Source organism: Ochlerotatus camptorhynchus, unplaced genomic scaffold, assembly GCF_037179485.1.
Source record: "Ochlerotatus camptorhynchus isolate MF236.1 unplaced genomic scaffold, CSIRO-AGI_Acam_v1.1 ptg000300l, whole genome shotgun sequence".
In the NCBI taxonomy this organism is placed as follows: Eukaryota; Metazoa; Arthropoda; class Insecta; order Diptera; family Culicidae; genus Ochlerotatus; species Ochlerotatus camptorhynchus.
Genome location: NW_027040788.1, coordinates 2,102,490 through 2,174,578, shown reverse-complemented (window position 1 = coordinate 2,174,578; position 72,089 = coordinate 2,102,490). Strand labels below are relative to the sequence as shown.

The 72,089-nt window shown below is 42.0% G+C and overlaps 1 protein-coding gene across 1 annotated transcript; it reads left to right on the top strand.

Annotated features, from left to right (window-relative positions):
* Positions 1–15,929: 15,929 nt before the first annotated feature.
* Positions 15,930–60,699, top strand: LOC135707005 (uncharacterized). Its single transcript, XM_065228724.1, has 3 exons — positions 15,930–17,156; positions 17,275–17,495; positions 60,444–60,699. The coding sequence occupies exons 1-3, from the start codon at positions 15,930–15,932 to the stop codon at positions 60,697–60,699; spliced, it is 1,704 nt and encodes a 567-aa protein (XP_065084796.1).
* The last annotated feature ends 11,390 nt before the right edge of the window (positions 60,700–72,089 follow it).

Sequence of the window (72,089 nt, the reverse complement as noted above, 5' to 3'; positions counted from 1 at the left end):
GGAACTTTGTTGTGGCCATGTTTTCAGCCTTGTCTGCAGTTCCTAAGAAATGCTTAGCGATGTTTTTTGGAACCTTTTTTTGAACGTCAAGTTGCTAGGAGTACGCATCGGAACTTTTTGGAGCATGAAGTTCTTCGTGTGCCTTCTATAGTTTTTAAAGCAGCCAGAATGTTGTGTTGGAATTTTATATGAACTCTATGGAACTTGAAAGTGGGTTTTATCGTTGAATGCAGAACTTTTGGTTGCTTGGGAAGAAAGTACTGTCGGAACTTTATTTGAACTTTATGAAACTTGAAAAATCTGTGGGAACTTTATTTGAATTTTATGGAACTTGAAAGTTCTATCGGAACTTTAATTGAACTTTACCGAACTTCAAAGTTCTGTTAAAACTTTATTCGAACTTTATGGAACTTAAAAGTGAGTTTTATCGTTGAATGCGGAACTTTTGGTTACTTGGGTATTGCTTAAATAAAGTTCAAATTTGTTTTGATTACAAGAAATTTAAGAAAATAAGACATTCAATCATTGAAATGTAATGCCCCTTATTAAAGCCTTTATTACGTGATAAAGATGTATTTCTTTCCTTGATTTGTTTTCCGTACTGAGTACCGACGCCAAGGAGAAAGCTTCCACGTCTGAACTCTAACTATCGACCCATCAACTCATAGACTGAGGACCAACGGCGTTACTTCCTGATCAGAGATTTAATGCTTCAGAAAATTTCGGCTGTACCGTCCAAGCGCCTTTGAAGCCTCGCCAAATTCTCGGCATCGGAATACCCGCATGCCTGCGTGGTGTTGCGGAATGCGCTATAGATCTATAGCTATAGATCGCCGGTGAACTTCGGTAGTTCTTTTGACAGGACTTGTCGAGCTGCTAGGTAGGCTGCAGACGGGCCAATGTTCACCTGCTGTGCATTAGGGGCCATTGGAAACCCTTGTTGTACCAACGGAGGTTGTGGCCGACACTGAAGCAGTGGAAAACTTTGACTCGGCCAGTAGCTCGGAATAGGCTGAACCCCTGTACCTGAGAATGTGTAGATGCCACCTGGAAAGGCCCCTGAAAGCGCATAACTTGATGGCAACCAAGGTCCAGCCATACTTGGGATGGGTAGCAAGTTACCGACTGAAGGATGTACTGCAACAGTAGTGGATGGCGGCATAGAGAAGACTGGTGCCGGAAGGGCGCCGGTATTAACTGGCGGAGGAGGTAGGAGTAATGGTGTTGCTGCAGTAGTAGATGGCAGAGGTGGAATAAAACCCGATGAAGCTGGCATTACCCCCGGAAGCACGTTCCATTCATCAACAGATTCCTCTGGAGTGCACTTGAAGTCGTAGGAGAGAATTGAGGAACTGCACTTGTTGTCGGATAATTTATCGGGATTCTAGAGGAAATATATGAGGCAGTTGTATGTGGTAGAGCTATACCAGGTGGGTTGCGAAAAGATTGTGGAGTAAAGGTGACATTTGGGGGTACTTGCCCAGTTTCTTGCGCACCACTTTGTTGAGCTGCAAAAACCGGGAGAATCATGTGAGGTGGTGCATCCGCAGAAGCATCGATTAGCGACAAAAACGTTGGTTTCGCTGGCCTGGTGGTGGGGCCTCTATGGATGGGTTTTTATCTCCACCCTTTCCCTTACTTAACCACTCTTGTACCTTTTGACGGCTAGCCCTGCCACTTAAACTACTCCTCCTACTAGTGCCGTCGTTTGCACTGTCCATATTCGCCCGTAGTAGCTCTCAGTCGAGCTCTTTCTTCCTCTTCGTAACCCCTATTCCTAGTTGCTTCTTCTTCTAAGTGCTTCAAACGAAGACGTTGATCCTCTTCTAACAGCTGAAGTCTTAGCTGTACCTCTTACTACGATCTCTGGGATGTTTTACTTCAGGGAGATGACTGAGATTTTTGACTTGACACCTCTGCAGCTTCCATCAGGATCGCCGATCGAGTCGGTCACTCCCGCACAATCGAAATGTGCCCATATGCCACACAAATCACAGCCGACCATATTGTTGGCTGAATCGGATCGGTTGCACATCCCACAGTTGTGGTTATCGTTCGGATCGGCGTTAGGTGCCATCTTATGACGTTGCTACTATAGAATCTTTAAAGAATGTTGGGAATCTCGAGAATCGGATGCAGGAGAAAACAAATTAGTCCTTTCAGCAGCCTTTTATGCGTTGGCAGCTTTAAAGCTGAAATATATTCATTGATAGTAATCATTAGCATGATTTATGACTATACAAACAAATGTGTCTTACAATCTAACTTGCACTTTCATCCAATTCTCTCCGACCTTCACAGCATCAATCTTCCAATTCAAGCTATAATCATTGTTCTACAATATAAAGGGCGAACACGAAATTATTGCGACACATTCAACAGGGCATAACTTTTTTACCATTGGGTAAAAATCAACCAAATTTTGCACACTTTCTCATTGATGTGTATTGTGTACATGCTGTCAAACTCGAAGTCGTGTTTTTCGATTCAACGAAAATGGAGGTGAACCGACGCGAGTTGAGAGAACAAATTCTTTCCAAACACCTGGAATTTCCTGACCTGTCGCACCGGCAGTTGGGAAAAATGTTGAACATTCACCATTCAACCGTCTCCAGAGTGTTGAAGCGGTTGACGTTGGACCACGGCAAAGGAGCTGGAAGAAAACCGGGACCGGAGAACAAAAAGATGGAGGGAAAGGTGAAGCGGATGATTAAAGCAAATCCCAACGTCTCAAGCCGTGATTTGGCTAAAAAGATCGGCATGTCGCAGAGCTACGTCCAGAATGCAAAGAAGAGAGCTGGACTACATACATACAAGGTACAGAACTTCCCAAACCGCGATGAGCGGCAACAATCGACGGCTAAAACTCGGGCACGGAAGCTCTACGAGAAGATGCTGACAAAATATGGCTGCTGTGTGATGGACGACGAAACGTATATAAAAGCCGATTTTAAGCAAATTCCGGGGTTGGAGTTTTTCACCGGCAAGAGCAAGTTCGATGTGGACGACAAATTTAAGAAGAAGAAAATGTCGAAGTTCACCTCCAAATATCTCATTTGGCAGGCCATCTGCTCTTGCGGACTGAGGAGTGAACCTTTCGTGACAAAGGGCACAGTAAATGGCGAGATCTACAAATCTGAGTGCCTCGAGAAGCCTTTTGCCGTTCTTGCAGCAGCACGATGAAGCTCCGCTATTTTGGCCAGATTTGGCATCATTCCACTATTCTAAAAGTGTCCTGGAGTGGTATGAGGCCAATTCTGTCCATTTTGTTCCAAAGGACATGCATCCACCAAACTGTCCGGAGCTGCGCCCGGTGGAGCAGTACTGGGCAATAATGAAGCGGGAACTTCGGAAGAGCAAGAAGACAGTCAAAGACGAGAAGGACATGTTAAGAAAATGGAAAAAAAACTGAGAAACTGGTACCGGATGACACTGTAAAGACTTTGATGGAGGGCATCAAGCGAAAATGCGTTAAATTTTACACTCAAGGCTCCATCGATCAACTTTTCTTTTGATTTTTGAAGTAAATATATGTATAAAACTACCCTAAAATTTTGGTTTGATTCTAAACATTATAAGAAAATTGGCATGACATTTTCGGTGTCGCAATAATTTCGTGTTCGCCCTTTAATTCTTGTTCCATTCAATTCAATTAACTTACAAACAATTTTTCTTGCTACGCGATCGAACTATAATACACTTCAGCAAGTCGTCCGTCTATCGTTCCCGTTCCACAAGTAACAGCAAATCACCTACAGTCCAGAATCGAACTTCAATAAATGTTTCCACTGCAACTTCAATTCCGTTACTTACCGATACTTTAGAACTGCTTAGTGTTCAAATTTCACTGGCCAAGACTTTACAATAACTATTGATTACTAATTAATTATATTCACTATAGAAATCAATCTCCGCTTTCCGTTTACGTTGTCTTTTTTCCTTGTTCCTTGTTTCTATGCTGTCCTTTGTCCACAAGCTGACAGCTTTCACTCCGTGTCAGGAGCTCCCGGGACTAACCTCGAAGTTGTTCAGGGGTGCAGTTCGTCGCGCGGTGAGTTCGACAACAGTCATTGTTACTTCATTAGAAATTTTCAGCACGAACCAGGTTTGTTTCTTACTACTGGGACTTTGTATTGGTTTATGTATTTTTAAACTTTTAGAATAGATAAAATCACTAGTAAAAACAAGATTCTATGATTTCGATATAATTTAAGTATATAAATTATTTAGCATGAGCATTACAACTTAATCAATAATTTCGTGTGTAAGTGCTCGGTTGTTACAACAAATAGAAACGAACGGATTATTAGACAACCACGAGTGGACAAACCGGTGGGAGATAGAAGAGTGTTGTGCTTGTAGATGGAAGCGAAGAAATTTCATCCCGTTAAATTTATGGATTTTGCGTTGCTCCGGATTTTTTTTTTTCTAACATATGTGGATTGTATCAGACAGCCAATACGTATTTCAAGACTATACATTCCGTGCAAGCTTTACCACAAACCGGATTACCCTGTGAAGCGAACCGTATACAATTGCGACTTTAGCAGATGCAGATGCCAGATTTGGTGAGTTCGTTCCATTTTGTCCTTTACAATATTTTCATACTTAATTTCCGAGTACTAGTACTAGTGATACTACAATCATTTCCAACTCAGTAAATACGCGTCAATCAAGCAATACCGCTTGGTTGAAAGTCCCAGTACATTATTAATGATTCCTACATTGAAATGTATTGGAGCGGGGCTTATCATATACGAAAAAAGCTTCGGAATGCTTGCGTTCTTGAAATGGGCTTTAGGAGTTGTGATAGAGCTGTCAACTTCTAACTCCCGGATTTAAGCTTCTTGAAATTATTTATATAAAAGATGGTTCCAGGAGGATTTTATCCATAATGCCACTGCCAGTCAGTGGACAAATTCATGAAAGAAGGATACATATGTTGTAATTAGTAACAGGTTTCCTAATGACTACTGACTACTGATATTAGGCAGAATATAATGTTTCAACAAACACGTGTCGGTCGAATTAGGATTTATCCCAGGCTACTATTGTAGAAAAACGTAATTGATAGATATTGGGCGGACCGCGTCGGAATGTTTAGAAAAATAGGGCGCACGCTTGATCCGGTTTAAGATACATTGTTGACTGCTTTCGGGAACATGATTTCATTTTAATAACTTGTTTACTTGTTTAACCAGGGCTTAAGCAATCGTCACGTTGGTCATAGCTTGTTATGATAGCCTGAACAATGCGTAAAGAGCAAACCGCGAAACATTGAACGTCGCGTGAAAGTGGAACTTAATGAAGGCCTAAGTGCTTTTTCGTAACTTTTAGTTTTCGGATTAGAAAAATCATCGGTTGCAGGACAGTGTTACCGATTTATATTGGATAATCCAAAGCTATGTTGATCATTATAACATTAAATTTTGAATAACAAATGATAAGACAATCTTATTCAAATGTCGTAATAATACCTCTGACCAAGGAAAAATGATTTATATAGTTTTCATAAAAGTTGACGATACAAATACTAATGAGGAAAGGAATTCCGCATTTCCTTTTCCCAAGTCCTTTTCCTCTCCTTCCCTTCCCTTCTTCTCTTTTCAGAAAGCGAGTAATGGCGCTATAACCATATGCCATATAGGGCTAGGGCAAGAGTTAGTGCTCAGGTCCCAACCGCTAGAAGAAAATGGTAGCGAGCAAGGGCGCTATAACCTAGGCGAATACAGCATTCCCTCCGTATAGGTTACGTCCGCACACCGCTCTCCGTTGTCCTTCGACTGAGGTCGGCTGGATCGATTGAGGGATGGCAGTGGGTTGGCGGTGCCGTCCACGCTTGTACGGAGGGAGGACTGTTCGCTCGAACACAAGGGGTAAATACCTGTGTTCCATCCCAGGAGATCGGACAACCAAGGAGTGTACATTAACTTTCTTAGCTCTGTCACTCCCAACGATTTATATAGCCTATTTTCAAATCCAGCATACGGAGCGGTTGGTACGGTATGTCCCCGCTCTTTGATTACCTGTGGATTAAATGTTAACCACTGTCTATACTTATTAAGTAGACATGGTAAACATTCACTTCCACAAAAATTAACTAAACGCTACACAGTAGGCCTGGCCGCTTTATTGTTTGTTTCACATCCTTGATGTGCAGCAGGCATTAATAATGACAAGAAAAATGATAGATGTATCATTTTCCAGGATTCTTTCAAGTACTGGCTGTGTATGTGTAGACTAGACTAAATTATTTAGCATGAGCATTACCGCCCACGGTTGCTGCTCTGTTATTGCCAGATTAGCTATAATTACACAGATAACCAATAGACGATGCTTGGGACTAGCAATCATCCTCAATGTGTAAAAACTGGTGAACTCAAATTAGGCAATACCAGCGCCGGCCGCGCCCGAACACAGGTCAAGAAAGGAATGGGTAGGAATGTGTTGGCGTGACACTCGCTTTGATGGAAGCCAAGAACACCTCTGCACTTCCACGAGGAATCACTGGGATGTTGGGTAAGAGAGTTGGGATTGCAGCAGGGTTCGTTTTGGTAAACGATAAGCTGAATTGATGTCCTATCGATCATATAACGCGAAGAAGCTAGGGATTGAACCCACGGTCTTCTGCTCAGTAAGCAAAAAAAATTGACACTAGGTAAACGAGCTCCGTTTTAATCATCGAGTTGCTGTTATTTCAATGTAGTCATATTAACAAATAAAATAACAGTGGGAACAATTATGTTTATTTACTTTGCTTGTTTGGACCCCGCTTGACAGTTTGATGGGTACTTCTGGCTGCACTTTTGGCGGGACTCTAATAATAACATTGACTCTGGTTTCCACTGGTTGAATTCTCTGCTTTCTTCTTTCTTCTTGTTCGCATTTCAAGCTTATATTGCTTAGCGCATATTAGCTTATTGCGTGCTTTCAACTTAGTGTTCCACCAAATGCACTTCCACAGTTATTAAAATTGAGAGCTTTCGATGCCAATACCAATGCATGAATTTGTATATTGTGTGGCAAGGCAAGCACAATGATACTCTATGCCCAGGGAAGTCGAGAAAATTTCCAACTCGAAAGATTCCCTCGACCGGACCGGGGAATCAAACCCGCCGCCTCCGGCTTGATAATACCGTGCCTTTACTGACTAGGCTATGAGGCCCCTATTGAATTCTCTGCATCTCTCTTAAATAAGTGTGTAGCCCGACAGCCTTACGAGTTTCCCGTTTTTAGTAAAAATGGCTTAAGCGCCACTCCCGAGGGAGACCATCTACCGAGACTAGGGTTGCCCGACCATATGAGACCTTTCAGGGAAGGTTCTGTTTTTCTCAAATAAATGAGCGGGAAGCAAGTTAGCTGTTGATCGACTACGGTAAGGACGGAAATGCCCACGACCTATGGTCGTGAAAGAATCAAATAAAAGAATGAAGCATTCACGAAAACGATTTCTGCCACCGATGAATTGCTCTCGCGGATTTTATCATCACGGGCAGGCTTGACACAACACTTCGAACGGATCCCGTTCGAATAGAGAGAAATCCTAGTTGGTTTCGGGGCCAACTCCCCCAGTAAAACTCTGCAAAACTTCAAAAGAAAACGACCGGAAACGTGAAAAAGCCTTACATTCGCTTTTCTAGATCACTTTGGGAAATGATGAACAAAAACTTTTTATCTGTAGTGTGTTGGTTTATTGAAAACGCCTCCTCTTCATGTTCAAACTACCTCTTGTTCATGATGGTTTATTTTCGTACTTCTACGTTATCGACAATTTATTATTCTAGGCCTATCTCAAATTCATTCCCTCTAGTTAGCTATCCTTTTCTTCTTTCTTCTTCTGGCGGTATTTATTTAGTGTGCTGTGCGACGAATGGTGTTCATTTTGTGTGTGCTACAAAAAGCTGTTTGGCGTTACCGACGCTTGCGCGGATCGGAATGGGTAACGGCTGAATGAACAGCGGCCACGCTAGCGGTTATGCTATGCTAGGGGCTTTAACTCACCATGCGCATGGGAATTTTGTGAACATGCATGTTACTTACGTTTTGACTAGCTACTTGCGTGGAGGAATTGGCGGTTGCTCGATGATGCCGGTTGGACCCACGTGTACTACACGTGATACTCCTACGGACTCCGAAACTATGCTACTGCGGACTGCACATAGCCGATGACGTTTTCCAACTACGCCTCACACGCTGAGTTGTGGTCTTCTACCTAGACGGGGTACGGCCGTCGCATCGATGGTCGTCACCGTCGACGGGAAACTGCGGAAAGTGGTTGCCGCTAGAGAGGGAGGTCACCGGTTCGAAACCAGTGGGTTGCTGCTCACTGTGCCTAGGGCGCGGAAACCTTTTTGCTGCCCTTTTCCGGCCTCTGGTACCACCGGGTGTTCTTCGAAGCTGGAAAATGGGGTCAAAAACGGTCGCTGACTGATGTGGGTGGTGTGACGAGCTTCGCAACTTGCCACAAATCTCGGTTTCAATACACCTTCGCACACTCCTAACCGCCGAACTAACGCACTAAAGGGTGTCCACGATGAAATTGCCACACTATGAAATTGCTCTAACTTTTTAACCGTTGGGTAGAATTTAATGAAAATTTGGGTGGATTTAGTTCATAGTGCATTATTTACATCCTGCAAGTTTTAAAGTCCTGTGATCAAAACTCGCGGAAATGGAGTCGAAAGAACAGCTCGTGCGTGATAAAATCTTGCGCATTCATCACGAGAACAAGGATCTCTCGCATCGTTCCATCGCTAAAACGTTGGGAATCGCGAATTCCACGGTGTCGCGAGTGATTAAGCGGTTCGAGGAACGGTTGACCACCGATCGGAAGCCCAGAAGTGAAGGAAAAAGTATTCCGTACAACACCAAAAATCACAACCGCGTAGTTGGGGCCTTCAACCGAAATCCGAACGCCTCCGTTAGGGATGTGGCTAAGAAGCTGCAACTAAGCCGAAGTTTTGTCCAGAAGGCCAAAACTAAGGCTGGGTTTCGAACGTTCAAGGTACAAAAGGCCCCTAATCACGACGAGAAGCAGAACAAGTCCGCCAAAACCCGTGCCAGGAAGTTGTACCTCAACATGCTGACGAAAGTTGAATGCTGCATCATGGACGATATGAAGGCCGACTTCAAACAGATTCAAACAGACGAAACATATATGAAGGCCGACTTCAAACAGATCCCCGGCAACCTGTTTTTCACGGCCAAGGATAAGTTCAGCGTTCCGGAGCATGTCCGCACTCAGAAGATGTCCAAATTTGCGAAGAAATTCCTGGTTTGGCAAGCCATCTGCACGTGCGGGAAGCGGAGTGCACCTTTCGTGACCCAGGACACGATGAATGGACAGGTGTACATAAAAGAGTGCCTCCAGAAGCGGCTGCTTCCTCTCCTGAAGGCCCACAACGTCCCAACAATCTTCTGGCCGGATTTGGCCTCATGCCACTACTCCAAGGACGTGCTGAAGTGGTATGCGGACAATAAGGTCAATTTCGTGCCGAAAATGTTCAACCCTCCCAACACTCCGGAGCTCCGCCCCATCGAGAAGTACTCGGCGATTATGAAGCAGCACCTTCTTAAATGACCTAAGGTAGTGAAGACAGTCGAGGAACTGAAGAAAGTATGGGTTTACATGCAAAAAACGGTTGATTCACAGGTTGTGCAGAATCTTATGGCCGGGGTTAAGGCCAAGGTGCGGGCATTTGCGTATGGACTGTAAATAAAATACGAGTAAAATGGTAAAATGAAGTTTAATAGTTATTTCTCAATCCCTGAAAATTTTATGGCAATCGGATGAAAACTCGAATTTTGCGAATCAATTTTGTGTGTGGCAATTTCATCGTGGACACCCTTTAAGCACTTTCTGCTCTAATTTCGAAAACTAACGAACTTTAAATTCACACCACGGCGCGATAACTGAAACTCGGACCGCTCTCGCCTCTTCCACAAACCAGAACGAAGTCAAAGAATCAAGTCTGAAGGTCCTCAGATTAGGCGCAAGAATTGCAATCTTCGTCGCCGGAAATTACGTGAAATCAACGAAGTTGATTTTCACGAAGTTCAAAAAATCGCCTTCACGCATACTAATTTTTTGTAAAAAATTACGAAAGAAGGCATTCTCCTTCTATCAAGTTAACGCATATGCCAATTCGCTTCCCACCCGAAGTGCATGAAAGGATGGGACGGGTCAACAAATCCTGAAAGCAGAATTGTGCAGGTCGATGTCCGTGCGTTTACGCGTGGTTTGCTTAGACTCTTCGTTTGGCTATCGAATTACGCTTTGGCGCCCGAAATGGTACAGAGAACTCATTTACCATCTAATGAACATTTCGGTGAGTTAACTTTTTGCGAACGCTTCATGCGTCAAGGGGTAATTCGATGGTGTTTGAAAAATTTCAATTAATGTACAACTTTTTACATTTTGATTTTTATAATATGGTACCTGCCACAAGTGTCGGACAAACATTCCTCCCCCTTCCCCACCAGATGCAAGGACGTGGCCAGGACAGCTCTGGTCTGTTGTAGGGAGACACATCCTTTATCTAAGAGGTAGTAATTAATGGCAGCCCTACTTTTGCTCAATAAAACAGATGAAATTATCCTTAATAAGTAAAAAAGATCTCCTTAAAATAGATCGGGTTGCTCCTTAAATGATTGATCGAAATACGTTAAAAATCTTAAAATGCTCTGTAAATATTTAAAGTACGCTCCCTAAAATAGAGAAAATTGTACATTAAGCATATTTGAAAATGCTCCTTAGTATGCACCGCTTTGCACCGTTTTGAAGTGTAATTGTACCATATATCATCGGAAAAGCTGCTGTAGAAAAGTTAATAAGTACCATGAAATCAGCTGAAATGTTCAGTAAAAATGCACAAATGCACACAATGATTTACTGAACATTTCAGCTGATTTCATGGTACTCATTAACTTTTCTACAGCAGCTTTTCCGATGATATATGGTACAATTACACTTCAAAATGGTGCAAAGCGGTGCATACTAAGGAGCATTTTCAAATGCTTAATGTACAATTTTCTCTAAAGGGTGATACGGTCAAAATTTGGTCAAGGTAAAACGCGTGTAAATCGGTGAAATCGTTTATTTAAAAAATCAAATTAAATTTCTTTTTCAAGTTCAATTAGTATACAATTCAGGAAAAATATTCAGTTAGGCTTCCGCTTTTCCAAATCCGAATTGCCGGGCCTTACGCTTGACCCCTGCCATCAGATTTTGTACAGCCACCTTGTCCACCTTCTTCGCCGCAGAAAGCCAGTTTGCCTTGAACTGCTGCTCGCCCTTAGCAGTTTTTTTGGTCTTCTTTAGGTTCTGCTTGACAATAGCCCAGTATTTCTCAATTGGGCGGAGCTCTGGCGTGTTGGGAGGGTTCTTGTCCTTGGGAACCACCTGCACGTTGTTGGCGGCGTACCACTCCATGGCCTTTTAACCGTAATGGCAAGATGCCAAATCCGGCCAAAACAGTACGGAACAACCGTGTTTCTTCAGGAAAGGCAGCAGACGTTTATTCAAACACTCTTTCACGTAAATTTCTTGGTTGACAGTCCCGGAAGCTATGAAAATGCTGCTTTTCAAGCCACAGGTACAGATGGCTTGCCAAACCAGATATTTCTTTGCGAACTTTGACAGTTTCATGTGCTTGAAAACATCTGCTACCTTTCCCCTTCCTTTTGCCGTATAAAACTCCTGTCCCGGAAGCTGCTTGTAGTCGGCTTTGACGTAGGTTTCGTCGTCCATTACCACGCAGTCAAACTTCGTCAGTATCGTCGTGTACAGCCTCCGGGATCGCGCTTTGGCCGTCGTATTTTGTTTATCATCGCGATTTGGAGTCACTACCTTCTTGTAAGTCGATAGTCCGGCTCGTTTTTTGGCTCGATGCACGGTTGTAGACGATACACCCAGCTTATTTGCGGCATCTCGGAGAGAGAGGTTAGGGTTTCGCTTGAAACTACCGGCAACTCTCTTTGTCGTCTCAGCGGCTTCCGGTTTTCGATTTCCCCCCGATCCAGACTTCCTGGCTGTCGACAAACGTTCCCCAAACACTTTAATTACATTTGTAACGGTTGATTTGGCAACTTTTAGCGATTTTGCCAACTTTGCGTGCGAGTAGCTCGGATTTTCGCGATGCGCGAGCAAAATTTTGATACGCTGCTCTTCTTGCTTGGACGGCATTTTGACAACTGAAGAGTGAATTCCAAAATCAAAATAGGAGCAACATTCTACACACACACACACCTTCAAAATGAGGGGTGTTCAGGTTTTTTAAATGCAAAATTGAAAGAAATACGTCAAGTTTATATTGACCAAATTTTGACCGTATCACCCTTTATTTTACGGAGCGTACTTTAAATATTGACTGAGCATTTTAAGATTTTTAGCGTATTTCGATCAATCATTTAAGGAGCAACCCGATCTATTTTAAGGAGATTTTTTTTTACTTATTAAGGAACATCGTCATTGTTTAATGATCCATTTACCTTTTTACCGTAATTAATCACAAATTACTATCTAACAGCAACGGATGAAGTTGGGTCTCCTTCTTAACAACAGTTTGGAGCTCGTACCACCTACGACATTGTGCAACCTGGTTTATGCTATGCTATTTTTGAACAGGCAACAACAGAATGTCTCAAATATTTTTTCATGTGTAGAAATTACCCAAATACCAAACAGGAAAATAGTTCAAAGTTTTGACCAAAACTTTTTGTCTTAAAAAAAAACAAATTTAAATTTAAGATTTACTTTTCGACGTCATTTCGAACAGAAGTGACCTTTCGTACTACAATTTATTTGAAAATTACAGAGATGCCATTTTAAAAAAAATGCAAGATCCAAAATGGCCGAATTTTTGCCAAATTTTGAATGAATTTCAATAACACACAATTATGGATAGTTTTATGCAAAACTGGAAAGGTCGAATTTTTAAGATTCGTCATTTGGCGTGGAAAACCCATAGAAATTAAACATAGACAAGCAAAAAAACCGCTGCATAAGGCAAGTTTTTCCTGTATTGTGGTCTGCAGCGAAAATCGGTTGTTGGATATAATTTTACATAGGGGAAATGGATGTAATGTCGGCCTAAATGCCCCTAATTTGGGCTCATACATAAATTCAGCAATCGACTAAATTGTCAATAGCGACCGAAAATATCCATTATTACCGTCCCAAAAACACGTTCATCTAGATAAAATTAATAAATAGCAGATTTTTAGCAATGGGTCCAATCTTAGATCCATAGGCCAACATTAGAGCCATTCCCCCTATTATTTTCAGCCAGACATAGATTAAAAAAAAAAATTTACGTTGAAGGTTGAAATTGCGACAAACAGTTCCCAACGTGGTTCCCCAGTGCCGGTCGGAACGTCACTTTCCACGTACCTAGTGAGTGTGTTTCGCATTCAAGGAACGAAATGAGCCGTCTCCAAACACAGTCAGAGAGACAGGCACCCACCGGGCAAACCGATTCCATGCGGTGGTGGTGTCAGTTCAGGTTCGGCAGTGTTGTCATGGACGGGTGGTGGTCTCCCTCCTTGAAAATTACCGTCAAACGAATATACCTACGCAGTAATAGTGCTCGACAACGGATGGTTGATCTCTGGCGAGCAGCTAGCTAGGTAGGTAGATAGCAGGTGATGAACATTATTCCGAGAGGGAACCCAAATTTGTACGGTGATGTGTTTGGTCGTTTTTTTTTCGAAATGGGATGCTTGGGGCTTTAGTAGATGTTGCTGAAAAAAAGAGAACGGTAAATATTTCACTTTGGAAGCTTGACACATTCTGGTCGAGTTGTAACCAAACCGGAACTGGTAAAGTGCTGGTGAACCGGTGCCTAAGGATATCTCCCGTCGGAACTGTCTAAACCACAACCGGTGAGCAAAGCTAGGAGATTTAGTTGGAAACTTTGTCGGGATAGCGTATCAACGTCCAACGTGAGGTGAGCAGCCTTGGGATGACGTTGGAGCAATTTGATGTGGATGATGATGATTCTCTCTCGTGAATTCATTGTCAAACTCGACTAGGGTAGATGTTTCAGTTATGGCTTTACGTTACTATTATAGTGTGTTCCAATTATCGACTATGGATTTTTTTGTAGGTCATAGGCCTAAGCAAAAATTATTTAAAAGCAAACATTCAATTGAATTGCTTAGCAATTCAACGATGAACTCTGCCGATAGTTAAAATAGAGTTGCAATTTGGGGACAGCCCCGACGTAGTGGTTAACATCCATACCTCTCAGGCCACAGCCAAGAAGTAAGTAACGAACGACCCAACCCAAGTAACAAACCTAGAGCTGTTAATTTTTTTCATGTTCCTATTAATCGCAAAAATCTATTTCATCTGTATCTGGCTGATAAAAATCTGTATAATTTCTTTGTTGTGGTCATCGTGCAAATCTATGTAAATCTTCATTGAGTATTTGCTACTATTGTCCACCCCTATCTTGACAAAATCAAAGCGAAATTAATACCAAGAAGATCAGAATAAACGCACTAGAGGCTGCCCATCTATTTAAAGAAAAAATATTCCTGGTACTACATACCATCATCAGTACAGTTTGTACTAATTCATGGTGCTGATTTAATGGAGTCACTAGAGCCTGTGATTGGTATATACTCGGAATAAGCGTTGGAAGCACGGAATAAAAATATAATGTCAATTCGATAGCATTGGACCCGGAAGACTTTTCGCCAAGCCGCAATGACGGATTTACTGCATTGGTTAATTTTAACAGGTTGGTAATATACTGAAAAAAAATCAATTTAATAACAATTAAAATATTTTTATGATTTTTGTACAAGTGATATCCTTTTTTCCATGAGCAGACCAATGAAATCTGAACTAAGCCAAACATTTCCTGATGGTGTGCAAAATTTGTAGAAATTATAATAAATTACACCATTATGTAGACGACTATTTGGATAGCGTTGACACAATATAAGAAGCAGTACAACTGGCAAAGGAGGTAAAAACTGTACATGAACGCGGAGAATTCGAACTTCGACATTGGCTGTCTAGTTCTGCAGAAGTACTCAAGAAGATTGGTGAAGAACCAATCGAATCGACGAAGAACTTTGTGCTGGGGAAAGGTAGCGGCTCAGAACGAGTTTTGGGCATGATCTGGCTACCCCAAGAAGACTTATTTTCCTTTGCGATACACTTTCGAAGCGACCTCGAGAAGTTGTTGAATGGAATATCCTATCCTACCAAAAGGGAACTTCTCAGCCTAGTCATGAGCGTATTCGACCCACTTGGGCTGGTGGCAAACTTCGTGATCCACGGCAAAGTATTGGTGCAAGATGTGTGGAGATCGGGTATAGGATGGGATGAACAAATTCCAGGGGAAATCTTCCCATTGTGGCAACGGTGGGTTCTAGCACTCCAAGATCTGAGACATGTGCGAATAGAACGCTGCTATTTCCCGGGATATGGTCCAGAAGCCTTCGAGACTCTGGAACTACACGTTTTTGTGGATGCGGCAGCTGCCCACTTCCGGATCGTCGATCGTGGAACTATCCGCTGCTGTCTGGTAGCGTCCAAAACCAAGGTTGCACCACTCAAACAACTCTCTGTACCGAGACTAGAGCTGCAAGCTGCTGTCATCGGTGCAAGGCTGATGAAAACCATCATTGCCAGCCACACCATTCCAATCAACAGGAAGATATTCTGGAGCGATTAGAACACTGTCCTGGCTTGGCTTCGATCTGATCAACGGAAGTTTCATCAATTTGTAGCCTTCAGGGTCGGTGACATTCTGGAAATTACTGCCGTATCCGAATGGAGAAAGGTGTCTACGAGGTGGAACGTGTCGGACGAAGCCACGAAGTGGGGAAACGGCCCAAATGCTACCGTAAATAGTAGGTGGCTCAGAGGCCCGGAATTCCTTTACAAGGATGAGCTAGAGTGGCCAGAACAGGAAATGGAATGTACAACTTCTGAGGAGATACAGGCAGTCAACATCCATCGCACAACAGTAGCAGGTGAAACAATTGGGTTTGACCGATTCTCGAAATGGGAAAGATTGCGTAGGACTGTAGGGTACGTGCGGCGATTCCGAGACATCTGCTTGAGGAAGAAGAACAAGCTGTTACTTCCGAATCCTGAGATTCTGAGCAGCGAAGAGCTTCGGGAAGCTGAACATACGGTGCTGAGAATGTTTCAACGTGAAGTATTCGCTGATGAGTATGCTTCGTTGGAATCCAACAATAAAGTCCCACTAATCCAACGTAAGGCAGTGGCAAAGAGTAACAGGATCTACAAGTTGTGTCCATTCATCGGAGCTAATGGCGTAATTCGAAAGGATGGGAGGATCGGTGCTGCTCCCTGGCTGACCATCGAAGCAAAGTATCCTGCGATTTTACCCAAAACCCATTACGTGACCGCATTGATCATCGACAGCTTTCATCGAAAATTCGGGCATGCAAATAAAGAGACGATCGTAAACGAGATCAGGCAACAGTTCCATGTGTCCGAGCTCAGAGGTGTGGTAGGAAAGCTGGTAAAGGAGTGTTGCAGGTGCAAAGTGCGCAAGACGATTCCACAGCCTCCCCGTATGAGCCAACTTCCGGAAGCGCGTCTAACTCCATACGTCAGGCCGTTCACCTTTACTGGTTTGGACTATTTTGGACCAATTACTGTCAGATTTGGGCGTTGTACCGTGAAACGCTGGGTGGCATTATTCACCTGCCTCACAACGCGGGCAGTTCATTTGGAGATTGCGTTCACTTTGTCTACGGAATCATGCAAGTTAGCCGTGCGAAGATTCATCGCTCGGCGTGGTGCACCTCTGGAGATCTATTCGGATCAGGGAACAAATTTCCTAGGAGCTCGGAAGGAACTGCAGCAAGAAATCAAGAAAGTTAATCATGAACTGGCCTCAACGTTCACGAATGCAGCAACGCAGTGGAAGCTGAATCCTCCGTATGCTCCGCATATGGGCGGCATCTGGGAAAGATTGGTGCGTTCGGTGAAGGCTGGTTTGGCTGCCATGGAGATGCCAAGGAATCCGGACGAAGAAACTTTCATCACGGCGTTGGCGGAAGCAGAGTCGATGGTGAACACTCGTCCTCTTACCTACCTTCCGCTGGATTCGAAGGAAAGTGAAGCACTTACCCCGAACCACTTCTTACTTCTAAGCTCCAACGGAGTATGTCAACCAACCGTCGCTCCGTTGGATATTAAATCGGCTATACGTTCGAATTGGAACCACGTTCAAGTCATGCTTGACCGCTTTTGGAATCGGTGGATAAAAGAATATATTCCAGTCATCTCACGACAGTCGAAGTGGATTCCAGGAAGTGAAACCGATCCAAGTTGGAGACTTGGTCGTAGTCATGAACGAGGCAAGGAGGAATAGCTGGGAGCGAGAAGTCGTTGAGAAGGTGTATCCGGGGAAGGATGGACGCATACGAAGCGCAAATGTGAGGACTGCGACGGGTGTACTTCAGCGGCCGTTGACCAAGCTGGCGGTACTGGACGTGCTTGAGCAAGTTGATATGGCTGAAGGAACTTCAAGCAATACGGGGTGGAGTGTGTGCGCAACGGTACCAGACCCCCCGTCAACAGCAAACGCTGACGATACCCTGTAGAACTAGAGGTTAAATGGTAACGTCACCGGACAACGTCAAGTGAGAAGTCGTCAGCTTGAGTTGTCAGTTATCAATTTCTGTATCATTGTTATGTTACTACCAAGATCAACACAGAACAAACAACACCTTAAAAGTAAGTAATTGTTAAAAGTTGGACTATAAATTTGTTAATTATAACTGTAATTGTAAGTACACTTTGCTTTAAAATAAACACATAATACTAATTGAAACACATCATTAACAAGAACTCAACGAATAAGCATAAACTATTGTTACGACAGACGAATAATTGTTTACGAAGTGGATTAAAATTGTAAGTAACCTAAAATGTGCTAAAAAACATGCGTTGAAACTAAAAAATAATAAAATTACAGCTAAAAGCTAACTCTTAACAAACAAACATACGAGTTTGCCTTTAAGAGGTCCGAACGACTTCATCGTCTCCGTAACAATAGGTTTAAAGAATGTTTTATCTAGGAAAAATCACGTTTATGGGGTTTTCCATAAAAAAAATATCCCATATCATGCAGTATTTAACATATAATTCATGTTTCTGCAAGAAATTTTGAATTTTTTGAATAAAACACACTTAAATGCTTCTATTACTATTGGTTTTGTAGTGGGATGTGGTGGGAAATGGTAGTAAATCGTAAAAATTATATGTTTGGAGCAAAATCAAAAACTACTCACCTATTTAGCGATCAAGTGTGCTATGATATTCATCAAACTTACGTGTATTAATGTTTTGAACAATTTTGTAGAACATTTCAAACCAGTAGAAGTTTAAAGAAATTAATTATTAAGTAGAAACTTTTATTAGGAGGTTTCCCACCAAAAACATTCCATATTTCAAAAAAAAAATAATAAATAGCCACCTATAGTCTTGAGCAAACTTTCTTGTTTTGATATTTTCTAAAACTTTGCCGAAGACACCAAACCTGAATATGGAATTTTTGGAAAAATAAATTTTGAATCTAACTTCTTGGAGGATTAATCGTTGATTTGTTAATGTCAAAAGAAGGGTCTTTTTATATCCAGAAACTTTCCTGAAGACTCCACTAGTCCAAAAGGCAAGATTCATGAGATAATGACTTTTGACCGTCTTTTCACAGTTCTAGACCACTGTGCGCCGGGAACTCTGGGAAGTAAAGCCGTTGGTCCCCGGTCCATGAGTTGATGGGTCGATAGCTAGGGTCCAGGTGTGGGAGTTGCCTTCCTTGCTTTGGTAGCATTGATAACTCAGTACGGAAAACAAGATCGACGGAAAACAAATCAAAGGAAAAAAAATACCAGAATAAAAACCCACTGTACACCCACAACATTCAATAGTAGTCTTTTAGAAATCCTATCCACACCTGCTATACCTTTCCCAATGAAAACCAATTAGTATACACCACTTGATTACTGCTTCACTCACAGTTTCCATAGCCTTTAGTCAGGTGACAGTCCGGCATACGATGGTCGCAAAGCCCCTCCAGATTACCCAATAGTGAACCGAATTTGAGATACAGCTCGAGAGGTTTTTTGCAACTGAGCGTTTCTACCGGGATACAGACAGTAGAGCTACAGGGTCGAAGAAATATTATGTTCCATTTACGGTAGTTTGCCAGTAGTCGAAATATTTATAAACTTTTTTCGGGACAATCTGGTCAAAGAGTTACTTACTTCTATGCTAATACGACATGCACTAAACTAAGAACACGGGATAAAACATAGTTGATCGAATAAATCTTTTCATATCGTCAGTCGTATTGGTTTGTTGTGATGTTAGGAGCATGGTGGCTTTATGGTGACCATATTTGCATACTGAGCAAAAGATCGCGGGTTCAATCTCAGTGTCGGAGTGGCAGCTCAATCAGGAAAATCGGGATAATTTTAATTTCACTAGCCCCACTACACAGCGAGAGGAAAATGGACATGGTTAAGCTGGAGCTTGAAATCAACAACTGCTGCTGCTGCTTTGAATATTGGTCCGTTCCCCATTTGGATGGTGTGCTGGCTACATTCCAGCCACTCGTCGCTGTACAGCCGAAAGCGTAATTGAAGACTTTCAAATGTTAATCAAATTACATGCAAAAACTTCGCTGAAATCTCCCTCATTCTACTTGGTGCAGAGAGTTCAACAAGTCACTGGTCCGAAAACAAAGCAACAGACCTCATCGGATTTCCGGAAAACTCATCCCGAAATTACGTGACACGTTTCGCTGATGAACTCCGCTCTCTAGCACGATTCCCGGTAGTACATTTTCAACTGAGCAGGACTCTAAGAATGCCATCCACTAACGATGTTTCTCTAGTAATAAAATAATTACCATCCGGGGATGATGGATCATCATCACCGGGCGGAGTAAAGTAACGAACCATTATATAAAAAATAAAACAAGCAAACCCGGCAGTTCTTCGTTTGAAAAATAAATATTGACCAACTGCGAGCGGCTGACGGCTAGCCGTACGAGCGGGCGAGCGAAAGTTTTGCACCCGGCAAAGCAATCAGGAATTAGGGCGAAAGAAATGAAAACTTTTCTCCGAAACGCAAACACTTTTTCTCAGTTTAATCAGTTTTTTGAATAAAATGCTACGCTTCCGTTTAAAACATTCAACGTAAATTAAGCCGTAGCGCTCTCTGTGGCTTGGATAATGAATGAAACGTCCGGAGTGTGAGTGAGGAGTAGCTGCAGAGTAGGGAACAAAACATATAAAACAAAAAGTTCGGGAATCCAGTCCATTTTGCTGCCGCAAGCATTTCCAGTCGGCTGTGCAGGCAGTGTGCCAGCATTTAATAAATTACAAAATATTTCTAATAAATTACCACATGCATGCTTGCATTATGCTGCGGGCCGTATGTTGCGTTATATGTAGTAAAATGAAGCGCTTTTTTTTGTCATTTTTGTATGACCAACGCGTTTGTGGTTATGTTTGTAGGTTAACAACTTCGGAGTGATTTGAGATTTGGGCGTAATTTAAATTTCAACCGCCGAAATCTCGAAAACTAACAACACTATGAGGTAGAGGAATAATCCATTTATCATTTGGTATAGTTTGTTTACGAGAATGAGCTTTTCTTCACGAGAAATCGACGATTGACGTGTTTTTCCATAAATGCAATTACGCCCAAACCACAAATCACTCCGGAACTGTTCTTGCTTCCCCTACATTCCAGACATTTTTACCGCGGCTTGGATTGTTTACGCCAATTTTATAAATATTAGTGATCAGCCTAGGGAAACTCCACTGTTGAATAGCTAAATCGAGCATTTACAATCTGCCGCACAAATTCTAACAAAGGGTACATAATGGCTTGTACTTCGACCCTTAATCGACTCTCCCGCTCAAAATAGGCAGTCCAGGAGACTATAAAACCATCACACATTTTAATAGATATTAAGCCCTGGCTATATTAATTTGTAGCCAACGTGTAGTAAATGTCCCAAATTTAAGTTATACATACCTGACCACAAGAAGATAGGTGTTTCGTGTACAATTGAACCTTGACCATTAGTGCAATCAATCCCGTGTTTTCCGTTCGAGCATCCGAGAATAAATATATGAACTTGTCCAGAATCCGTTTTTATGTACTGACAGAGATCGTCTGCAATTTTCATCAATTCACGTTACTGACCTCCAACAGACGCTTGAATGTACGTTAACTCTTGTGTTAAGAACTTTTTTGAAAACTTTGAGTCGAAGGTACGCAGGTGAAAAATATGATGCTCAGGTAATATTACATTTTAACATTTACAATATAGCGTATGTAGCGTTTTCAGCAAAGTTGTAGATTACCATAATATAAAAATCTTTGGTCAAGGAAGATACCGTTTATACCGTTCTGAAAGCGACATTCGATTGCATCGATCATGGTATTCTTCTTCGGAAAATGTCTCGGGAATTTCGGATGGTTTGGTTGATTGGCTGAAATCATATCTTTCCAACAGAACACTTCGTGTCAAGCTGGGTTCGTGCACTTCATCACCATTTGCTGCAACCTCCGGTGTTCCCCATGGCAGCAATTTAGGACCATTGCTGTTCACAATCTTCTTCAACGATGTGACGCTCCTCTTGCCGAGTGGTTGTGTGCTCATATACGCCGATGATCTCAAACTATACATTGTTGTCAAGAACGTCGAGGATTGCCGTCAGCTTCAAGCAATGTTAGACCAATTTGTTGATTGGTGCCGCTTAAACAAGCTTTCCGTCAGTATATCAAAATGTGTGGTCATGACATTTAATCGCACAAGAACGCCAATCGTATTCGATTACTCAATTGATGGATTTGTACTAGAAAGAGTAGAACAAGTAAGCGACCTAGGTGTAATGCTGGACCCTAAACTTACGTTTGACTTACACCGTTCAATGGTAATCACTAAGGCTAATCGTCAGCTTGGTTTTATATCAAGATTCTCAAGAGATTTTTCGGATCCGTACTGTTTAAAAGCACTGTACTGTTCACTCGTTCGTCCGATTATCGAGACTGCATCTGTTGTTTGGACTCCCTACCAACTTTCCTGGAACATCAGAATAGAACGTATCCAAAAAACATTCATTCGTCGAGCATTAAGACAACTTCCTTGGAGAGATCCACTAAACTTACCTCCGTATGCTGAGAGATGTCGCTTGCTAAGCATGGACACGTTACAACGACGGCGACAAATTCAACAGGCAACATTCGTCGCGAAGTTATTAAGTGGTGAAATTGACTCTACCCACTTACTCTCTTGCTTGAACTTTCGTGCGCCAAGCAGATTTCTACGCTCAACGTTCCTATTGCGTCAAGACTCACACCGCTCTTCTTTTGAACAACATGAACCTGTTAAGAGTATGATTCGCACGTTTTCTACAGTTGAAGAGTTGTTCGAGTTTGGGGAACCTGCTGCTCAATTCCAGAGACGTATTATTAACTCCAGATACATTTAGTATTTGTTATGGCTTCTGGTTCATTAAGACTTATTGTCAGATGGATGTATTAAATAAAAATAAAAATAAAATAAAATACACTGTAGTGATATTTCAGATCCCGCACGAACACGTTTTATCTGGAGAAAATAACTTCTATGTATTCACTGATCGCCTGTCGTATCTGGAATGTTATTATAGTTGCGTCTTCTGTTTTTGCTACTTCCGCTGTGACACGTATAGCGTAAAACGCTTTAACTGTTGAGCATCTGCTCAACGGGCTCATTACTATACGTTTGGACGACTCAAACTGCTACAGCTCGTTCATCCTGACCTCTCTGTTGCCCTCAACAGAGTGCCTAACGCTCTTCTCTTAAAAACTAATATAAACGTTGTTTTATTTTTCTTTCTGAACTTCCTGATTAGGCACTCCATGTTATTGTCATTTTAGTCGCTCGTTTATCATCTAGATATTCTTCTTAACGTATTCTCCTGACTCTGATTCGTCTAGGTACTCAACATCTTCGAATTCTTCCTCGGAATCTGAAAATTTAGAGATTTCCTCCTCATCTCTCTTCTGGTATAACCTCATGTTACTCGGATCGAAAACTCCCTTGAATTGGCGATTAGAAACTTGATTTATGAAATTACGTATCGATTACGATCCAATACCTTTTTTGACGATATATGGCCCTCTGAATTTAGGTTTCAACTTATTTCTCTCTCCTACTTGTTTTACGGTCCGAATAGAAACGAGATCGCCTTCACGATACTGAGTATTCACTTTACTCCGCTTATCGTACTGGTCTTTATTATATTCTTGCTTTTTGCGAATACTACGCGACGCTGCTTATCTAACTTCTGGTAAATCCCGCTCAAATTTATCATTCAATTCTTCAACATAGGTAGTAAGATCATCCGTTACATTACGCTTTTGAACTATTCCAAACATCAAACGTGAAGGTACATCGCCAATCGACTGGTTAAACATTTTATTATAATACTCGGCCTCAACCAATACTGAATCCCAATCTTGTGAACGTTCTTGGACTAGTTTACTAAATAACGGAATTAACATTCGGTTATATCGTTCTATCTGTCCGTTACCTTGTGGACACGCGGTTGCTACTTGCTGATGTCGAATATCATGATCCTTCACGAACGACGCGAACTGCTTAGACGTGAACGCGGTTCCTCTATCAGTCATAAAACCTCAGGTGTCGAATACGCGATGAAATACGACTTAAGATGTTTCATAACTTCGCGAGAGTTTGTTTTCTTTGCTGCATAAAGCTTCAAAAACTTTGTAAAAGCGTCTACGACTGCGAGAATGTAAACGTTTTTACCCTAAGGGTAAACGTTTAACGTTAACGGCCCGAGATGGTCAGCGTGAATCGTGTGAAACGGAATGCTGATTTTATCAACGATAAGAAGCGGTCCATCCAACTTCTTCAACTTGGGATTGAATGCGATGCAAGTGATACACTTGGAAATATGGTCCTTCAACTTCGTCTGGCAACCAATAAGACCGCTTTATCAATTCGCTAACTTTATCGATATCAAAATGCCCCAAACTATTATGATACTTAAACATCACCGATTGCTCCATACTTGTAGAAACATATAACAATAGATGATCCCTATGTTTCCGAAACAACAAATTATCCCGCACTTCATACAACTTGCTCTCTCGATTCTCTAAGTCCGCCTTAATCCTGACAACGTTCGAATCTCGAATCTGATTTACGTAAACAGTATTTTCAAAAATGGAACTGGATTTCTCATCAACAGCATAGCAATGCATTCACGATAATGCATCTACATGCTGCATTTTCATACCGACTCTATGCTCAATCTCAAAATCGAATTGATCTAAGAATAATGCCCAACGCGCAATCTTAGAGTTCACTTCATTTTTTGGTAACGTCGCCTTCAACGAATTGCAGTCCGTTATGATTTTGAAACTTATTCCGAATAGATAAACGCGGAACCGTTTAACACTGTACACGATTGCCAATGTCTCAAGTTCGAATGAATGTAAAATCGACTCAGCCGCTGTCGTCTTACGTGAATAGAACATAACCGGATGGAATTGGTTATCGTACGCTTGTCGCTGCATCAGTATTCCACCGAAACCGCTAGCGGACGCGTCCGTATGCAGCTGTGTTCCTTACGCTGGCGAATAGATGCTTAATACGGGTTTCGATATCAAAGCCTCTTTCAGCTTCTCAAACGCTTCGTAATGTCGTGACTCAAACTTAAAATTCTTTTCATGATTGTTCATCAATTCGTACAATGGATTCGCGATATGGTTGTACCGATAAAAAAATTTCCGAAAATAACTCATCAACCCAAGGAACCTCTGTAACGCTTTCTCATTCGTAGGAACCGGAAACTTTTCAACGTTCTCAAGATGATAATTACACGGTCTTATCTGGTTAAATGTCACTTCATAACCGAGAAACACAATATTTGTCTTCAAGAACAAACACTTCTTAACGTTCAACTGAATGTGATAATGAGCTAACACTCGAAAAAGCCTCTTCAGTAAATCGAAGTGCTGTTCAACATTGACCGTACTAACTAAAATGTCATCGATAAACACTACGATCTCGCCGCTCCTTACAAACTCATCTAAAGTCAAACGGTAGCTTATTAAACTCATACTGACCATTTTCGGTTATGAACGACGTATACTTTTTTGAGTCTTCCGCTATATCGACATGATAGAATCCATTTTTCATATCAAGCGATGTAAAATACTTTCGCCACTGAAGCTTACTAATTTGATCCTCAATTATTGGAAGCGGATAATGGTTACGTTCAACAAGCTTGTTTAAAGGTTTGTAGTTTACACAGAGACGATACTTTTCGTTCCTTTTACGCGTTAACACAACCCGACTCGAATAAGGCGATTCACTTCCACGAATGATTCCCTTCGACAGCAAATCACGATCTTATTCTGCTCCTTCCGTTCAAACTGGCTTAGACGCTGAGGAATTGAATTGAAATATCGATTATCTTTAAGATTTATCTCAACGCAATATTTAACTAATGGTTCGACCGGTTTTTGACAAGACAAGTACTCAGTTTCGAAAAGTTTATATACAGTACCACTTAACAATCTTGTTTCATCTGTGTCACCAACTTTGAGGTCATATTTTTCGTCCACGAACAAAGAATCTACATCACCGTCAAAAAAGTTTTGCAACGATTCACCATCGAAGTTCGCTTTAACACTTCGATCGCGAGCAAAAATTATACCGCGAATATCGTTTTCCTCGAAGAATTTTTGACCCAATATCATGTCCATTTTCATCGTACTATCAGTGACCACTGTTAGATTAGCTACGTAAACATTTGATCGAATTATCGCTTTGGTCGAGTATGACCCTACTATATTGATTTGAGAATTATCCGCCCCTACTAGATCATCGTTACTTTGCTTACTGTACAACTGTTCATTTTGAAAACAACATCTCTTAATTAGACTCACCGGGCATCCAGAATCAGCCAGAGTCTCAATCGTCTGTGCCTTGTCTTCTATGATGACGTCAACTGAAAGCAGCGATTGACCACTAACCTCCAAAAATCTTCTATTACCTTCCTCGCCGTTCATGATTGGGTACGCTGACGTGTCTCCGCTCAGTGATGGCTTCGGATCAGCTGCTTCACCGCTAGCTTGCCTTGAATTTGATTAGTTTCTCCGCTTGAAACAGTTTTCCTCTCCATGACCCACTTTATTGCACACGGAGCAGCAGGGACGACGCTGTGGCTGCGGACAATTTATCGAGATAATATCATATTATGTCCAGAACCGTGGCAGTTGAAACACTCGTCCTTCGTATTTTGTTTCGGTAGTACTTCGGCATCCCCATTCGTTCGGTTCTCTTCATGCTGCTTCCTGCTACCCGGATTCTTCACACTGGCTTTTGGAACGTTTCCTCTGACAGCATAATTTCGACGCTTGCACATCTCCTGGTTCTACTCGCAGTAACGAATGTGTTCGAGTAGCTCATATACAGGGTGTTTGCTTCCGGGTTTCACATATTTTCAGGGTAGATAGGGCTTCTAAAGTTATGAAAAAATCCCCATGAAACATAGGGTCGGAAATGACTGCCAAGTGAGTTATTCAACATTTTATTTTTTTTTGTATTGCCAATTTTGGTTAGCTATATTTTTTTAATCTTAATGTGGTTTACCGATTTCAACATACCAAATGAAAGATTTAAGTCTTAGCTATCAATGCTCCTTAGTAAGGTTGGTTTCTTCGTGGAGTTTTTTTTTTATTTATAATCGGTTGCTGATCTGGCCAAAACCAGGCCCAGGAGACAATTTCTAGTTCCTCAATCCCTATTATTTGCCGCTGAGAAGCTGTTCCGAAGCCAAGTAGAACCTCAACGAGGCGTCCCATCATTCTTTGAGTCGTAGCGTTGAACCTGACTATTGGCCACGATCAAAAGTCAACTACATACATCAACCATAAACCGGACAGGCAGCATTCAGGTTCAATTGGCTAAACTTGGTGAGTTCGTTCCATTTTGTAAATTTTTATCTTTTCAAACCAGTAGCATTGAGAGATCACCTTTTTGTGGTACGTTACTGGTATAAAATCTACTACTGAACCCTAGTCGTGAGAACTTCAAACTAGGGAATCAGGATTTTCCAGTAATCAAAGGATTACATGTTAGTGCTTGTTACTTTTTATAACTTGATAATAGTTCCAAGACTCGGGTAGTGACCACCGCTGTTATGCATTTCTATATTGTATATTTCAAATCAAAAATATTGTTTATGTTCATAGAGTTTACATAATCCTTTTCCCTTTGTCTCCTTTGTCTTTCTCCTTTTCCTTTCACTCATCTCTTTTCAGAAAGCGAGTTATGGTGCTATAGCCATAAGGCATAAAAGGCTAGGACAAGAGTTAGTGCTCATGTCCTAACCGTCAGAATAAAATGGAGCCTCACTTAACCTTTCTAGCTTTGATGCTTCCAACAACCAATATAATTATCAAAATCGGAACGTATGGTACGAGATGTCCACGTTTCATCCATTTATTGGATTCTGAAGCATCGTGTTTAAATCTTCGATTTAAACAGGCCCGATGTTTTCTGAATCATCTTGCCCCTTAAATGCTGCACAGTAGGCCTGGCCGTTTTGATATGTGTGACGCATCTTTGATGTGAAACAGATATCAAATAGACAAGAAAAATTATGGAGGTACATCCATCATTTTTCAAGATGCTTTCAAGAACTGGCTGTGTTGGTGTTAGATTAGATTAGATTAGATTAGATTAGATTTGCTATCAATGCTCCTTAGTAAAGAACTCGATTAAAGTTAATTATCATACATTAAAATTGAAAAGTATGTTGAAAGTACCAAAAAAACTGGTGAAATTTCATACATTTTAGGGTTTTTAAGTTTAAAATTTTCATTTCTGTTAATTTAGTTGTTCTACAAAACATTCTCCATGCAGTTTCCTAGATTTGTACCTTTGGTAGTAACCTTGTAGGCTTTATAGTTTCTTCGTAATTATTGATTTAAAACAGCCATAAAAACTTGTGACGTTTTCTTAAAATGCGCTATGGTCACCCTATTCGTTCGTACATTCGGCTGTTGCACTGGACTACTCACATGAAAATTTGGTAGAATGTTATTGTAAATGTTCTACTACGTTCTTAACATTCGATTACCGCACATCTCCTGCGCCGAAAGAAAACATAGCTGCGGAGATGTTTCGCGGTATCGAATATTGCTCAGTCTCAGCAGAACACACAGTGAGAGACACCGAATCGGCGAATTTTTTAGAGCGGCAGGGAGAGAAGTAGGTAGTGGTAATAAATCGATTTCCCTTTTTTTTCATAGCACTCGCAGCTCAGCTGCGGTGCTGTTTTCGATGGAGGAGTGTGGAGCTCCGTTGTTGAGTCAGTATTTTTACTGGATTTTTGAATAACTGACCCGGTTCAAATTCAAATTACTGTTATTCGTAAAGATTGGATAAAATCGAAAATTTTTATTTTTCATCATTACACGGGGTTACCAGAAGTTAGTCTGTAAATTTTCGTTACACATTTTCTCAACTTTGAATTTTTCACAGATTTTTTAAATTTTACCGAAGAGTTCCGCAATTCAAAAACTCGGTAAAAATTACTGAGTGTGTACTGATGTATGGTTGGTGAAGAGGCTAGCATCTGGAGGGTATTCTCGGGCTAGTGAATTCCACCCATCCCCACTTATAATTCAGTAATAAACTATTTATTCATTTTTGTTTGATATGTTTACAAAGTTTGCAAACAGAAATGAGCATTGCAGTGTAGTTACCAATTTTCCAAGTCATAGACTTCAGATAACTGTTCAAAGTCCCAGATTTTTTATAACGGAATCATGAACAAAAAACCAAAGACCACTATGACAAACGCGATCGGTCTAAAGGGATTGTTTGGCTGACTAGTGAAAAGCGGGAGGCAGAACATAGAAATTGTTTTAAGATGATACGATCCAGAACCTCGGGCTCTGGTTCCTCTTCGCTTTTTCCAGGAGTCCATTATCTGCTACCGGAAAACATACAATAACAAAACTGTGATCTCAATTTAGTACCTCAAATCACAATAGTGCCCGAGATTAACTCCCTAGAAAACTCGAAGTGGCAGCGAAAATGATAATTAATTGAATGCTTTCTATGCCGACCAATGCATGAATCTGTATTATTACAAGCACAGTGATACTCTATGCCCAGGGAAGTTGAAAAAACATCCAACCTGGGAATGGAACATACTAAGTTCTTAAGGTGATACGATCCAGCGTCCACAGGCACTTTCACTGCCACTTCGAGTTTTCTAGGGAGTTAATCTCGGGCACTATTGCGATTTGAGGCACTAAATTTTCATCACAGTTTAGGGGCGACCCCGGCGTAGTGGTTAACATCCATACCTCTCACGCCAAAGTCACGAGTTCAAATCTCACCCCCGGACAAGTCACGAATGACCCAAGTATGTTAAAGTGACTATAATAAAAAAAAAAAGCAGTTTTGTTATTGTATGTTTTCCAGTGGCACATAATGAACTCCTGGAAAAAGCGAAGTGGAACCGAAATGCCTTCACATTCTGTAATTATTATGGTTTTCATAACCTCGTGGAACATATCAGGTGCATTTATTAATCCAATAGGCAACTGACAACATCTGTAGAGCACTTCACCAGCGAAAAAATTGTCAGGTGCCTTGATTTTTCATCTAGTTAAATATGAAAACAAGCACTAGTTAAGTCGACCGTGGAAAAATACGTTGCTCCATGTAGCTTCAGTAATATTAATTCGAATATTTACATCCTGAATGGAGTTCTGTGAATACGTAGATCGACGACAATCCGAATGCCCGATTTTCCTTTAGGAAGGAAGGAAGAACAAAAACTTTTATCCATATCCATTGTTACTTTTTCGATTATTCCAGATTCGCGTAACTCAAATAACTTTTGCTTTGTGAACTCCTTAAATGCAGCTGGAATGTGCGTATAAACGTTTCTTGAAGGTGGAATCGAAATATCATAGGGCTTCGAATTCTTCGTCCGGTTTATAGTTACATACTTTTGATGCTGCTGCCACTCGCTTCACGAATAAGATGTTAAGTTCATCGTTCTTCTGAATCGTGTTCGCCAGCTTACTCCGTTGAGATAGGATATATGCTCGTGAATCGAAATACGTGTCCAATCAAGCAATAACGTTCGAATATGGAAGCACATTTTCGTCTGGCATTCCCGGTTGCGTTGTGGTGCCATCAAACAATTCGAGGAGTAATGGACCCGCCTTAGTAAGGAACAAATCAATCTCATTCGATTCATCCACAGCTTGCACAAGATTAATTGAAGCGTTTAAGACATTTTTCCAGTGATAGCAGCAGGCATACACTCCGGAATAATCAGGACTCTCAGAGATATTTTGTTCATCGTACATCGTACATCGTACTCGATCTTGCTTGGTAAAAATCATAACTCAACCTCGGGCTCATTGTAGCCAATGTACGACATAGATGGCTCGTCCTTTTTCTTCTTAGGCTTCACTGGATCCACCTTAAATAACATGTCCATCAGTTTCTTCGTGGCGTTTCCTTTAGTCTGTCTGTAGGTATGATTATTAATAATAAGCATTAGTTCCATCATAATGCTAATAATATGTTAACGTTACTACGTCATTTCAATCCTGGTTTCGTCATTTCTCGATTACTCTTTCGAAGGGACGTATCAGGTTTTGCAAACAATGCATTTGATCATCGATTTGTAGCTCGCACACGCATACTAACACCACTAACAGTTGGGAGAAAGTTCCCCTATGTGATGGTAGTGTTATCATGCGTGGGCGAGCTGCCAGTTCCCTCAAATCGATGATCAAATGAATTGCTTACAACTGCTGATATGTCCCTTCAAAAAGTAATCGAGATTTATTCTTTTATGTTTCCCCGCCATTTCTATCGGAGTCCTTTATTAAGCATATAATTCTTACTTTTCCATAAGAATATCATGCATATACAGTAATGACCCGATTTTGTCATCCCCTCCGCACATCAGACTTTTATTTTTCAATAATTCTACATAACTGTAATTCCAAATCTTTCGTATTCATCTGCAAGATCGATGTTTAAGGTATGATTTGGTGCAATAAGACCACTGAAAATCGCATGGGTTTCGTAAAACATTAGAAAATGTTTTCAAAAAAGGGGCTGACAAAATCGGGTCATCACTGTATGAGCACTAATGCTACCGACGTCAGGGAGGCAGCTCCCACACCTGGACCCTACCTATCGACCCATCAACTCATGAACCGGGGACCAAAGGCTTTACTTCACTTCTGAAGGAAGGCGTGATGAGAAATGTTATGCCTCAGAACATTCCGACTGGGACTGAACCCAGGCCTGCAGGGGTGATATATCCTATTTGACTATACTTTCAGTTAAGATCCTTCTTTTCTATAAGATCTCAACATAATAAAATAGCTCTTTTGAACTCACCTCTTGTCGGGAGGCTTGACGTTGCTGCCGTTTGCGCCATTGTCGTGATTTGGCATTGATCTGCCAGATTCCATGACTGGTATCGGTTGGTCTGTGGCACTCTGATAAAGTTCACTCTGCAGCTTGCGCTCTGCTAGAGTTATAGTTCTGCGAAGTGCTCTCTGTTCGGCGACCGAGAATCGAATGACTGAATTAGTAGTAGTAGTAGTAAAATTTTCGTTCATTTGCTGATTTTTTATGTTTTAATATTGGTTTAATATTTCAATTGGTTAGCCTTTGGCTCTTCAGCTTTGATAAAATTAATTGGTTATTCTAATGTGATGATTGCGTTTAGCGCTAATTTACAGGGTACCCTTTTAAGGGCTTGTTTTCTCTTGAATTTAAAAATTTATAAACCTACCTCTACAGCTTAACCTAACGTGCCAGATTCCTAATGATCAGCTGATCGGATTGCCTACAGCAATCTCTGAACTTTTGGATTGTAGCTGTTCTCCGTAGCTCTAGCGTCTGAAGACCAAACAGGCGATGGACTTCAGAATTCCTTACTCGTGGAGGACTGTTGAGGATCATCCTCAAAAACTTGTTTTGGTCCCTTTGTAATTTGAGGTGCTGGGAATTTGTGCTACTCTCCCAGATTGGCATACCGTATTTTATTACAGAAAGAATGATTTGCTTATAGACAGCAAGCTTCTTTTTCAGGGACAGAGTGGATCTCCTGTTGATGAGTGGATATAAGGATCTCATCAGGATATTACATTTGGTTTTTCTTTTGCAAATGTGTTCCCTGAAAAGAAGCTTGCCGTCGAATGTAAGGCCGAGGTACGCTACCTCTTTTGACCATTCCATCACTGTGCCATTCAAGTTGATTTTATTATTCTCAGACGGAACAAGTCTGGGTGATTTGGAATGAGGAAAGATGATGACCTGGATCTTTGCTGCGTTGATACGGATCATCCAGCTGTTGAAATATTCAGACAGGACATTCAGGCCTCTCTGAAGTTTAGAGATCCCTACCCTTAAAGATGATGGATGTGTCATCTCCGAACAAAGACAGCGATCCACCATCAGGGAGAGCCGGCATGTCACAGGTGAACAGGTTGAATAAGATGGGTCCAAGGATGTTTCCCTGTGGGACACCCGCACCGATGTGGAAGGCATCCGATGTAATACCATTGAGAGAAACTCTGAATGTCCTGTCCGATAGGTAATTTTTAATTATCTTCACTAGGAAGACGGTCTTCCACGTCTCGCTGCAATTTGTAGACCAGGCCATCATGCCAACCATAGTCAAACGCTTTTTCAACGTCCAACAATGCTCCTCGACCAATAAGTTGTTTTCCTCGTCAGATGCCAGGAGTCGATGGTGGACTGCTCTTTCTAACAGCTTGAATAACTTGGATTAAAAATCAGTGCCAGGTGGTTGAAGAATCTGAAACTCAGGTGTTTGAGTTCCAGATTCAGGATTTGGTCGAAGCCTGGGGTCTTCATATTATTTTTTTCAACCGTAGCCTCCAATTCCACAAGAAAGTTGTTGAAAATTCGATGGAGGTTGCCATTTACCACAACTACAGCATCAAATGGACTAGGCATGTTCAGCCCGAGATTATGTGTTGACGTATAGCATCAGCCTTCTCTTCAGGGATTATTAGATGGGCGACTGAATCATTGGGTTGATTCAACGGCACAAGTGGTGGAATGGGTCTTGGGTCAGTCCAATGCGTTGGTACTGTCTACGCATGGTGTTACGGAGTCTGATAAGGTTTTTAGTGGGACTATCAAGGTTTAGAGTATTGCTCACGTGTCGTATACCCCCGGAGCAGGTGCGGTCAAGTCTGACGAGCCGGAAGTCGGAAAAGAATCCGTTCAGTTCAGGCTTCAAGTGCGTCTCGGTGATGATAGCAATGTCGATCTCCTTGGTATTGAGGAAATCGAGTAGTTATCTATGCTTGTTCGCAAGCGTTCCAATTTTCAATATTTATAGCTTCACGGTCCGTACTTGGTGACGAGAGATAAGGCAGCATGAAGCTGATCTTATTTCCTACGCTACAGATCTTCAGTTTTGCCAGCTCATCCCTAAGCTTGGCGACGTCCTGCTAGGGTTAGCTCTGCAGGGTGTGCTCTCGGGTGACTGACCCGAGACTTTGAATCTTTAAATGATCTTTATTTCTTGAATTTGTGTAGTTTACATGTATTAATTTTCAAGTGACTCAAATAACTTGTGTGTAAGAAAGAGACGACTGGAGTACCGATACCTTAAAAATATGCATCTTTGCTAGATCTGCACTTTTGGTGGTGCTACCCGACTGCGCAACATGAAACCCTTCGTTTGCACAACGGTCTAGGTCATGCGCGGGGAAGGGAAGGTGGAAATGAAATAACTCTGGCGCAATTGTCGCATATGGTTCCGATTGCATTCTATGTAATTTGAAGCTATGAACATAGATTTTGTTTGTTTACCATTAAGTTACTGTCGTGGCCATTTGTAGGGATGCACTTGACACATCGAATCTTTTCTATATGACATTGATCATATGGTGGCCACGCAACAGGTTCCGGAAGCCCTGGGAGAAGTGGCATCTGGAAGCATCGAATGAATTGTATCACAAACGGAAAGAATATCGTGAAGCTTTAAAAACATGGCAGGCTACGGTGGGTTGGGAATGTTGCACGATTGCCGGAAGAGAGATAAGTGAAGACAATATTTAGCAGAGGCCCAATATTGACTCTAAGTAGATCTTGCACACGGTCGCTTTCTGCAGTTGATGAGAACATTAGGAGCAGGGTGCCTTCTAAAAAATGTTTTATTAAAGTATGGAATAATAAAATACCATGATAATATTTTGTATGTGTAAGGAATATGAAAAGATTCTGAAGTTTGCATTTGACACATAATACCTGCTAATTTTGCTACATGAGAGTCGCAATAAACGATTTTGGCATTTATCTTACCCGCTCTTCGCTCTTTACTCTTCTCGAAGACGTGGTCAGACAATCGCTCATTGTGACTCTTTCAAAGCTAAATTTGCAGGTTTTATGTGTCAAACACAAACTTTACATTTTTTTTTTCTTGTTACTTACACATACAAAATATCTGCATAATGTCTTATCATTCCAATATTTTATTTGATTACCCAAAATGAATGGAAGATACCCTGATTAGGAGTAGTTAATAGTGCCTGAAAGCTATGAGCGCTCAAGTCCGAGTTCAGTGGATTAAGTTGTTTCGTGAAAAATTATACTTTTACCATCAACTTTAGTACATCAACTCCAGTCAACAACACTTGATTTCCACACACTCAAATCCAGCACGCGAAATGGTGGGTCAAAATGTGCCCCGAATCCGAAATCCTGCTTCCAGAGTAAGCCTTAAACTTACAAGTCATTCGCCACGATCCGCCTATTGTTGATATAGGTACGGCCAAGAGCATCAGTCGAGAACAAGAACCCTGAGCGGGGATTATCCCATACTTGCGTACCACCAGTGAGTAGCGATTCATGTTTGAACGGTTGTCGTTGTTGCGGGGGACAGGGAAACTGCCATGCATCAGCGGTTCATGATTGGATCCGTCTATCTATTTGTCTTTGCAAACAGCGCCGGATCCTTTCGTCCCATGTGAGCGGCAGAATATAGTGCCAGTGTTACATCAGCAGCAGAAGATAAGCCTCTCGTGCGGTGTTGTAATCTTCAGTTCGTAGTTATGGTACGTCCACCCGCTGACAAATGCCACCTTGCCTATGAAATGCTTTGTATGATGCTTACTGCATGATTGCATTCGGCGAAGTGAGCCAAGCGTTGAAAGCTAATATTCGCTGATTAAATCACTGGGAGTTGCGAAGTTACTGCACAGCATGGTATTTTTGTGTTTGATGCTTCGATGGAATGTCCATTTATTTCGTATGCCACGTGAACCTTGGAAACAACAATAAACGTTCCATTTCTGCTGAATGCCCTAAAATGAAAATAAAGATCCCGTGGATTTATTCTGTAGCAGAAAGCGCTATGCCTGTAGTGACGGTCATAACGCATAGGAATTTAAATTAAATTTTTTTTTCCCTTAAATATGTGCCACTATAATATAATTTATCCGAGCGAAACCCAACGGTCGGTGGTACTGCGCGACTGAAGGCAATTTTCGCTTTACTTCCCTTGACATCGGATGCTGGCAAACAGTGTAACCGATTCTGGGTGGGATGTAACAAATGTAAAGTTCGCTTACATCAACCTACCGATGGATATCATCACTCGATCGGTTGCTTTCGCACGCTATGACACTTAATATGACTAACCACCAATGATTTGATGTAACATTTTATTAATTTTCACTATTGAAAATTACACGAATGTTCAACTGTTGGTGTTCAATGGTGATCAAAATTATCACCGATTGCCTTCTAAAAACACTTTCCCTTACACAGATTTCAAAATCGAATTCCATCCGGTCTCACCCCCTGCATGCGTAATTTTGTCATCAGAAAACGAGGCGTTTCCGTGATGAGAAAAAGTGTTTTCCCTAACAAAGTCGCCGCATATTAATACCGAGCACATAAACCTACGTCAAATCTATGGTCGTATCTTGGATACAACCTCTTACTTTTTTTCAAGAAATCCTGACTCTAGTCAAACATGCTCCAAGACATGATGCATCACAAATATGGTTATCAATCAACAATTTCTTGTCGCACAATAAGTTCGCCACGACAAGATCAAGAATTCATCCAGTCACGACTCGCTACTCTAGTCCTATGTCACTCATACTGTTCCGTGTGACAAATTACGACAACTCGCACTTTCGGCTCTGAGTTCAACACAACTTTATACCTCAAAGCAAACCTCTTCGTTCATGTCCCAACGTATGGGTTCTGCTCATTTCTTTCGTGGACGAACCCAATTTAAAATAAAATTCAAAAAAGGAGCTTCACGACAATAATCTGTCCATTCTGATACGGATGCCAAATTTTAGAAAAAGTGGGAAATACTGTTAAATACCCTTCAATATTTGTATTTTCGGAATAAATGTGCCGTCTCGAGACCGTAAATCGATGTTTGGACGCCATTTTTAAATCCAAGATAGTGGCTTTAGGTTTTAGAAAATGCTAAAAAACAACTGTCAAATATAACGGCGCCGGTGGTGTAGTGGTAAGCGTGATTACCTCGCACCCCAGCAGGCCTGGGTTCAATCCCAGTCGGCGCCACCGGGATGTTCTGAGGCATAACATCTCTGATCACGCCTTCCTTCGGATGGGAAGTAAAGCCGTTGGTCCCCGGTTCATGAGTTGATGGGTCGATAGGTAGGGTCCAGGTGTGGGAGCTGCCTTCCTGGCACGTCGGTAGCATTGGTGCTCAGCACGGAAAACAAGATCGACGGAAAAAACAAACCAAAGGAAAAAAAAAACTGTCAAATTACTCTTCAATCTGGATATTTTCGGAATTTGAATGACGTCTAGAGACCAATGCCATCTTGAAATCGAATGTGGCTTCCGGGTGAAGAAAAAGTGGGAAATACTTTCAATTGCATTCAATATTAGTATTTTAGGAATCAGATGACGTCTACTTTTAAATCCAAGATGGTGGCTTCCGGCTTCAAAAAAAAAGAGGATAAACTTTCGACACATTTCAAAATCCAAGATGGCGGCTTCCAATTTCAGAAAAACTGGCGTCTAGGGACCGGCAATTGATGTCCGTCGCCATTTTTTATTTCAAGATGGTGGCTTCTGGTCACAGATAAACTGGAAAGCACTGTCAAGTACCTCCACAATATGGGTATTTTCGGAACGAGGACAACATGTAAAGGCCAAAAGCGGATGTCCCACATCTTTTTAAACCTAAGATAGCAGCCCTCTGTTTTCAAAATGCTGTCAAATACCCTTCCATAGACGGAAAATCATTTTTGATATTTTTTTCCTTTATTTATTCACCGACGGACATCGATTGCCATCCATTGACGGCAATAGAATGTGCAGGAAGGCAACTTCCAGACCTGCGTAGGATCAAGGTTGCAAAGACTCATTTCAGCTAAAATAATGTTTTTCGGAATAATAAAACCAAAAGATGGTATGATGGCATGTTTTACTTGTAACTTACAAGAAGAGGTTACAAAGTATGCGTTTGAAACATAAAACCTGTAAATTTTGCTTTCTATGAGTCACAATCAGCGATTTGCTGATCGCTGAGTGAGTGAGTGAGTGAGTGAGTGAGTGAGTGAGTGAGTGAGTGAGTGAGTTTGTAAAAAATCGCTGATTGTGACTCTTATGAAGTGAAATAAACAGGTTTAATTAATATGTCAAACACATTTTTTGCAACCTCTTCCTGTATCCTACCAATTCAAAATTTGATCATGGCATCTAATTATTTCATAATTTAGAAAAACATTGTTTTAGCTGAACTGAGTATTTGCAACCTTGCGTAGGATATCGCAACCATTCATCAACATACATGGGCCGGGACCAACTGCTTTACTTCCCTTCCGAAGGAAGACGTGCCAAGAGATTTTTATGCCTCAGAAAAATCCCACTGACCTCGGCTGGATTTAAACCCATACCCGTTGGGGTGAGAAAACAGTCACGCTCACCACTATACCACTGGTGCCGTGTACGGAAATTCAATGTTTGACGCCATTTTAGGAAACAGTATTTGACAGTTTTTTTTTCCGAATCCGAGGGCTGCCGTCTTGGATTCAAAAATGGCGTAGGACATCCATTTTTTGACATCTACACGTCGTCCCCGTTTCGATGATATCCATATTGTAAGGTTTTGACAGTTTTTCTGAAAGCAATTACAGCCATCTTGGATTTCAAAATGGTGTCGGACATGACGTGTTATTTGCACCTCGTTCCCATTCCGAAAATAACCATATTGTAGGGTATTTTTCAGTTTTTAGATTTTCGGCATCTACACGCAAGCTTGCAAATGCTCATTACAGCTAAAATGCTATTTTTCGGATTTATGAAGCTTTGAAATGTTTTAATGATAATTCGTATTTATAAAATTCAAGTAGAGCAGGTAAAGTGTGTGTATGGCACATACATCCTGTCAATTTAGCTTTCAGAGGGTCACAATAGCGATTAGCTGTAACGATGAGCAACGTGATGAGCGAGCAATCAGCGATCATACAATCGCTAGTTGTGTTCTTCTGAAAGCAAAATTTACAATTTTTTTGTCATACACAAACTTTGCCACCTATTATTGCTTCTTACAAATAAAAATTACCATTATAGTATCTCATAGTTTCATAATTACAAAATATAGCATTTGAGCTGTAATGAGCAATTGCAAGCCTGTCTACACGTCACCCTTTTCCAAATAATTTCTATACTTTACGACATTTGACAGTTCTTCTGAAACCAATGGCCACCATCTTGGATTCCACAATGACGTCAGACATAGGTTTTTGGCCTCTACACGTCGTCCTCGTTCCGAATGTACCCATAGTGTAAGGTATTCCAAAATGGCGTCGGAGATAAATTTTCGTCATCTAGAAGTCGTACGTTTTTCCGCATCTGAGAGCTGGCATATTGATTTTTGGCATCTACACGTCGTCTTCGTTACGAATATGCCCATCACTAGAAATCACCGTTAGTGAGGGCGTGTGGCTCCTCGTACCCCAGGTTACGAATCGATGGACTAGGCTATTTACTCTAAGTATTTTGTTTGGGATTTTGGTTCTAAAATTCACTCTTAATGATCTTTGGCATCACAATATTTTCTTGTTAATTCAACCAGGTAAATTGTAACGACTCTTGATTCACGTGGCACCATACTATGTTTCCAGTATAACAAGCATTGTTGCAGTACGTTCCTGTTAGAGATCCTAAATGCTATTCGTATAGCCTTCTTTAAATTGACTGTTCGTATCCGTAATGAAAATTCCGAAACAATTAGTTTCTTTAATAGTACAGAGCATTTCTTGTTTTGCATCTGAAAGTTTCATAACTTGCAAAATATGTAACTTCTTCTTAGGGGATTTTGGTAAAACTCTTTTAATTTTGTTTTTATCGAGCTCCCAGAGAACCCTAGCGAATTTCATTCCGATCTAACATTTGGTTCCGGAGATATGACGATAAAAAACCCTAAATAGTCCTCCTTCCGGTGACAAGCGCTTTTCTTGTGTAATAATAAATTGCATCATTTACATGACACTCTGATTTATGATGGTTTTATAACGGCAATGAACAATCCAATTAGTTTAAATATAGCATTTCAAAGTTTTAAACATTCCTGCTTAGTAATTCAGCTTTTTGCTGTTCTAAAAACCTTCCATAGTCTGGCAAGAAAGTCAAAAACTGTCTTGTTTTGAAAATAAATTTAAAACAGTTATCAATCCCTCCTTAAAACTGTTCTGTAATTCAAACATAAACGTCATTAGCAATTGTTTATTAATGTCTTGAAAAAATACTTTATATACGTGTTCTATCATTATAAAAGCAACCGTAAAACCATTAGGTTTTGCATTAGAGCAAAAAGCATTCATTGTTGCTTTTAAGGCTTTTTAAAGTGCATCATTAACTCCCCAATTAACGGCGCCGGTGGTGTAGTGGTAAGCGTGATTACCTCTCACCCCAGTAGGCCTGGGTTCAATCCCAGTCGGCGCCGCCGAGATGTTCTTGAGGCATAACATCTCTGATCACGCCTTCCTTCGGATGGGAAGTAAAGCCGTTGGTCCCCGGTTCATGAGTTGATAGGTCGATAGGTAGGGTCCAGGTGTGGGAGCTGCCTTCCTGGCACGTCGGTAACATTGGTGCTCAGCACGGAAAACAAGATTGACGGAAAAAACAAACCAAAGGTAAAAAAAAAATTAACTCCCCAATTACTCTGTTTACAAATTTAGCTTAAAAGATGGTTCCTCATAGTTAATAAATGCCAAATTTATGACAAGGAAATCTCGAAGGATAGACGAAGTTGGATGAAAAATTCAAGTCAATTTTAGCAAAATTTACTTCTTTAGAAGAACCAGCACACCATCAACGAATGACCATCTGGCGGAGAAGAGTAAAGAGAGCGTGGCCCTCGAATTCATAAAACATTGTCGAAAGTTTTAAAACATACCAGCCTTCTCCAGATCTTGCGAATAGATGACAATCGAAATAACAACCGACAGCAAACCACTAAACTGTTAGTTAGCGAAGATTAGCTGGTTTCCGATTCATAGCAGCGATTTTATTCGGCGAAAGAATCAACTATTCGAAAATTTCATTAAAGCGTACATCCCTGCATCGTTGGATGGTGCACTTCTGAAACCATCCTGGAAGAAGGGGATCTTTTTCGGGAACGATTGCGCTTTCAGCTGTTCGAAATGCGAAATGTTGTAATAAAACAGTATCGCTAACTGTCTGAGTAACTGCTCCCAATCTATCGGGAGAAAACCACCGGGAAGAACCCTGGATCCCACAGCGCAACTATCGAAAGATGAACAAACTTTGACGTTTAACTTTTTGTAGGCAACTTTGCCTCCATAAATGCTGCCATAAATCAGAACGGGTTAGGATCAAGCAAAATAGCTTTAGATAAATACAGTTCAGCCTGAAAATTTTCTTCATTAAAGCCATCTTAAACCCTTATTAATTTGTTAAGGAATTCTTGAAAGCAAAACAACTTTTTCACAAATGACCCATGAAAATCAACTTTTATGCCACCGCCATGTTACAATTACTTTGCTTGTATTTTACAATCTTCAATTTTCAATCAATATTTCCTTAGATATAACTATATTTTGGTAAATTTTGGAATGAGCAAAGATATAAATAAATGTCGCGGCCTAGCTCGATCTGAAGAATATATATATATTTTTTTTTTCAATGTTGAATAATTAGTCAAATCGACGTTTGAAGAGGGTGAACTTAATTTTTTCGATGTTTTCACGTACATTTCACATAAAATTTAATATGGCACTTAAAACTAAGCCACTTAATGAGAACTTTTGTAATAAATTTGGATATTAAACAAGATTTTTATACCATCAGTTTCTATTTTAATTATTTTGATAAGATCGGATTCATAAATTCTTTTTTAACTTGATTTATGCTTTCCTAGTGGATTCAGCATGCGGCTAGGAGAAATGGCTCGGAAAGGGCTTTTATTGTTGCTAAATAACTTTTATTGTAGCTTTCAAATGGTTCTCAATGCGTTCGTCATGCAACCTTTTGCAGTAAATCAATCTTGAAGAGCTTCGAGAATACACCCTTCAGAACCTTCTCCAGGGTGGGCCAACTAGTCTTAATGAGGTTTTGGTGGATGCATTAATTACAAAATAGCCTTGACCAGGCTTTTATGAATGTTGTTTTATAGTTGCTTTGTCGTATTTCATAAAACCTAAAATGTTACTTGGACATCCTTTATGTCAAAGATGTGTTCCGTCACGTGTAAAATTAGGAATTTCTAAATGTGTAGATAGATTCTGTTCCAGTTATGGCTACACACCTAGAAATAACTACTTTTACACGACACGTAATCCATATTGGACGTAAATCTTGGAACGTAAACAAACATTTCATGTAAAATTAAGTGTTCTTAAACCGAAACATACGCACCTCGACGAAATGAACGTTTGATTAAATTGATTTTCTCGTTTCTTTCAACTGATTCTTATGTAAAAAGGGCCGCTTACATGTGTCAGTCTCAGGGAACCGAAATTTAAATGAATTATTCGTAGTGTGTATTTCTAAATGGAGATGAACACTTAGCTTATTTTCGTTAGTGCCAGCCTTTCGGAAATAATTTTGAATGTTGAATTATCGAGTTACAGAACCATAGTAAAAACGATTGCGTCCACACAGCTATACACACTTAGATTATTTTACCGAAATCTGTGAAATTTTACCGAAATCTCAACAGTCCGGTTGAATTGGTGCAATATGTGAAAGCGAGCGAGCAACATAATGAAGTTCAACAACAGTGTTGCGGAGAAAGTTGTAATAGTAAAACTGTCCTTTAGTTTAGCTCTCTTGAAAACAAATTTAAGGCTGTAATTTATTTAAAATATAAAAACTATGTTTCGAGTAAGGTTTGCTGGCTACTTACAAAACGGGTTTCTTCTTGTGCGATAACCTAACTTCCTTTCCCCTACAACAACCCGTGTATTCGAACGCGGGTAACTAGTCCTAGCGAAAACAAATCGAATTTAAGTCATGTTAACGAATTTACCGTTTCATCTTACTTTTCTTTCACTTTCTGTGACTAATCTCGTACTTTTACTCTAATTTTAACTTCTCGAAATTAACTTTCAATGAATCCATCACGTTTCTTTTTACTACTCTGACACTTCGTTTCTTTGTTCCTACTCTTCGAACTGTCACTTGATTGAACCAGCAGTGTTACCAGTTACACCTTCTCGTCGGTCAGTCGAGGAGCCTTCCCAACATGCCCCACCCCGTTTAACTGGGAACTCAGGTCTTTCACATTGCTCTGGCCTTTCCCGACGTCTAGCAACGCATGCTTCGATACGGTACGTTTCTTAGTCTCAGTACTGGTCTGTACCATCGCTGACCGCACATGACCATCCGATCCATGATAAATCTCGATGATGACTCCACGCTCTCAATGGTTCCGTGTCGATTCTTCAATGACGATTACCAACTCGCCGACGTCGATCGGTTCAAACCATTTTACTTGTCTTCTTAAAACTGGTAGATACTCCTTTACCCAACGACACCAGAACTCGTCTGCCAAGTGCTGGGTTAGTTTCCAGCTGTCCCTCAATGCTTGACATGGTGATACAAATTCAGTGCTTGGTTTAGTAACTCCTCGATTTCCGTATAATAGGAAGTGGTTTGGGGTCAAGGCTTCATCCGTGGTCACGTCCAAGGGCACGTATGTAAGGGGTCTTGTATTCACGATACCTTCCGCTTCTAGCATCACAGTCTCCAACGTCTCGTCATCAGGGTGACGTGGGGCTCCGGCTACAGCTGCCATTGCACTTTTCACGGAGCAAACCATTCGCTCCCAAACCCCACCCATGTATGGCGCGGGGGGGGGGGGGGGTTGAACAGCCACTTGGTTTTTGCATTCGTGAAAACACTTGCACATCCTTCATTTATTTCCTTTAGTTGTTCAATGAGTACTCGGTTTGCTCCGACAAAGCAAGTTCCGTTATCGGAATATATCTCTTCTGCCTAAAGAGTGCAATCCATCGTTTGACCAAACTTCGTCCTACCTTGACGAGTACTGGTCCAAAGTAATCCAGCCCTGTGTAGGTGAATGGTCTGATGAACGGTGTCAGTCTTACCTTGGGTAGCGGTCCCATAACTGGAGGTTGAGCAGTTGCTTTGTAAATCCTGCAGTACTGACAATTTTTGCTTACTCGTTGAAACATCACTTTGAGCTTCGGTATCCAAAAGCGTGCAGGCCGTAGACGACCTCTAATCCACATCCTTCCATTCTCATCCAAAACACTGCGAGATTGTATAGAGGACTGCACCTCGGTAGCTTTTCGCGATAGGCAGTCAAATCAGATCCACATTTCTCCAGCAAGGAATATTCGTTGGGATAAGTTTGACGTTGTACAACTTGCCACAAATAGCTTTCGGCTCGTTGAAACTCCAACTGTTCATTCGTAGTGGATGTTGTCTTGGCGATGGCACCACCATTCTTGCATTTTTGAATGAACATAAAAACGTATGCAACTGTCCGGAGAAGACGGTTCCAGTTTGAGAACCGTTCAAAACGGATTACCGGTTCCCACACTTGGTGCATTAACTTCAGCATTTCTTTGGTAGTCGTGAGGTCAGGAGCATTCTGCGACCATTCACTTTCCGATTCGTGAAGAAATTTCGGTCCGCCGGTCCGCTGTTGGCTCCAAAACTCGTTTCGCAGGTCCATTTGGTAGCATCGTCCGCCACTCTGAGACGTCTGTGTGAGTTAGTATCTCTCCAACTCTAACTCCAAAATACTGATGATAACGACGGTTATCTGATTTCAGCCAGGCCAAAACTGTCGTACTATTCGACTAGAAAATTCTACGGGTTATATGTATCGAAATTGTTTCACAGACATTCGTCGTTACACGAGCTCCGATGAGAGCGGCTTGCAATTCTAATCTGGGTATACTGACTGGCTTCAATGGAGCAACCTTGCTCTTGGCTGTTACCAAAAAGACATCGAGACACTACCACATGTCCACATAAAAGTCAGGGAATTCCACATGATCGTGTTTCCAAATCAGTCCAGTCTCAAACCCCGTTTCTGTCCTTTTAGTCGTTCGCTCCAAAATTTTCAATGTTTTTTTTTCATCTTCACTTAAGGGTTGCTCCGTCATCCAAGGATTCTTGAAGGTTAACTGCGCCTTCACCATCTGATGGAGCTCGTCATCGTCGTGGTTTCTGGAACACTCGCAGACGTGAAAACAGTTTGTGTTTAACTCTTCTTGCAAGCTCTTAGCTGATGTACGTCCATTTATGGTCCACCCTATTCTAGTTTTAACAGCAACTGGTTCATTGCACCTCCCTTCTCTTTTCTTAATGGGCGAATGAACACGTAGGTTGTCAATTCCAGTAAGAAGTCTGCGCTTCGCTAATTGGTAACTTCCCATGGGTAGTCAACGAAGGTACGCGAAACTACTAGCGAGTTGTTCGTAATCCAAAGTTTGTGTTGGCAGCTCAGGGTTCGCAATGGTACGGACACCAGTAAGCTTATACTTCTTGCTCGACGAGATGCCACAAATTGTCAACTGGATTCTCCGTGAATTACTTTCCATCCTCGTCACGTCACCAATCCAACGCAGGCATAAAGATTCCATCTCACCATCGATTCCCAGCTGGGTTGCTAATTCGTCTTCGATTAACGTTGAAGATGAACCATAGTCAAGAAACGCGTAGGTGTCGATTTCCCCGCATTTACCGTAAAGACAAACTGGAATGATACGGAATAAAATAATTGGCATCGCAATATGCAGGCCAATCATAGTAGATTCGACATCAACGACCGCACTGTTAATAGCGTTCGTCGTGTTATTAGGTAGCAAATGCAACAGCGCGCAACTTTGCCGTAGAAATCATCCGTCTAAAAAGTCAGGATCTTGAGATACAGCAGCACAAATATATTCACTTTCAATAATCAGTAGCGCCACCTAGTGGAGGAATTCCGAATTTTTTGTCCATCATCCAACAATCCTTGACCCCCTGATCAACTTTGCTCAAGAAATCATCCGTCTATATAATCGATATCTTGAGATACAGCATTCAAATCATGCAAAATAGGAGATTTTAGGGCAAAACTGTGAAAAACCCCAACTTACCCTATCGTGCCCAAGATGAAACCCACTTCAATCGATTTTTGAGACTTTTTTCTATAAGACTGACTATTTTTTAGTCTCTTGTTCCAGCGAGCACCGAAGTTTTTGAATTTTAACACATTGTTTCGATTTTGTCCCCAGTGTGCAGCGTACACAGCAAAAAAATATGAATTTTAATGGTGATGTAAATATTCATGCATGCTAAAATTGAAGCATGTCAACTTCCTTTTCACGTAAATTAGTAACTTCCAAGAGATGTTGCTTACAAAGATGGATGGTGGCATACAATATTTAGAATATTTCATGAAATGACTCATAAATTTACACGATCTGTAATGTAAATTTGTATGATATGTGATGCTCCATTTATGTGCATCATAGTGGCAGAAATTTACACTACTTTTTTTAACTGTGTTTGATGCTTATACCTGCACCCGGCTATTTCGCATCCTTTCCAGTTTTTGCAGAGCCATCTTCCATGTGTTTTTCAAACAACTACGACAGAGTCCTTTCCGTTGAACAAGGCTCCATCGGTCTTCTACTGTCATTTTCCCCAATTCTTCACAATTAGCGATACGATGGTTCGGCACGTCGCAGCAGAAACATTCAATAGGTTTACTCTTGTACTGGTTCCTTGGATTCCTAGCTTGATCATTCCCTCCGTGTTCTACATCTTCTTCTGAATCTTCTGCCTCTACTGCGTGAACGTTCAATTTCTCCTGCTTGACCGTTTCCTTACCTTTGCCAACAAATTTCCCTGTGAATAACTCCGTGATCAGCGTAACGTCTGCTGCTGCATCGACAATGACAGACATGAAAATTCCGAACGTTTCCAGATCGACATTTTGTAGGTTACGTTTATGACATGCCCAGTCAAGTTTAATATTTGCTGGCAATCTATCCACTAGTTCCTGCAGGAGGCATGGATTAGACAGATGTGCGGCGCTGTTCTGCTGCACCCAAGTGATCACAAAAGTTAGTCACGATCATTCCAAAACATATTATTGATTCCAATTTATCTGCCTTTGGAGCCGGTGTGGACCGAATTCTAGCAAGTAACAAATTGAACACCACTTCAGGTCGGCCGAATAACTTTCTCAGCGTCTCTATCAAGGATGGTGCTGAGGAAAGGAATCAACAATCGACTCCTGACGGCTTCCAAGGCTGGATCCTTCAGTGACCGTTGTAAACGGACCATGTTCTCCACATCTGTATAACCACAAGCATTAGTGGTCACCGTGAAATTACTGATGAATAAAGGTCATCGCTCTGGATCTCCGGAAAAACTTGGTAATTCATCTTTCATTGCATGCCTGGCAGTAAACTGCTCCTTGCTTGGACCCGTAAAGCGCTGATAAGGTTCTCTGAATGGATTTCTTGGATGACACGGAAGGTTTTCGACATACTTCGATGACGTCGGAACAGCAATCCTCTACCTTAACTTCCCGGAAAAAAATAACCATACAATTACCATAAAATAAAATACAATTACATCCAAATCTATTCCCAACAATCGATCTTATTGTACGTATATTGTACAAGCAATTTGAACATATTGTTATTACAATAGATGTACAATACGTTCCATATAGTAAGAGTTTTCAACAATATAACAACAATACAATTAATGGTGATTGGCTCAAGTTTGTTCGGGAAATAGTGATTTTTCGTATTGTTAAGATACATAACAACCCCCTTGTTCTATTGTATATTATCCCATTTACTTTAGATTCTATTGTGGAAACAACACATTCTATTGTTATTTTATCGTTGTGGAGAATACGATTTATTGTAAATACAATAAACTCTATTGTATGGTTACAATACATTTCATTGTACCTCCATGGTTCTTTTTTTTACGGGTTTATCACCGATAGGCAGGCCAATCCGGTTTGTCATTTCTAGACCCATTCCCAACGTGGCAACTTACTTCTGTTGGGTGTTAACTCACTTTTGGACCTCCTTCTGGTGTGAAGCTTCATCGATTGCGCTCGCTAAACTTTTTACCGTATGCATGCCCCCGCTTAAAGCTAGCAGCTCCATCTTCTTGTTGATGAACTGTTCCTCTTCTTCCAGTCGCTTAAGCTTGAAGGCCTCTTCTTGTTCAACAAGCTTCCACTGACGTTCCTCTTCTGCGTCTATCTTCCGGAGGTGGATTGTTTTAGTTTCTTCGAGAAGTTTCAGCTGCTCCGCCGTCTCATGATTAGTCGTATGCGAATTAATACTCTTGAAATTTGATTTTGTAGCAGAACCCACCCTTGGGCATTCCTGGCAGTGAACACTACGTTCTTCTATTGATTGGTTCACCCCAACACAGCTGAAATGGGACCAGTAACCACAGTCCTCACATCGCACCATATTTTCGGCAGAATTGGCTCTGCCACATAATGGACAATCGTGTGCCATGTTGCATCCAGTTTTCCTTAAAGTAATATTGCGGAGAAAGTTGTAATATCAAAACCGTCCTTTAGTTTAGCTCTCTTAAAAACAACTTTAAGGCTGTAATTTATTTAAAATATAAAAATTATGTTTCGAGCAAGGTTGGCTACTTACAAAACGGTTTTCTTCTTGTGCGATAATCTAACTTCCTTTCCCCTACAACAACCCATGTATTCGAACGCGGGTAACTAGTCCTAGCGAAAACAAATCAAATTTAATTCATGTTGACGAATTTACCGTTTCATCTTACTTTTCTTTCACTTTCTGTGACTAATCTCGTACTTTTACTCTAATTTTAACTTCTCGAAATAATTAACTTTCAATGAATCCATCACGTTTTTTTTTACTTCTCTGACACTTCTCTTACTCCTACTATTCGAACTGTCACCAGTTACACCTTCTCGTAGGCCTTCCCAACAAATAGTAATTTTTATCTTTCTTACTTGCCAAAATCACCATGCCACAGCATCGCTTTACTTCATTGCAATATTTTTTTTTCAGTCCCGCAGTGAATACATTGTCTGTCATGGCTTCGTTTTTTGAAGCGCTTTACGAGAACAGATGGCGTTTAAACCCATCAAGTTGTGGTCTCTGTGCCGATGAAAGGCCCACACCATGAAGGAGATGGCTATGGTTCCCGATGGAGTTGGAAAAGGGTGCGAAGATCACATTATCACACCAACTCCTTTGACTTTTCCTCTTCTGTCCCCATGCAGTGTAGAGCGGTGCGAGGCCATGCGACGACGACGACAGGGACCGAGAAGGCGTAAGGATTCATTCATTATGAAAACTGTTTCACGCCTCGTTTCAATTCATATTCAAGCATTAATAACAATGGAACAACTATACCCGAGTCCTATAGGACTGACTAGGACGAATTGTGATGGGTAAATATGTAGGCCAAAAGGTGAGGAATGAGGGAAGTCAGAAGAGCGCAGCTTGACACTGGGAAATATATGGGAAGGCATCAACCACCAGGCCAACCAGCCAGCAGCCAGTTCGTATTTGACGCATTACGGCGGTGATGGTGGTGGCAAAAATGAACAAAAGGCTGATGGAATTTTCCATTTTTTTTTTCGCCTACCCTCATTTCAACAACCGACTGGAACCTTGTTCCTCACGGCCCTCACTGGGTGAATGGAGTTTTTGACATTCGTCTTTCTTTTAGAATTTCTCGCTTTGGATGAATTATTTGCCAGGAGGCTTTGAGGTAAACCTGTGGCTGTGAAAATTCATTGTTGAGCAAGTGTTGGGGCAATCATTTGACGCAGCCGGGGCGGCCGAAGACATTCGTGGGTAATTTCTTGGGTAACACTTGTTTTGTAAATAACTGTCGTCTTGATTCATTTGAATGCCATAACAAAATGGCATTTCTTCGTCTTGTTTGAATAAAATTTAGCAAATTTTTCGCATGTTAAATAAGCGTTCATTCCAACCCACTCGGTCAGCGTAAGGGAGGGAGGAAGAATAACAATTTTGTAAAACCACTTCACTATATGCGTTCGCTACCATCCCTTCGTAGTGCGTTACTTCAGACTAGCGATACAGGATTTTTCAGTAATCAAAGCAACACTGCCCATGATTGCATAGGTGACGTAAGAGCCAATATTAAGAAAATCAACTTTTCAACTTTTGTGTTCCCACGCATTATTTACTATGTAATACATACGCTCTACATGCAAACACAATGTTTTTGTTCGGAAATATATGAACAATTATTTGGCGTAAGTATTATTTGAATACAATAATGGCGTATCTTCATACATTTTTCCTTAATTTGTTTTCCGTCGATCTTGTTTTCGTGCTGAGTACCAATGCTACCGACGCCAGGGAGGCAGCTCCCACATCTGGACCCTACCTATCGACCCATCAGCTCATGAACAGGGAACCAATGGCTTTACTTCTCTTCCAAAGGAAGGCGTGATCAGAGATGTTATGCCTCAGAACTAGGATTGGACCCAGGCCTGCTGGGTTGAGAGGTAATTACGCTTACCACTACACCACCGTCGCCGCTCTCCATACAGGTTGCAACCCATTAAAAAAATCCATGGCTTACTATATTTTCTGCTATACACTACATGTACACCAAACAGTGCTGCAAAATCTCGACAATACACGGCGATATTCAAAATTCTGCTTTGGTCACTCATTTGAGCTAACAGTCATAGTCAAGGCAAACCGTGTCAATTGTCGGTGCTAATGTTGTTATTAGCTAAATTTGTAACGAAATTAAACGACTTGAAAAAACAATAAAGTAAACAAGCATCTACGTCACGAACTGCTTGGATAACAATAATGTGACAAAGAATGCACGAAATTAAACCCTGCCCTTTGGCTCAGTGAAGGTTATGGCACGTTCTGCCAGATTGGTCGTGGTAGATTTATTGTGTGAGTAAGTGATGACATTGGTCATTGTTATGTGCAATTCACTTTAAAACGTGCGTGTCATATTTCACCACATGTAGTTCCAAAGAGACTGCCGGGGGTTATCGCTGCTATCAAAAGGAAGATTCGGGTGAATCCAGTGCGTTCAATAAGGAGAATGGCAAAGGAACACGGGATCAGTGACTTTACGGCACGGAAGATCGTAAAGGAAGATTGTGGGGCGAAGTCGAGGGCACGAAAAAAAAACTCACATGATAACCAACCGCATCCGGGAGCTACGAGTCGAACGATGCAAGAATCTTGTAATCCTGTTCACCGACGAGAGCATGCTTACCATCGATCCCGTATCAAATTCCAGAACCGACCGGTATATTAGTTCTCTTCCGGTAAAAGACGTGGCCGACGAACGTGTATCTGACCAAGCATTTTGCTAGCGTTATGGTGTTTGGATTGGTGGCTTCCGAAGGTGACAAGGTCAACACGAAGGTCTATATCGGGATTTTAAGTAAGTATGTTCTTCCGTGGATCAAAGAACAGTATGGTCCGAAGCCAAATATTGTTTGTATTTCAACAAGATGGGGCTCCGTGCCACACCTCGAACCGCACTCAGAAGTGGCTGCAGGAGCATCTTCCGTTCTGGGTGAAGGATGTGTGGCCGCCATCCAGCCCGATATTAATCCGCTAGATTACTCAATATGGCGCGTCATGAAGGCCAAGGCCTGTTCTAAACGCCACCCGAGTACAGCAAGCCTCAGACAAACATTGACCCGTACCTGGAGAGGATCCAGACTACATTATTAGAACCTGCCGTGCATTCCGTTTGCGTGTGGAGGCCGTAATTGCAGCAAGTGGAAACTCGATCGATGATTAACATAGTTTAAGACTCTTAGAAACATCCCCCCTTTGAATAAATAAAAAAAAAACTCTAAAACAAAATTTTTGAGATTTTTTTTTTAATTTTGACATTGCTCAATGGTGCAAACATTATCACGCATACGGTATATCACAGCATTACTCATAATGTATGTATCTATATCTTTTCCGGTACCATGGAGCCGACAAAATAAAAGGAGAGCAGCAAAATGAAGCACAAGTGATACGATAATGGAGTGATGCTCGTTAAGAAAATACTCGGAGATGGACAATGCCAATTTTCCGCAATGGTGTTACGGTTTTATAAGACACAACTAGGAACTTAGGATCATCATTCTAAAATAATTAATTACATGACTTTTTTACATAGCTCCGGGTTCGATAGGAAACGCCTCTAAATTACCATTTTGTTTACTCCTACACAGTTTCATTTGATAGCGTTGTTACAGTTTTCAAAATCTTCTATATTAACAATATCTTTGCTTCTATAATACAGCTTAGTCAATTAAGCTGTATGAGAAGTTACATAAGCAGTTGTGTCATAAAGCATGTGGCATCTCCGCATCATTCCCGGTCGTTCAACCGCGTCAAACTTTTTATGCCTCACGAGCACAAACGGATGTACTATATTTGTACTTATCCGCAGCATTCGATAAGGTCAACCATCATCAGCTTCATTTCCAATCACGTCAGGGATTCGGCAGGGAAGCCATCTTGGACCACTCATCTTCCTTTTATACTTCAACGATGTCAAGGCAGTGCTGGATGGACCAAGGCTTTCGTTTGCTGATGACTTCAAGCTATATTTCAAGATTCGTTCTGAGACTGACCCTCAGTTTCTACAACAACAACTTGATGCATTCGCTCATTGGTGCTAGATGAATCGTATGACCGTAAATCCTGCAAAATGCTCAGTTATTACGTTTTCTCGACTGAAAGATCCAAAACTCCATGATTATTCATTTTCTGGAGTACCACTGGTAAGAGTGAACGAAATCAAGGACTTGGGAATTATCCTACCCTCCCAGTTGACCTTCAAGCAGCACGTGTCGTTCGTAGTGAATAAAGCTTCAAAATATCTAGGCTTTATCTTCCGGTTAACAAAAGAGTTCAGGGACATTAACTGTCTAAAGGCGCTCTACTGTGCATTAGTTCGGTCGACATTGGAGTACTGTTCGACTGTTTGGAGCCCTCACTACCAAAATGGAATCAAGAGAATATAATCAGTGCAACGGCGGTTTGTTCGATTCGCACTTCGTCGTCTACTATGGCGGGATCCATTTCGTCTCCCAAACTACGAGCACCGATGTCAGCTAATTCGTCAGGATACACTTAGTACCCGAAGAGACGTTGCTAAGGCTATGCTGGTTTCTGATGACTTGGGTCGATTTGATTGTCCTGAAATCCTACAACGAATCAACTTGTATGTGCGACCAAGATCTCTACGGAACAATGCGTTGCTACGACCTCAACCTTACCGCACCAATTGCGGAATGAACAGTGCCGTTACTGGGATACAGAGAGTTTTCAACCGGGCTGCAAGTCCGTTGTTCTTTTAGGTTTGATCGATCCTTCCAGGTTCCGGTGGTCGCCTTGATCTTCCGAAGGTGGTGTGTCCTGTTGTTCCTCCACTCGGTGTCCCAGGCTCTCCGAACAGTCCGCTTGATCCACTTTCTGACATCTTGGAGCGGTTCATTTCCGGTGGACCTGGGTCCAGTGTGGCCTGAGCCGGCGAGGTGGTCGGCTATTACGTTCCCTTGGATCCCACAATGACCGGGTGTCCACATCAATACAGTGTTGGGCAGCGCGTGCTTTACCGTCCTTTGGATCCACGGATGCTTCGGTGTTTCTGTTGTTAGGTCCAATATCACGCTGTGTGAGTCAGTTACGACTAATATCGACCGGTAACTTAACCGCGTGGAGAATGGCCGCTGCCTCAGCTGAGAACACCGAGCATTGAGTCGGAAGCGATCTGCTCACTAGCAGATCATCTCCGGAGACCCCCATTCCCACTCCGCTCCTGGAGAGAGAGCCGTTGGTGTACCTAACTTCATAACCTTTGTAGTGCGCCCCGAGAGTTTCGACAACTGTCCGGCGTAAAGCCAGCAAGTTGTCTCCTGCCCTGAAGTGGTCCTTGATTCCGCTGTCAATTTTAATCTTGTGCGATTGCCAACTTTTGTCTCCGTGCCAGTAGACCCTGGCCACTGGAGGGAGATCTACGTCGGCGGCCGTTCAGAGGAGTCGGTTCGCCTTTTGAGGTTTTTTCAAAATTTTTGTGACTTTCCAAAAGGGTTTGGAACTCGGGTCTAATTTAAAAACATTATTTTCAAAAGTTTCGTTCCTCAGGCCAGAGAATCGCTTTTTAATTTGTTTTTGCAAATCCCGCCAGATAACTTTCATGGCAGAATCGCGTGTTCTTTGATATTGTCTCCTACGGACATTTTTAAGACGGATTAAGAGCTGAAGATCGTCGTCTATTATAATTGAATCGAATTTAACCTCGCATTTTGGTACTGAGGCAGCTCTTGCTTCAACTATAGAAGTCGTCAGAGATTCAAGAGCATAATTAATTTCATCTTTGGTTTGCAAAGGAATATTTGTATTGAAGTTATGTTCCACAAATGTTCGATATTGCTCCCAATCAGTTCTATGGTAATTAAAAAAGAGGCAAAAGTGCTTTTTCAACAACTAAACAAGCTGTACTCAGTTAACTGTGTTAGCGCTACTTTGGATGCATTTTTACAGTTAACAAGGTTTACTTTTAGACGTGTGCAGTTTCATAGCTTTTACTCTGCTCCTTTGCAAAGCTGAAGTAACTAATCGAGAAAATTGATTCATGTACACTATTATAAAGCCTCTACTCAGCGATCTTGTTGTAAAAGGGCGTGTAGATTTGTTTACATCAGTTCAAAGTGTTGCCGTAGTTAAGTTGGTATTGTCAAGGTTTGCAAATGCGGTCGTCTCGAGTTCGATTTCAGGTTTCCGGTGCAAGGTACATACATTTGGTGGTAATCTTATAACTAATTTTGATTAATTTGATTCACAGTTAAATAAACCTAATTATATCCTCCAACAAAAAAAAGTGTTAAAGGCATCCAGAGAAAGCTGTGTAGTAATTATTGGATAGCCGGGAAAAGGTTGAATAAGCGCCTTTCAAGTTCACACACAACTAAACAGCACGATATCAGCTGTATAGAAGCGTAAATGGATATGCAATAAGAGCTTGTCCCAACCGTCCCAACAGCCATAACTAGCTGACTAAGTTCGCCAGATTTGCTTGAAAAGAAGTTGAGTAAAGGTTTCCTCATATCGCATAACATTTGAATACAGCTTGAGGCTGTATAAATGAAATGAGTAAAGCGTTTACATTGCGAAAATTTTTAGTTGGGCAGCTCCAATCCCACACACAGGGCCAGGACGACTGGTGAACGAAGGCGGGAAAAGCTTGACTGTATTGGGGGGATTAGGGGGCTTTCTTTGAGTTAACATCGTTGCGTCCCAGAGTTATGCTGGTAAATGAAGAATCATGGTTGATCGTTGTAGCGCTGAAACCGGTGAACGAGTCAGGAATTGATCTGGTCATAAGAAATCGGAATTGCCTGTTGTGTGCGGTCGGAAGACCACGTTTCCAAGCTCACACACAGGGCCGGGACGACTGATGAACGACGGCTGCAGAGGCACGACTGTGGTGAGAGGATCGGTGGCTTCTAAGATGCTGACATCACTGCGTCCCAGAGTAAATAGATGAATGTTGTATAGACTGCCCATTTATTAGAATTACGTTATCGTTGCTGGAAGCGTAAAGTGGCTCAGAAGATGGAGGTTTAGGTATGTTACGATACTTGCCTGTGGGTACAGGCTGGAATATCTCGTCGCCATTATCGATAGCAGGGCCAGGACGACTTTGGTTGATTGGATCTTCTAACGACTCGACTGCTTCGGATGGATCAGAGGCTTCCAAAGCGCTGTGTTGTTGCGTCCCAGGTCATCTCATCAGTGCGTCAGTCCTCGAAAGGGAAGAATCCTGATACTGCTGTCAATGTTCCGGACCAATTCGAGCGATTTTGGTGACTTTCTTCGACCGGGAATCATCGAACTAACGGAATTGAATACCCTCTGGCCACGAATCACAGGAAAGGGCAACATCCCGTTTATTTTGATTAACGACGACTTTGAAGGAAATGTAGTTCAACGTGGATGGATCTATTCCTCTGGGAACCAATTTTGTAACCCGTGGTTTTTCGTGTTTCTCCAGACCCAGACACTCAGAGACGAGAGATGAAATTCCGTCATTCGTAGTACTGGGATGGAATGCAGATAAGTACCAGATCTTCATTCAAGTGAATGGTTTTGATGGAGTCGATTGGAGTTTTTTTTTTAGTTTTTTAGCTTTTTATATAGAAGAATACAAATATATATACGGAATCGAGTATGTGACAAATAATATACACAACTTAGAACACGTTTTCAACGATCTAGAAAGATTAGGATGCTTACAGATAACTTTTTCTTATCCGTTTGAAAATTGTCCTTATCAAATAAAAAATCAGGCAAGGAAATAATATTTTACAGCAAGTTGCTAACAGAATGTACAAACGAAACAATGCACCCATACAAAATAATGCATCAGGTAAAGTGTTTAATGCTGTGAAAATAACAAGGGGTAGAGTACAGTGTCAAATCAATGAACATTTTTTATTGAATGATGGTTTTCAAAACTCTTGGCTTCTCACTAAATAAAAATAAATTGCTCGAATAATTACTGCTAATTCTACCAGTAAAGGTTGCCCTACCATTCATGGCAGGCCAGTAAAATTTAATCAAAACTTGTTTGAGGTTCCAGTTTTTTCGTGTATAAGGATCTTCATGAATTGAAAGTATTTGAAGTAGATAACATATTCTATAAAGTATTGCTCTTTTCAAGAAATAAAAATAAATCATACAAGGAAACAATTCAATTGCATATTTGTTACTCTTCTCCCTACTTTTTTTTTCGTTGATTTGTTTTCCGTCGATCTTGTTTTCCGTGCTGAGCACCAATGCTACGGACGCCAGGGAGACAACTCCCACACCTAAACCCTACCTATCGACCCATCAATTCATGAACCGGGGACCAACGACTTTACTTCACTTCCGAAGGAAGGCGTGATCAGAGATGTTATGCTTTAGAACATCCCGGCGGCGCCGACTGGGATTGAACCCAGGCCTGCTGGAGTGAGAGGTAATAACGCTTACCACTACACCACTGGTGCCGCTACGTCTTTCTACTGTTTGTGTATTATTTCCTATTGTCACTTGAGTTCTCAAAATTTTCCACCACGAGTAACCACCATGACAGGCCTGCCCTGAACCATTCCAGAGGTGTTCGTCGCTCCTCCAGTGTCTGAGTTCCAGCCAGTTGATGGATGTCAGAATTAAGAGTCCACGGAGACTGTTCAGGATCATCCTAAGGCTAATTTCAGCCAAATGGTTTTCGTCTATTTTTGCTGACTCTGTGATTTCAAAATCCGCTTCCAAAAGCATTGCTCCAACCACAATTCACTTCGTCACAGCTTTTCAATCTAACTTACTCGCAAGTTCTAATTCCCTTTTGATGACATGCGAAACCGATCGTATCAAAACGTACCACTCTGTTATCTGTTTCCAACCGACTCCATCTATCCATCTTACCATCGAACACACAGACATCTTTGAAAGTTCAGATGAAACTTTAATTAAGTCCATGGATAATTCTCTTTCTTCGGCAGCAGTCGTCGTCGTCGACATCGGGCCCGCAAGAAGCACCAACTCTTGCGCAACTAGTGTGCTCCCGAGGGGGCGGAGATGCGGTGCGGTGCAGTAAACAAGAGTCCATGCCCGAATATTCCCTCTCACTGTACTCACCAAATCCAAACGCAAACGAAGGAGCAGATTGAAGTGGTTTCCTGTTTTGAGACTCACCGCTGGGCAACCCGCAGAAACCTCAGCCCATTAGTTTTTCATCAGCCCCGCATCTCCCACCCACCACTTCTAGCTAATATTTGCCACCCAGCTCGCCAGCTCAGCTCAACCAGCATTACGGAAGCAAAAGTCAAGAGCCGTACTGGCAGTGCAAAATGTTACCAATATTTGCAGAATTTATTCTGCTGCTCTCCGAGTCGGGTTTTGCTCCCGTTTACCATTTCCACCCAACAGTGTGACCTCTGATGTAGCTGGGTTTTGGACTAATAAAATTCCATTTATTTTAATGGTTGTGCAACCAGCCACTGGTGTTGCTCGCTGCTGTAACTCTTTTTCCGGTGTGGGTTTCTGCTCACTAGTGGGTGCAGCGATGCAGCCCCAACTAGCTGCACATTACACAACCTATCTGTTTTGTCCGCAGGGGAAGGAGCACGAAAGGAAAGCAGCGCCAAAGTGTAACTATTTTTCTATTTATTAAGATACGTGATTTTAGAGTGGCTGTAAACAAAGTCACGAGTGTTTTGTTGGGGCATCGGTAAAGCTTTTTGCCGGATTAGGTTATTCTTTCCTTCTTTTGGGACGGCTCAGTGTTGTAGCAATTGTGCCGTTTAATGTTGCGAACATATGGGCATTTGGTAAGTGGTGCTACTGTTTTCTTTAGATTTACCATTGCCTTGTCATGCACCGCAATTAAATCTGGTTTTATGGTCCTATCAATCAGCCTACCAATCTTATACTCAAAATCTTGCTACACACACTTACGCTGCTCTGCATGGTCTAAAAAGGCCTACAACAATTTGGTCTGAGATCAATAGTGATTAGCAAGATTTACTAGGATATCATGGCAAATTCCTCTTAGCCAGAAGTGGCTATCAAAGCAATGCACTCGTATCTCGCTACTCCAACGAATACCTCAAAAAGAAGTGGGACTTAGAGGCTCTTATTGAGACTCCAAGGATCAATCAGTAACTTTCCGTTTCTCTTCCAGTTTGAATAAATACAGAAGGGACGTTCTACGTGACGTTACAATGGTTTCGCCTAATTTTTTACAGTGTAACTAAAAAATTAAAAGTGACCCGTTAATATTAACGCAAAATTTATCAAGAGTTTCTGATGTGAGTAGCTCAAAATGTTTTAATGAGTAGTTGATGAGTAATGTAGTTGAGAAATGCAAAACGTTGTAGCGTCACTCACCTAAATAATGAATCATGTATTTTTCTTGGAATGAGGAGTAAAGCATCGCATCAACATTCTACAACACCAGGGGATGCTGCATCAAAATGGTTTTTGCGAAAAATATTCCTTATTTTATAGCGAATTCATTTATTATTCAGTTCCAAACTGGATCGGGTATCAAGATTGGGTCTGCTTGTTTTCTGACAAACGTCTATTCTTGTTATGCAGGAAATACATCACGCCAATCTAGAACGCATAAACCGAACCCTATCAGGTCAATACAGATGGATCCTTGACAACAACCATAACTCACGACACAATGCAGCCATTGGAATCCATTTGCCGCTTCCCTTTTACCACTATCCCGCTTGAAACCGACCTCCAGATTGTCGCCGTCACTGTGAATTCAGTCTACTTCCCATGTAACAATTTGATGTTTAATAAGTTTTGTTCAATCGATTTTAATTCAGCCTAAGTTTGAATAATTGCTGTACATAGATCACGTTAACCTTTGTTCAGCTTTTAAACATCTTAATCTGGTGATTTTAATCAGCTAAAAGCTTAGTAGCTATATACATTATAAGCTTCGTATGGCATTAAATAACAGGCTTTTCCAACCCTTGTTTAGCCTTCTAAAGCTAAGCCCTTATTTAAAACATATGGAAAACCGCTTCATATCTTATATATTTTTATGGGCAACATGGTGGTGATTAATTGGATTTACATATTAATATTGTTATTATAAGTCTAACAAATTACCATTGCATTACGGGATTCAAACCGGCAGCCACTGTTTCACAGGCATCAATCATACCTACTGGACCACTTAAGCATATGTGTGGCAAAATGTATGATCATTAACTTGAAACATGTCAAAATTAAGTTGAATAACAGCAACCGGTAGAGTACTATACAGCAATGCAGAATTGTAAACAACAACTGGTGACAGTAAAACCACCGGTTGGAAACTAACGATTTAAAATTGGCTCACTACTTGACTAGCCCATTGGTCCCAAGCAAATCGATCAACGTACCCCATTCTAGTATAAATTCCAGTACTACACTATGTTTGTTTTGATTCGCTATGAAAATTTGACAGATAAACGAGGGGTTCGTGGATTTTCCTATGTTTCCAGGGGTGCATCGATTAGCTTGAGATTGAAGAGAGTACCAGAGCTGAGCCAAAAAGTCGAGCACGTTTCTTCGGGACCTTCTGGTCTTAGAGTTACCTCTATGGTAAAACGTTCCTTTCATTTTCAAGTGGGTTAACACAATGGGGACACAAGTGCGCAATTTATTTCGATGGTCATGTGGAAGCTAGTTTAGTGCCACAATTAAGTTATATTTTTGGAATCCTGTCTGAAAATTCAGTGCAATATAGCAGTTAAAACACAGAAATTCCACTTCTACCTGGATATATTACTAAAAAAAAACTCGTCTACCTTGTCTCTACTGCTGCCGCTGCTTGGTATTAGAGGTAAGGCTTTGAATTAAGAAGAAAAAAATATGCCAGAAAATCAGGCTATCAAAATATTTGTAGTGCATTGCTGATTTGTGGATAACTGTTAAGCTAAAATAAGGCTTGTTCAATCTTTAGATCGGCTAACTTATTGAGGTTGAAATATGGGGATACAATTAGCTTCATGTACTACTAATCAATTATATATTCAGCCTGCTGTTAATCAGCTTTGTACATCTTAAATCAACCAATAATCAGCTTCTGTTCTTACTGTTCAGCTTGAATTGTTACTTAGGTTGCCATGCCAGCCCGTTCCTGAGATCAAAGGAAAACTATCGAAGATCCTTTCTTCTTTCCATGGCCGCAAATCTGGGGAAGACCGACGAACAACCGCAGAGGAAGCGACGTCTTTGAAACAGCTGAATCCTTTGAGTTTATTACCCTGTCAAACACCTTTTCTAGTGGTCAGAGGGAAACCGCCATTGACGTTTTCCTGGCTAGCTCCTGCATCATCTACCGTATCCTTTGGAACGTTCACGATGACACCATGGGTAGTGACCACTACCCAATCCAGATCCGTCTGGACTGCAAACTGATCGACATCTCCCGCCGACCACGTTGGCTCTTTAAAGAAGCCGTCTGGGTCAGCTACCAAACGACTATATCTGAAGCATCTGATGAATCCAATCCAGCCACCTTCACCGACTTCATAGCCTGATATTTCAAGCCGCATATACAGCAATCCCGAGAACTAGCCCCAAGCCGGAACGTGTTCACCAAGGAAGTAGTTAAGAGAAGAAAGAAAGCGCTCAGAGCGTTTAAACGACTTCTAAAGGACCATCCCGATAAAGACGCACTATCGTTCCAAAAGGAACGAGTGTCGTCAAGTAATTCGCGAGACCAAGCGCCGTACCTGGGAAGATATTCTAAACAGTATCAGCCCAAACCAAACTATCAGCGAAACCTGGGGCAGATTCAACGCTATTAGAGGTAAAAGGAGATCCCATGGAATAGCTATGCAGCACTCGGGGACCACCACCCTTGATCCAGTGATGGTCAACGACATACTCGGGGAACATTTTGCATCCCTCTCCACAGCAATAAGTTCCGTAAATCCAAGGCCGCCTCTACCTCTTCCCTCTCCACTATGATTATCCCTGAAGAATCAATCACATCGGATATCAACTTACCCTTCGAACGAGCTTACGTTGGCTCTTACCCAGGCCAGAGGTAACTCCGCAGGACTAGACAAATTGGCTACCCTCTTCTTTAAGAACCTTCCACCAGAGAGTAAACTCCAGCTTCTGGAGCTGTACAACCTGGAATGGACCCAGAACACCCTTCCCACTGAATGGACACATAGCCTTGTCGTCCCGATTAAAAAAACTGGGGAAAACCGAAAAACAGGCACATGACTATCGCCCCATATCCTTAACCTGCTGTTCCTCTGAAATCATCGAGCGAATGGTCAATAGGCGACTCCTGAATTTTATGGAAACTAAAAGACTACTCGATCAGCGCCAAAAATTTTTTTAGACCTGGACATGGGTCAAATACTTACCTTATCTTACCAATCAGACTAAGGCTTTGTTATCCTCTGCTGTCCGAAGAAGTCGTATCCACTCTACTCGATCCATGCGAAGGGTCCGCAGGTCACCTTCTACGTGGTCGATCCACCTTGCCACTGCGCGCCTCTTCTTCTTGTTCCTGTCGGGTCACTTTCTAGAACCATTTTCACTGGGTCGTCGTGCTGCATTCTTACGACGTGCCCAGCCCACCGTAGTCGCCCAATTTTTGCAATGTGGACGATGGATGGTTCTCCCAGCAGCTGGTGCAATTCGTGGTTCATTCGCCTCCTCCACGTTCCGTCATCCATCTGCACTCCACCGTAGATGGTACGCAACACCTTCCGTTCGAAAACACCAAGGGCGCGTTGGTCCTCCACGAGCATAGTCCAGGTCTCGTGGCCGTAGAGGACCACCGGTCTAATCAGCGTCTTGTAGACAGTCAACTTCGTGCGGCGGCGAATTTTATTCGACATATGGTCAAATACCTACTTCAATACCCTTGGCAAAGTCCTGTGGGATGGCTTCTCTTCGGAAAAACATATCGAGCTAGTCATATTGGACATCTCAAAAGCATCTAATAGGTCTTGGATGCCTGACGTCATCCTACAACTAGTAGAATGGGACCTTCACTTCATAAGGGATTTCTTGCTTTGCCGAACCTTTCAGGTATTTATCCGTTCTCTTCTAGAGCAACGCAACCCGTATAGCACCCTAGACTATACTGAAGTGATTCAAGACGGTGCCGCCTCCTCCGTTCCGAAAACGAGCAGCAAACCAGTACGAAAAGTCGAAAGACACTGCGAAAACTCAAGTGCCTCCGCCTTGCCGACCTAGATCACGAAACTGCCCTCGGCAACTACTACAAACGCCACAACCAGTGCCGCCAAAAAGTGAGAATTGCAAATAAATCCAGCTGGATGAACTTTCTTGACAGCATCAACGAGGCGCAGTCCTCGGCTAACCTTTGCAGTCGATTTAACGCCCTCAGTGGAAAGCGAAGTATGGTTCCACTGCATCTCCAAGTCGATGGATCCACGGTATTCAACCCTGAAATGGTCACAGACAAACTCGGTACTTTCCAGTATCAACGAGTACGACGAAGATTTTAAACACCACGCACCGCCCCGCTCTACCTCCATCGCAAATTTCAAAGTACCACCGGACCCTAGCAACCAGGCCTTCTACTGGGAGAAGCTTTGCTTTGCGTTAAGCCGAAGCACTTGCAAATCCGGACCGGACGAGGTTGGCTACTCCCCCTCCTGACCCACTTGCCCGTTCCAGGTTACGTCAAATTGTTAGAGTTATACAACCAGCTCTGGATGAATAGAGTGTACACTGATAAGTGGAAGGAGAGCCTTGTAGTGCCCATCCCGAAAACAAATGAAGCATCCCACGAGGTATCCATATACCGCCTAATTGCACTCTCCTGCCGCATGGCAAAGGTGATGGAAAAGATGGTCAATCGCAGACTAAAACAGTTCCTCGCGAATGGTTGCCTTCTCGACAACTAGCGTTTCGGCAGGGATATGGCACTTTCATATACTTTGCAACGTTTAACGGCGCCGGTGGTGTAGTGGTAAGCGTGATAACCTCTCACCCCAGCAGGCCTGGGTTCAATCCCAGTCGGCGCCACCGGGATGTTCTGAGGCATAACATCTCTGATCACGCCTTCCTTCGGATGGAAAGTAAAGCCGTTGGTCCCCGGTTCATGAGTTGATGGGTCTGTAGGTAGGGTCCAGGTGTGGGAGCTGCCTTCCTGGCACGTCGGTAGCATTGGTGTTCAGCACGGAAAACAAGATCGACGGAAAAAACAAACCAAAGGTATCAGTATCTTGCTACTCCAACGAATACCTCAAAAATAAGTGGGACTTAGAGGCTCTGATTGAGACTCCAAGGATCAATCAGTAGCTTTCCGTTTCTCTTCCAGTTTGAATAAATACAGAAGGCACGTTCTACGTGACGTTACGATGGTTTCGCCTAATTTTTTACAGTGTAACTAAAAAATTAAAAGTAACCTCTTAATATTAACGCAGATTAATAAAGTGCGCTAAATTTGCTATAAAAATTTATCAAGAGTTTCTGATGCGAGTAGTTCAAAATGTTTCAATTAGTAGTTGATGAGTAATGTAGTTTAGAAATGCAAAACGTTGTAGCGTCGCTCACGTAAATAATGAATCAGTTATTTTTCTTGGGATGAGGAGGACTAGCATCGCATCAAAATTTTACAACACCAGGGGATACTACATCGAAATGGTTTTTGCGAAAAATATTCTTTATTTTATAGCGAATTCATTTATTATTCAGCTCCAAACTGGATCTGGAATCAAGATTGGGTCTGCTTGTTTTCTGACAAACCTCTATTCTTGTTATCCAGGAAATACATCACGCCAATCTAGAACGCATAAACCGAACCCTATCAGGTCAATACAGATGGATCCTTGACAACAACCATAACTCACGACACAATTCTGCCATTGGAATCCATTCCCCGCTTCCCGTTTACCACTATCCCGCTCGACACCGATCTCCAGATTGTCGCCGTCACTGTGATTTCGGTCTACTTCCCAGGTAAAAATTTGATGCTTGACACGTGTTGTTCAATCGATTTTAATTCAACCTAAGTTTGAATAATTGCTGTACATAGACCACGACAACCTTTATTCAGCTTTTAAACATCTAAATTTGGTGATTTTAATCAGCCAAAAGCTTAACAGTAAAATATATTAAAAGCTTTTTAAGGCATTAAATAACAGTCTTTTCCAACCCTTGTTAAGCCTTCTAGTTTTATTTCAAAAATAATAATGGCGGACCGCTTCATATCTTATTTTATGCATTTTTATGGAACTGCTTTAACTTTTTGCTGACTAATTGGATTAACATATTTGTTAATATAAGTCTAAAAATTACCTTTGCATTGCGGGATTTGAACCGGCAGTCGCTGATTCATAGGCGTCAACCATACCTACTGAGCCATTTAGGCATATGTGAGGTAAAAGATATGATCATTAACTTGAAGCATGTCAAATTTAAGTTGAATAACAGCAACCGGAAGAGTATTATACAGCAATGCAGAATTGTAAGCAACAACTGATGACAGTTCAACATTCCTCTCATTTTCAAGTGCTGTTAACACAATGTGGACAGAAGTGCGTGATTTATTTTGATGGTCATTTGGATGCTAATTTAGTACCATAATTGAGTAATATTTTTGGAATGCGGTCTGAAATTTCAGTGAAATATAACAGACAAAATACAGGATTATAAATGTATACTTCCGACGTCGTCGCAGCCTACATCTACCTGGAGCTATTCCTAAAAATCTCCTTTTTCTTGTCTCTACTGCTGCCACTGCCTGTTAATAGAAAGGTAGGCAGTAAATTTAGTAGAACTAAAATGCCGGACATGTAGGGAGTGACACAGACACTGACGGCATTTAACAAATCAAGCTATCAAAATATGTGTTACGGATTGTTGATTTGTGGAGTTGTGTTAAGATTAAATAAGGATTGTTCAAGCTTTGGATCAGCTAACCTATTGAGGTTGGATTATGGGGATACAATTCGCTTCATGCACTATTAACCAACTATATATTCAGCCTGATGTTAATTAGCTTTGTACACCTTAAATCAACCAATAATCAGCTTCTGTTCTTAATGTTCAGCTTGAATTGTTACTTGGGCAGTTATATAAATTATAAGCCCTTTAAGGCATTAAATAACAGCCTTTTTCAACCTTCAAGCTTTCTAGTTTTATTTAAAAAATATGGAAGACCACTTCATATATTATTTATTTTTATGGGACTGCAACAAAGTGCTGACGAGTTAGATTTACATATTTATATTGTTTTTATAAGTCTAAAAATTACCATTGCAATTTGGAATACAAACTGGCAGTCGCTGATTCACAGGCATAAATCATACCTACTGGACCACTTAAGCAAATGTGTGGCAAAATTTATGATCATTAACTTGAAACACGTCAAATTTAAATTGAATTACAGCAACCGGTAGAGTACAAGAGTACAGCAAGCCGAAATTGTTAACAACAACTGGTGACAGTAAAACCACCGGTTTGAAACTAACGATTTAAAATTGGCTCATTGGTCCCAAGCAAATCGATCAACGTACCCCATTCTAGTCAAAATTCACAATATTTGTTTTGATTCGCTATGAAAGTTTGACAGATAAACAAGGGGTTCGTGGATTTTACTATGTTTCCAGGGGTGCATCGATTTGCTTGGGACCGAAGAGAGTACCAGAGCTGAGCCAAAAAGTAGAGCACGTTTCTTCGGGACCTTCTGGTCTTAGAGTTACCTCTAAGGTAAAACGTTCCTTTCATTTTCAAGTGGTGTTAACACAATGTGTACACAAGTGCGCAATTTATTTCGATGATCATGTGGAAGCTGGTTTAGTGCCACAATTGAATTATATTTTTGGAATCCTGTCTGAAAATTCAGTGTATTATAGCAGTCAAAACACAGAAATTCCACTTCTACCTTGATATATCACTAGAAAAACTCGTCTGTCTTGTCTCTACTGCTGCGCTGCTTGGTATTAGAGGTAAGGCTTTGAATTTATAAGAAATAAAATGCCAGAAAATCAGGCTATCAAAATATTTGTAGTGCATTGCTGATTTGTGGATAAGTGTTAAGCTAAAATAAGGCTTGTTCAATCTTTATATCAGCTACCTTATTGAGGTTGAATTATGGTGATACAATTAGCTTCATTCACTACTAATCAATTATATATTCAGCCTGCTGTAAATCAGCTTTGTACAACTTAAATCAACCAATAATCAGCTTCTGTTCTTACTGTTCAGCTTGAATTGGGTTCTTTAATTTTGAAAAATCTGAAAGAGCTTCGTTTTTTGAGCAGAACGATATTTTTTTCGAACCCACACACTTTCATCTTGATTTTTAAATCAAGATTTCAAGCAAAATAATAACTTCACTGTTTGACACTAAACGGGCAAACTGACAGCTTGCCCCATACAAAATGACACCGATGGGCGCTAATAAGGTGATTTTTGCAAATGTAATCGTACTTATTTAAAATAGTTCCAGTGTACCAAAATTGAGGAAATTTTGGGTTTGGGTTCCATTTTTAGTGCAGATTACGAATATGCATTAACCTAAATACCCTTAAAGAACCCAATTGTTACTTGGGTTGCCATGCCAGCCCGTTCCCGAGATCAAAGGAAAATTATCGAAGATCCTTTCTTCTCTGCATGGCCGCAAATCTGGGGAAGCTCGACGAACAACCGCAGAGGAAGCGACGTCTTTGAAACAGCTGAATCCTTTGAGTTTATTACCCTCAATGATCTGTCAAACACCTTTTCTAGTGGTCAGAGGGAAACCACCATTGACGTTTCCCTGGCTAGCTCCTGCGTCATCTACCGTCTCCTTTGGAACGTTCACGATGACACCATGGGTAGCGACCACTACCCAATCAAGAGCCGTATGGACTGCAAACCGACCGACATCTCCCGCCGGCCACGTTGGCTCTTTAAAGAAGCCGACTGGGTCAGCTACCAAACGACTATATCTGAAGCATCTGATGAATCCAATCCAGCCACCTTCACCGACTTCATAGCCTAATATTTCAAGCCGCATATACAGCAATCCCGAGAACTAGCCCCAAGCCGGAACGTGTTCACCAAGGAAGTAGTTAAGAGAAGAAAGAAAGCGCTCAGAGCGTTTAAACGACTTCTAAAGGACCATCCCGATAAAGACGCACTATCGTTCCAAAAGGAACGAGTGTCGTCAAGTAATTCGCGTGACCAAGCGCCGTACCTGGGAAGATATTCTAAACAGTATCAGCCCAAACCAAACTATCAGCGAAACCTGGGGCAGATTCAACGCTATTAGAGGTAAAAGGAGATCCCATGGAATAGCTATGCAGCACTCGGGGACCACCACCCTTGATCCAGTGATGGTCAACGACATACTCGGGGAACATTTTGCATCCCTCTCCACAGCAACAAGTTCCGTAAATCCAAGGCCGCCTCTACCTCTTCCCTCTCCACTATGATTATCCCTGAAGAATCAATCACATCGGATATCAACTTACCCTTCGAACGAGCTTACGTTGGCTCTTACCCAGGCCAGAGGTAACTCCGCAGGACTAGACAAATTGGCTACCCTCTTCTTTAAGAACCTTCCACCAGAGAGTAAACTCCAGCTTCTGGAGCTGTACAACCTGGAATGGACCCAGAACACCCTTCCCACTGAATGGACACCTAGCCTTGTCGTCCCGATTAAAAAACTGGGGAAAACCGAAAAACAGGCACATGACTATCGCCCCATATCCTTAACCTGCTGTTCCTCTGAAATCATCGAGCGAATGGTCAATAGGCGACTCCTGAATTTTATGGAAACTAAAAGACTACTCGATCAGCGCCAAAAATTTTTTTTAGACCTGGACATGGGTCAAATACTTACCTTATCTTACCAATCAGACTAAGGCCTTGTTGTCCTCTGCTGTCCGAAGAAGTCGTCTCCACTCTACTACTCGATCCATGCGAAGGGTCCGCAGGTCACCTTCTACTTGGTCGATCCACCTTGCCCACTGCACGCCTCTTCTTCTTGTTCCTGTTGGGTCACTTTCTAGAACCATTTTCACTGGGTCGTCGTGCTGCATTCTTACGACGTGCCCAGCCCACCGTAGTCGCCCAATTTTTGCAATGTGGACGATGGATGGTTCTCCCAGCAGCTGGTGCAATTCGTGGTTCATTCGCCTCCTCCACGTTCCGTCATCCATCTGCACTCCACCGTAGATGGTACACAACACCTTCCGTTCGAAAACACCAAGGGCACGTTGGTCCTTCACGAGCATAGTCCAGGTCTCGTGGCCGTAGAGGACCACCGGTCTAATCAGCGTCTTGTAGACAGTCAACTTCGTGCGGCGGCGAATTTTATTCGACATATGGTCAAAACCTACTTCAATACCCTTGGCAAAGTCCTGTGGGATGGCTTCTCTTCGGAAAAACATATCGAGCTAGTCATATTGGACGTCTCAAAAGCATCTAATAGGTCTTGGATGCCTGACGTCATCGTACAACTAGTAGAATGGGACCTTCACTTCATAAGGGATTTCTTGCTTTGCCGAACCTTCCAGCTATTTATTAGCAGACTGCGCAAAATTCGACACCAGTATCCGTTCTCTTCTAGAGCAACGCAACCCGTATAGCAGCTCCTCCGTTCCGAAAACGAGCAGCAAACCAGGACGAAAAGTCGAAAGACACTGCGAAAACTCAAGTGCCTCCGCCTTGACGACCCCGATCACGAAACTGCCCTCGGCAACTACCACAAACTCCACAACCAGTGCCGCCAAAAAGTGAGAATTGCAAATCAATCCAGCTGGATGAACTTTCTTGACAGCATCAACGAGGCGCAGTCCTAGGCTAACCTTTGCAGTCGATTTAACGCCCTCAGTGGAAAGCGAAGTATGGTTCCACTGCATCTCCAAGTCGATGGATCCACGGTATTCAACCCTGAAATGGTCACAGACGAACTCGGTACTTCCCAGTATCAACGAGTACGACGAAGATTTTAAACACCGCGCACAGCCCCGCTCTACCTCCATCGCAAATTTCAAAGTACCACCGGACCCTAGCAACCAGGCCTTCTACTGGGAGAAGCTTTGCTTTGCGTTAAGCCGAAGCACTTGCAAATCCGGACCGGACGAGGTTGGCTACTCCCCCTCCTGACCCACTTGCCCGTTCCAGGTTACGTCAAATTGTTAGAGTTATACAACCAGCTCTGGATGAATAGAGTGTACACTGATAAGTGGAAGGAGAGCCTTGTAGTGCCCATCCCGAAAACAAATGAAGCATCCCACGAGGTATCCATATACCGCCTAATTGCACTCTCCTGCCGCATGGCAAAGGTGATGGAAAAGATGGTCAATCGCAGACTAAAACAGTTCGTCGCGAATGGTTGCCTTCTCGACAACTAGCGTTTCGGCAGGGATATGGCACTTTCATATACTTTGCAACGTTTAACGGCGCCGGTGGTGTAGTGGTAAGCGTGATAACCTCTCACCCCAGCAGGCCTGGGTTCAATCCCAGTCGGCGCCACCGGGATGTTCTGAGGCATAACATCTCTGATCACGCCTTCCTTCGGATGGAAAGTAAAGCCGTTGGTCCCCGGTTCATGAGTTGATGGGTCTGTAGGTAGGGTCCAGGTGTGGGAGCTGCCTTCCTGGCACGTCGGTAGCATTGGTGTTCAGCACGGAAAACAAGATCGACGGAAAAAACAAACCAAAGGAAAAAAAAAATACTTTGCAACGCTTGGAGACGTCCTCCAGGAAGCCAAGAGCATCAACAGCCTCATTGAGATGGTCTCTCTCAATATCTCAAAGGCTTTTAACAGGACGTGTACGCCCCTTGTTCTGAAGCAACTTGTCGGTTGGGGATTGAATGGCTCGATAGTCCACTTCGCCAAAAACTTTCTTACCAATCGTTCTTTTCGAGCCACTTTCTGTGAGGAATCGGGCGTTCCCTAAGGATCGGTCATTATTGTGAAGCTTTTCTTGATAGCTATAAATGGTGTCTTCTGTCGTCTTTCACGGAACATGTTTATCTTCGTTTACGCCGACGACGTCCAGATGGTTTTCGTCAGCTGAACTCCGACCCGCACCCGAATGAGGGCACATACTGCCGTCTCAGCTGTTGCCAGATGTGCCCGTACGGCTGGCTTCCAGCTATCCGCCTCGAAAAGCGTCAGGTGCCACGTCTGCTCCTCTCCATCCACTGCCATCCCGCTTCGGAAAACATTAAAGGTCCTGGGCGTCCTCATCGACCGCAACCAAGACCTTACTTTTAAGCCGTCCAATCCAACTGCCGTAGCAGACTAAACCTGGTGCGGACAATCTCCAGGCAGCACCTATCCAACAACCGCAACATACGGTTAAAAGTTACACGTGCAATCATCGACAGTCGCCTGCTCTACGGCCTTGAGCTCACTTGTTCAGCCGGCGAAAAGCTGGTCAAAACCCTACCTCTGACTTTTAACAGTTATGTCTGCATTGTATCCGGTCTTCTCCCATGAACGCCTGTCGATGCAGGCTGAATCGAAGTAGGAATACTTCCATTCCGGGTTCGCACAACTAGGCCGCTGATTTCTCCACAAAAACCCCGGATGCTGATAGGATCTTTCTCCTCGAGGAGGGGAAAAGAATCCTCCGTATGGCCACCAACTTGGATCTCCCCCAGTCAACAAGAGCCACTGGCTCGGAGATAGAAGTTGGTAACTTCCCCGAATCAAAATTGACAACCGAATAAAGGAAAACTGCTTTAAGCAGGAGATAGCTCCGAGGCTTGGGGAAGGTCGGTTATAGAACTAACTGCAGGAATATACCCCAACTACACTCACTGGTACACTGACGGAACACGGTTCCAAGCAGGTGTAGGCATCGGCGTTTCCGGTCCAGGTGAAGCGTTCAACAGCAGTCTAGCATAGCAAAGGTCGGTTTTCTCAGCCGAAGTCGCAACCATCCAAACGGATTCTCACAGCGTTATCCAGGATCTCCAGTCTGAGGCATGGGTACAAAGTGTAATCCGTTTCGCGCCTACCAGCACTGTATACGCCTTGATCACTGGCCATTGTGGAGTGCCTGGCAACGAAGAAGCGGACAGCCTGGCTGGGGCGGGACCCTTGGGTCCCTACCATTCTAGCAAAGTCCCACCTCAAGACATCAAACGTTGGATAGCCAGCTTAATTAGTGAGGCCTGGAAGATCGAATGGTGGCAGTCTCGGTGCCAGGCCACTCGTAAAATCACCGAGGAGTTCTACAACTATGGTGGAACCCTTCCTTGGCGTGTGTCCACAATACGACAACCTTCGACAACTATACGGGATTCCGGCCAGCATCCGTGATACCCTCGGTGACGAACCATGCACCCTGGCTGTAGTGATGGTTTTCCTCAGGGATGTTGGGCTCTACCACCAAATCTAACGTACGCACACTTTCATCCACACACTTAGAAAAAATAATGTTAATATAGGTGCTCTGAGAGTGACATATACGAGCGTCAATTTTGACATAAATTTGAGTCATAACAGACGCGAAATATAGCTCAATCAAACGTACTTTTCTTCGAGCAGTGAATTTTTCAGTCTCGGTTTGTTCACGTATCAGCTTTTCTGTACCGCCGATACCCCGGGAATGGCACTCGGAATGTTCTCACATCAGGGTATTGAAACGCGCACCGTTACGCTAAACAAAACTACTTTATTACGCGACACGTTAAAACGGTACAAAGAAAAACTTTAATGGACGTTACATAACTAACTGAATCAATACGGTACAAAACAACAACAACTCACAACCACAACCAGTGACAGCTATGCTGCCGCGTGCGAGCCCTGCGAGTTTGCGGAGTATCGAACGAACGAAGAAATTGATATACTCCGCATTAGGATTGTCCACAACATCTCCCCTCTTAATAGAGGTGGTACGGGTCGAACCTTTGCGGCGGTCTTCGGATACGTGAAGAACGCCTAGGAAGATCTACCACCGGTTCCACTTCAACAGCGGAC

Bases quoted from the DNA above. Each gene is read 5' to 3' on its own strand.
- LOC135707005 (XM_065228724.1), top strand. From the start codon at position 15,930: ATGGAATGTACAACTTCTGAGGAGATACAGGCAGTCAACATCCATCGC. The intron at 17,157-17,274 runs GTATGTCAACCA...AATATATTCCAG, and splicing joins TACTTCTAAGCTCCAACGGA to TCATCTCACGACAGTCGAAG. The intron at 17,496-60,443 runs GCAAGTTGATAT...CACCTTTTCTAG, and splicing joins GCGGTACTGGACGTGCTTGA to TGGTCAGAGGGAAACCGCCA.